Genomic DNA, 68,051 nt, shown 5'->3' with positions numbered 1-68,051 from the left:
CAATGACAGCAGCAATAGCAAAGTCCACATACTGGACTTGGTCCCCTGAGCCAGGTGGCGTCCTGACCCTACCTTGTTCCTCAGTTCCCCCAAGGACCCGCAATCACCAATCGGAGCTAGACTGGTAAGGGGCCTGGTCGGTCTTGTCCACTGCCCTGTCCCCAGTGCCCAGGACACTGGCTGGTAGGGATGCTCAAATAACGTTTATTGAACAGTGACCCCCAAGGCCTTTCCACTTGCTATTCCTTCTGCCTGGAGGATGCTCTTTCTCATCTAACTGTAGGGCTCATCCCCACCTTAGGTCACCTGCCCAGAAAGGGTGTTCCCAACCACTGTCCCTGTAAATAGCATCCCAGTGCCCCTGGTACTCTCTGTCCCCTCATCTTGTCGATTTCTCTACACAGTGTTTATCTTGCCCTACTTGAAATTCTATTTTGCAGGATGTCTGCTTGTTTACTGACCATTCCCTGCTGAGAATGGAGGCTCCTGCTGTGCTCTCATAGGAAGTGCTCAAGTAAAACTTCTGGAAGCAATGTACTGACACTGCTTGTCAATTGCATTGACACCCAGCCTCTCCCCGCTTGCTCTGGCTGTCTTTGTGCCCCCGGCACACCAAGCTCACGCCCACCTCAGAGACTTGGCACACACGCACAGGTGCCCCCACACATGCACACATGCGGCCCATGGGTGTACATCTCACGCACCAGTGCGGGGACTGCCATCCACCCCATAGGCCCTCCAAGCCCCCCAGCCAGCCTGCCTGGGCAGACCCCTACTCACTGGAGGGGCTCCAGTCTTCTCAGATTATCCCACAACAGTTCTGGCCACTGGACCGGTGGGACTTCTGGGGGTCTTATGGTCAGTGCCCCAGCCCACACCTCGGGGCTGGCCCTGCCCATGCGTGAATTAAGCGGTCACTTGACTCCCTAAGGCAGGGCTTCCACAAAGGAGCCTTGTTTGGGTCCCTTTCCATAATCCGCACATTAGCCGGATCCCGTACGGCCTGGCCGGGGCCCCCTTAATTCCTGCCAGGGCTGGGGGCTGGGCACTGAGACAAAGGCTACAATTTGGGGCAGCTCCCCTCTACCATGGGCCCAATCCTGCCATTTTCTCCAGGCCCTTAAATACAGAGATCAAAGGATCTCTTCTGACCACTGAGGTCTTGCAGGGAGAGCTGTGGGGAGACTGGGGCCGCAGCCCTGGTCTTCGCCTCCTGTGCCAGGAAGCTACACAGAGAGAGGAAGCCAAGGGCCAGGCCCTATGGGGCATTGGTAGCACGAGGGCAGTGGGAAGAACACTGGGAGTCCTGGCTTCTAATCTTGGCTCTGTCACCTGTGTGCGGTGACCCTAGTGGGCCTCTGCTCCTTCCTAGGCCTCAGCGTCCCTTTTGGTATTGCTTTACACCTCATCACCTTTCTAAGAGTGAAGGCGGTCCGCCTATGCTGGTGAGGAGCTCTGATTGGCTGATGATGACATCATAAGTGAGTCAGGCTGTGATTGGCTGGCAGAATCCAGTGAGTAGGTTGGTTCACTGCTATGGAAGAAGGGGGTGGGGTGCGGGGGCAGGAGGCTGCGGTGTGGGGGCTGGGCCTGGTGCGGGATGACACAGCAACCCGGGTCTTGATGCTGCTGGCGTGTAGCCAGCCCATGCACAATGGTAGTATGTACCCAGGTCCCCAAGGGCAGCCGGGATCCAAATATTTTAATACGTCAGTCTACACACGAGGGCCTCCTAAGCCACTGGAAGCGATGGGTGTCTAGGACGGGCTCCTCTTGGGGAAGTTCGAAGCCGCAGTGTCTGTTGGTCTTCAGTGAGTGGCCATGAGAATGGTCTGGAATATATATGAAACCTGCAGCTTGGGATCTTTCTCCAGAGTCTGATTCTGCCACCCGGGGGGAGGGTGGGGGAGGGATGCTGCATGTCTAATGAGCAGGGCGGGCATTGGGATGCCAGTGGTCTTCAGATCCGACATTCTGAAGCCCTGGTTTACAATATGACCTCGAGCCTTAAAATAAATCCCTTCCTCCTCCTCCCTCCTCTCTGCAACTCCTCCTCCCTTCCTCTCTCTTTCTTCCTCTCCCTGGCATACTCCGAAGTGTTAACAATGCTGAGATTGCAGGTGACTATTTTTTTTTAAAGATTTTTCACCTATTTATTTGACAGAGAGAGAGAGAGAGCACAAGAAGGTGGAGCAGCAGGCTGAGGGAGAGGGAGAAGCAAGCCGCCAGCTGAGCAGGGAACCCAATGAGGGGCTCCATCGCAGGACCCTGGGATCATGACCCGAGTCAAAGGCAGACTCCTGACCAGCTGAGCCACTCAGGCAGCCCTGCAGGTGACTTTTGTGCACTCCACTTCTGCCATTATAATTCACTGCCTGGGGGAAAAGATTATTTCACAACAACCTTGACTACTTTTCTAATCACAGCTAAAATAATGCCATCCCAGTTATGAGGGAATCTTTTCAGAGATCAGCAACAGCCTTTTAGGAGTGTTTGCTACACCCTTGCTGCCTGTGCTGTGGGAAACATCTTTCCCATCGCTTGTCCTTACCTTGAGCCTCAGTCTCCTCATCCAGAGAATGGGACAATAACAAGTACCTCAGTAATGAGGATGGTGGGTAACAATATAGTCAACTTTCCATACCAGTGGTTCTCATGCCTGGCTGTCTGCCCCTGGCTCCTCTGCCCCACTCCTCCAGATTCCGTTGGGCTAGCCGGTCCCAGAAGTAGATGTTTTCTCAAATTCCCCAGGGAAAGGACAGCCAGCGTGGGTGGATTATCACTGTTGTGAGGGATAATTCCCAACCTTGTATTCCCTTGCCCGCCCCCACCGAATCATAGCAGCACTCAAGAGAGAGATTCCCACTTAGCAGGTGATCAATATGCTTTTAATTAAAAATGAAACATGTGCCTGGCACCACGCCTGGCACGGGAATGCTGACTCCATGTTAGTTGAAGGAATAGATGAGACGCCCCTTTTGCGCGATCAGGTTCCTGCCTCCCCGATGATGACCACTGGAGGGCGCCCTTGACTAGCCGGCTCTGGACCTGGAAGTCCTGTTAGCTGGTCCGAATCTGTAGGACCCCGGAGCAGACACTGGATGACTCCATCTCCTTGACCCTGACCAGCAGCTGTAGAACCATGAGAGGGAGTTGGAAGACACAGTGGCAACTGAAGTCCTCCCTCTCTTTCCTGAACTGCATGTTTCTTGTCAATATCCCAAAAGTCCCACCAGGACCAGCTGATGGTGCTGTACCAGCCCCCTTCCCCTCCCAGATGCCCCAGGGCACCCCATAAGCAGCTGTTCCTGGCCGCACCCAAGTGCTAAGACTGGTAGACCCCAGGTATAAGCCAGGGTCTCTTCCTCTTGGTCCCGGACATGCACATGTCCCCAGCCAGCCAGGTGCGTCTCAGGCACACAGAAGGGCCGCAGCAGGCACTGACTGACCCGAGCCATGCATGGACAAAGAGCCCCAGGATTGATCCCTGCAAGGATGGGGTCCAACCCTCCAACCCAGTCAGGGTCACCCTCTTCTGCTTTCTGTTCCACGAAGCAGTCATCCAATAAACTATTTCTGATACCAGAACTAAGCCTAATCTGATTCCTATGTTCAAAAATTCCTAGTCAAATAAAAATGAAGGAAACAAACAACTTTAACACAAAATGGTAAGTGTGTGTCAAGGCCACAGAACTCAGAGAAACATTTATAGAGGAGGGAGCATTTGAGCTGGGTCTTGAGGCATGGGTAGGAGTTTGCCTGTGCTGAGAAGGATGGAAGGGTGTTACTTAGAAGGGAAAGCCCACGCAAAGTCACAGAGGCATTCCTGAGGGTCAGTTGAGTAGGGTTTTCTCATCTATATTTCACAGAGGAGGACGCTGAAGCTCAAGGCCTCTCTTGTCCAAGGTCACAGAGCTCTAAAAGGCCAGGCTGGGACTAAAATCTGGGTCTTCTCATTTTAATTCCTGTGACTTTTCCACAACTCACACTATCACCTCTCCGGTGGAGGTCAGTTTCTGGGGGCTGGAGGCTTACCAGTCAGGGCAGTGGTTTCTGTTGGGGTTAAAGGGAGGTCCAAGGAATAGGGGGTGCACAGAAGACACATTGCTCTTGAGGCCACCAGTGGAGAGCCTTCTCTAGAGACAGGGAAAACAGAGCCGGGAAGACGGTGGAGGTTCCAGGGACAGAATGCTATGGCCTTCTCATCTGGGATCACCATGGAAACAGGAGCATCACAGAGGGTGCTACTGTGCCGTTCCAGGCCCTGCCTCAGCTGGGCAGAAAGAAGAGGAGCCAGCTTGGCTGGGGAAGGTGGGCAGGGAGCCCTCTGGTGGAACAACGAGCCCTGGATGTTGTCTCCAGGCTCTGTGTAGGGTACCTGCCAGCCTACAGCCCCCTCTTGGGCCAATCACAGAAAGAACAGGGCAGAAGCCAAGAGAGAAAAGGCAGGGGCTTGGCATATCTGGTCAAGGGAGGGGACACTGCCAGCCTGGGACCTGGAAGCCACACAGAAAACAGCACCTCTCCACTGGGGCCAGCGGCCCTGATCCCTAAAAGGCTGGATAGACTCAACATCCCAAGAGATGAACGCATAAGCTTTGGCTCCTGCAGAAAGACAACAGGGACTAGGAGGGGCTGGGACACACCAGGTCCAGCTTCACCACGCCCAGTCCTGCCGCTGACAATGGAATAGCATGGACTAAGCCAGAGCCAGCCCAACCAGAGACAGTAGGCAAGAAGATTCACCATAGCCTTGGGGAGGACACTGGCATCTCCGAGCTGCCCTGTCCCCATGGACTCTGCCCTCCCGAGCCCAGCCAGGTGAGGCGCAGACCCCGTCCACAAGCCCCCTACCCCACCAGCTCAGAACTGGGGCTAACGGGCAGGGGGAGTTGCTGATCACAGGCCAGGCTTCTCCTGGAGAATTGCACTGGGTTTAAGAAGGCCTAAGTGCTGACGTACCTTCACTACAAGTTAGAAGCCTAGGGCTTCCTAATCTGTGGAATGGGTAGGTTAACAGCCTGACACACTGTGATAGACGATCCAGATGGTTGTTCTCCCCGATACTTATCTTGCAGACAAAGATATCAGGGCCTAGAGAAAGAAACGGACTTAACCTCAAGTCACAAAGAATTAAGAGCCAGAGGTGGAAGGTGTAAGTAGGTCCCCTGTCTCGGTCAGAGCATGTGAGTCTTCACTATTCCAGAATGTTCCTGCTGTTCAACTCCACAAGCACGTGCAGATGTCAGCTGTGCTTAGCACCATGGGAGGGAAAAATAAGGAACAATGGTTTCCCCAATATCCTGAGCATTTACTGGGTGCCAAGCAGGGCTCTGAGCACTTTCTCGATAGGATTTCATCTCATCATCAGAAATGGGGAATAGGGGGGCACCTGGGTGGTTCAGTGGGTTAAAGCCTCTGCCTTTGGCTCAGGTCATGATCCCAGCATCCTGGGATCGAGGCCCGAATCCGGCTCTCTGCTCAGTAGGGAGCCTGCTTCCTCCTCTCTCTCTCTCTCTCTGCCTGCCTCTCTGCCTACTTGTGATCTCTGTCAAATAAATGAATAAAACCTTCAAAAAAGAAAAGAAAAAAAAAAGAACTGGGGAATATGAAGGGTTAGCTACCTGTGACAAGTAGGTGTCCGGGCCCGGAAAGAAGCTAAGTAAACTCACCCAAGCCTCCACTCAAATCTAAATCTGCCTGGTGTAAATTCCTTGCAGTCGAGACTTTGCACACTGGCCCCTGGCCCTTAGTTCCTGACCATGGATTGGTCGGCTGGGAAGGCTGCCCGGCAGCCATGTCCTGGAGGGGATTTTTCTGCTCAGTGGGTGAGAGTCACCTTCCCCAGGAGGTGGCCAGGTCAGCGACACAGACTCAAGGGCAGTGGGGGAAGCCAGCTGAGGAGTAGGCTGTGTTGGTGACTCTCCTTTAGGTCCACAGGACCACCAAGCCAGCTGCCCTGAGTTGCCTTGAACCCCTTGGGCACAGGTTGCCGGAACAACCACAGTTCCAACTCTTCCCCACCCCAGGCTGGGGTTTCAGAGTTAGCAAACAGAAATAGAGGGCAGCTTTAAAAAAAAGGGGGGGTGCCTGGGGGGTTCAGTTGGTTAAAAGACTGCCTTCGGCTCAGGTCATGATCCCGGACTCCGGGGATCGAGTCCCGCATCGGGCTCCCAGCTCCACCGGGAGTCTGCTTCTCCCTCTCTCTCGCTCTCTCTCTCAAATAAATAAAATCTTAAAAAAAAAAAAATAGTGGGCAGTTAGGGGAATCTGAATTTCAGATAATAAATACTTATTCTAGGGTGAGTCTGTCCTACACTACATAGGTCCCCGGAGGGGGGCAAGGAGAAGCACATGTCTTCTGTGTCGACCCCACAGATTTGGCGAACTCCATCTGTCCACCGCCCTGGGCTGCTAGCTTTCAGAGTTCCTTGGCTGCTCCAAGGGAGATCTGGGGAGGCCTGTAGGCAATGCAGCCTCTCGGGTCCCACCCGGTATCACTCAATTAGGATCGGCGCTTGCACAAGCCCCCGGGGAGATCTGTGTGCAGGCGGAGCTTTGAGAGGCTGGCTTCACACGGTGACAAGAGAGATTTCAGTGCATTGTAGATAGGTGGGGAAATATAGAGCCTTGAAAAAATAGCATCACCGGAGGTTATCATTTTGATGTATTTCCTTCCTGTTTTTTATTTTAAATATTGAGGCAAAATTCACATACCGTAAATTTTAACCATTTTGAGTGTACAACTCAGTGACTTTTACTTCATTCAACTATCATCACTCATTCCAGAACTTTCTTGTCTCCCGAGTGGAAACTCAGTACCCACCATGCAGTCGCTCCCTGTTCAACGCTGTCTCCCAGCCCTGGTCATCGTCAGTCTGTTCTTCTATCCCTATGGATCTGCCTTCTCTTGACATTTCTTATAAATGGAATCGTATGATACTGGTCCTTTTATGTCTGGCTGCTTTCACTTGGCATAATCTTGTTTTCAAGGGTCATCCACGTCGTAGCAAGGTGATAGTGTTGCTTTCCTTTCTGGGTTGAATGATATTCTATTGTATGGATAGGCCACGGTTTGTTTATTCATTCCTCCGTTGATGGACATCTGGATTGTTCCCATTTTTAAAAAATCTACTATGTACATATATGGGCAAGGTTATCTTTAAACGGGTCTTCGGTTCTTTCAGGTATATACCTAGCAGTGGAGTTCCTGGGTCATAGGGTCATTCTGTGGTTAACTTTTCGGGGACCTACCTAACTGTTTTCCACAGGGGCTGTACAATTTATACTCCCACCAACACTGCATGAGGGATTTGCTCCTCCACTTCCTCTCCAATGCTTGCTATACCCCCCATCCTGCAAAAAACCATCCTAGTTGTGTGTGGTGGTATCCCATGGTGGTTTTGATTTACATTTCCTCAAAGACAAATGATGTTGAACCTGTCATATGCCTGTTGGTTATTTGCATGTCTTCATTGGAGCAATGTCTATCCCAGTCTTTTGCCCATGATCCTTTGCCCATATATTCTTTTTCTTGAGTTATAAGAGTTCTTTATATATTCTGGACCCTAGATGTATTAGAAAGATAGGACTTAAAAATATTTTTTCTCAATCTTTGAGTCCTCTTTTCACCTTGAGAATGTCCTTGATGCACAAAAGTTTTTTTTTTTCATTTTGATGAAGTTCAGTTTATTTTTTTCTTTAGTTGTTTGTTCTTTGATGTCCTATCTAAGAAATCATTACCAAATCCAAGGTCATAAAGATTTACTGTTAAGTATTCTATAGTTTTATAGCTCCAGGTCTTACAGGTAGATCTTTGACCTATTTTGAATTAATTTTTGTATTTGGTGTGAGGTATAGGTCCAACTTCGTTCTTTTGCATGAAGATACCTAGTTTTCCAAGCACTATTACTTGAAAAGATGATTCTTTCCCCATTGAATGGTCTTGGCGCTATTGTTGAAAATCAATTGACAATAGATGTATGGGGTTTATTTCTGGACTTTAAATTTTAGTCCATTAATCTTTATGTCTATCCTTATGCCAGTACCACAGTTTGGATTGTGTAGCTTTTTCCAAGTTTTGAAATCAGAAAATGTTCTCCAATTTTGCTCTTCCCTTTCAAGATTGTTTTGGTTATGTATGCTCCATTACAATTCCATATGAATTTGAGGATCAGCTTGCTCCTTTCTGCAGACAAGGCAGTGGGAATTTTGATGGAGATTGCATTGACTCTGTAGATCACTTCGCTTTCTTTACAGTCCATGAACATAGGATGTCTTTTCATTTACTTCGGTCTGTTTAAATTGCTTTCAACAATGTTTTGTAGTTTTCAGTGTACAAGTCTTATACATACTGCTCATGCTTGCGATCTCTCTCTCTCTCTCTCTCTCTCTCTGTTAAATAAATAAATAAATAAATAAAATCTTAAAAAAAAGGTGACAAGACTAGACATTCTTATATTGTTTCTGATCTTAGGAGGAAAGCTTTCAGTATTTTGCCATTGACTATGATATCAACAGTGGATTTTCTTTTTCTTTTTTTGAAGATTTTATTTATTTTTCTTTGAAAGAGAGTGAGAGAGCATGAGCAGGGAGGGGGCAGAAGGAGAGAGGGAAGCAGGTTCCCCACTGAGCAGGGGCCCAACATGAGGCTTGATCTCAGGACTCTGGGATCATGGCAGATGCTTAATCAACTGAGCCACCAGGTGCCCCAACTGTGGACTTTCACAGATCTCCTTTATCAAGCTAAGGAATCTTTAGTCATGCAAGGGTGTTAGGTGGGTTTTTTTTTTTTTTTAAGATTTTCTTTATATGACACAGAGAGAGAGATATCACAAGCAGGCAGAGAGGCAGGCAGAAGTGGAGGGGGAAGCAGGCTCCTTGCTGAGCAGAGAGCCCAATGTGGGGCTCGATCCCAGGACCCTGAGATCATGACCTGAGCTGAAGGCAGAAGCTTAACCCACTGAGCCACCCAAGCACCCCAGGGTGTTAGGTGGGTTTTTTCCCCAACTTTTTTTATTAGGATAAAATATACATAACATAAAGTTGACCATTTTGACCATTTCTGAGTAAGTTCAGTGGTATGAAATGTATTCATGATGTACAACTATCACCACCTTCTATCCCCATAACACTTTCATCTTGTAAAGTTGACTCTAATCTTTATTAATTTCCTTCCTTCTCACTTTCAGTTTAATTTGTTCTTCTTTTTCTAAGTTCTGTATGTTGAAGTTTAGGGCTGGTCTTGAATGACAGTATGAGGTTGGAGACTGTAACTATCTTGCTACCAAAAGGGAGCACCAGTCCAAGAATACAGTCAAACCAGGAAGAGAACAAGAGAAACACTGGATCTTGAGGAGAGTGCTCAAGCCCCTGAAATAATCCATGTCTACAGCAAGTCCTGCTTCTGGGCATTCAGTTACATGAGTCAGTACATTTTCTTTGGGCCCATTAAAAAAAAATTGGAAGTTCAATTATTGATTTGAAATCCTTTTTCTACTTAATACAGGTGTTTACAGCTATAAATTTCCTTCTGTTAATTGCTTTTACTGCATTCTGTAAGTTTTGGTATGCTGAATTTCTATTTTCATTCATCTCAGCTAATTTTTTTAAGATTATTTTTAAAGATTTTATTTATCACAAGTAGGCAGAGAGGCAGGCAGAGAGAGAAGGAAGAAGGCTCCCCACCAAGCAGAGAGCCTGATGCGGGGCTGGATCCCAAGACCCTGGGATCATGACCTGAGCCAAAGGCAGAGGCTTAACCCACTGAGCCACCCAGGTGCCCCAAGATATATATATTTTTTTATTTGACAGAGAGAGAGACAGTGAGAGCAGGAACACAAGGAGGGGGAGTGGAAGAGGGAGAAGCTGGCTTACCCCCAAGCAGGGAGCCCAAAGTGGGACTCGATCCCAGAACCCTGGGATCATGACCCAGCCAAAGGCAGACGCTTAATGACTCAGCCAGCCAGGCGTCCCAACTCACCTAATTTCCCTTGTGAATTCTTTTTAATCCACTGGGCACGTAAAAATCTGATGTTCAGTTTTCACATATATGCAGAATTTTCAGTTTTCCATCTTTTATTAATTTCTAGTTTCATGTCATTGTGGTCTGAGAAAAGACCTCATATGCATTCAGTATTTTTAAATGTATTGGGTGGGACTGGTTTTGCGGTATAAACATGGTCTATTCTGAGGAATATTCCATGCTCCCTTGAGAAGAATGCATATTGTGTTGCTGGGTGGAGTTAGGGCTAGTTGGTTTATAGTGTCCTTCAGTGCTTCTATGTCTTTGTTTATCTTTTGTGCAGTAATTATCTCCGTTACTGAAAGTGAAGGATTAAAGTCCTTATTATTGGGGCACCTGGGTGGCTCAGTGGGTTGAGCCTCTGCCTTCAGCTCAGGTCATGATCTCAGGGTCCTGGGATTGAGCCCACATTGGGCTCTCTGCTCAGCGGGAAGCCTGCTTCTCCCTCTCTCTCTGCTTGCCTCTCTGTCTACTTGTGATCTCAATCTCTGTAAAATAAATAAATAAAATCTTTTTTTAAAAAAGGTCCTTATTATTGTTGAACTGTTTATTTCTCCCTTCAGTATATGTTTACTATTGTTATAGCTGACAAATTGAGCCTTTTATCATTATATAATGTCTCACTTTTTTTTAAAATGATTTTTTGCCTTAAAGTCTATTTTTTAAATATTAGTATGGCCACTTGATCTCTTTTTTATGTTGATTTTTGGCATGGATTATCTTTTTCATCCTTTCACTGTTAAACTATTAAACTATTATGCTATTTGAGTTTTTGAGCCAAAGAAAGACTCATGTAGACAGCATTGAAATCCTTCTTAATTGACTCATGTAGACAGCATTGGAATCCTTCTAATGCATTAGGCATCCTTCTTAATCCATTCTATCAATCTCTGTCGTTTATTTTTTTTTAAGATTTTATTTATTTATTTATTTGAGAGAGAGATCACAAGTAGGCAGAGAGGCAGGTGCAGAGAGGTGGAAGCAGGCTCCCTGCTGAGCAGAGAGCCCGATGCAGTACTCCATCCCAGGACTCTGGGATCATGACCTGAGCCAAAGGCAGAGGCTTTAACCCACTGAGCCACCCAGGCACCCCCAATCTCTGTCTTTAAATTAGAGAATTTAACCTATTTATATTTAATTGCAATTACTAATAAGATCTTACTTCTGCCACGTTATTTGTTTGCTATATGTCTTGTATCTTTTGTTGTTGTTGTTTCTCAGTTCTTCCTTCTTTTGTGTTAGGTGTTTTCTAACGTGCCATTTTGATTCCCTTCTTATTTCTATTACTGTATATATTTCATTTTTCTTATTTGTTGTCCTGGGGATTACAATTAGCATCTTAATTTATAACAACCTAGTTCAAATTAATATCCATTTAGTTTCAGTAGTATACAAAAACTCTGCTCTTCTATAGCTCCATTCCCTGCCCTTTATGTTTTTAGCTCATAGATTACATCTTTATACATTAGGTTTCCATTAGGTTTCCAACAGTACAGATTTATAATTATTGTAGTTGTCCTTTAAATCATGTAAGAAAAAAAAGAATTATGTTCTAAAAATACATCATTACTGACTTTTAAATTAACCTATATCCACGTTATCAGTGTTGATTTCTTCATGTGGATTTGATTTACTCTCTAATGTCCTTTCATATCAGCCTGATGCCCTCTCTTTAACATTTCCTCTAAGGAAGGTCTCCTAGTGACAAACTTTCTCAGTTTTTGCTAATCTAAAGATGTCTTGATTTCTCCTTAATTCCTGAAGAATAATTTTGCCAGATATACAGCTCCTGGTTGCCTTTTTTTTTTTTTTAATCTTTCTGAACTTCCATTGTATCATCCCACTGCCTTCTGATCCCCAAGGTTTCTGATGAGAAATCAGCTGTTAATCTTATTGAGGTTCTCTTGTACGTGATTAGTCACTTTTCTCTTCCTGCTTTAAGGATTCTTTTTGTTTTTGGCCTACTGCAGTTTGATCATGTTTGATATGGATCTCTCTGATTTTTCCTTACCTGCTTCCTGGATGTGTAGATTAGTCTTGCATCAAATTTAGAAGTTTTCAGCCATTATATTCAACTATTCTTTCTTATTTATCTCCCACCTCTCCTGCTGGGACTTCTACTATACATGTTAGTATTCATGATGGTGTCTTATAAATCCCTTAGGTTCTGTTTATTTTCCTTTATCCTTTTTTTCTTTCTGCTCCATAGACTGGGTAATCTCCATAGACTTATCTTCAGGTGTGCTGATTCTTTCTGTCTCCTCAAACCTGCTGTTGAACTCCTCTAGTGGATTTTTCATTTCATTAAATTCTCTTCAAATCCAGAATTTCTGTTTCTGTGTTATAGCTTCTGCCTCCTAATTGATAGCTTCTGTCTAGTGAGACATGATTATCATGTTTTCCTCTAGTATTTTGTGCATGGTTTCCTTTTGGTCTTTGAGTATATTTTAAATTGTGGATTTAAAGTCTTGTCTACTATATCCAATATCTGTGCTTCCTCAAAGACAGTTTTTTCCCCATGTATAGGCCATGTTCCCTTTGTATGCATCATAATTTTTTTCTTTTCTTTTTTTTTTAAGATTTTATTTATTTATTTGACAGATAGAGATCACAAGCAGGCAGAGAGGCAGGCAGAAAGAGAGAGGGGAAAACAGTCTCCCTGCTGAGCAAAGAGCCCGATATACGGCTTGATCCTGGGACCCTGGCATCATGACCCAAGCCAAAGGCAGAGATTTAACCCAGTGAGCCACCCAGTGCCCAATAATGTTTTGTTCTAAACTGGACATTTTGGATATTATAACAACTCTGGAAATAGTATTTTCGACCACGTTTTGACTTGTTGCTGTGTGTAGTAGAAATCGTTTGTCAGTTTAGTGACTTTTCTGGAACTAATTTTATAGTCTATCTTTTTGTAGTCTATGGTCACTCAAGTCTCTGTTTCATTTGCTTGGTGGTCAGCTAGTCATTTGACAGAGATTTCATTAAATGCTTAAAACAACAACAACAAAAACCTCCCATTCTTTGCAGATGAGCTCTGTATGTGTGTTGGGAAATTCCTTAAACACTCAGTCATGTAATTGACAACTCTGCTTTAGCTCTCATTTCCTGCTCCCACAGAGCCTGGTGATTAGTAGAGGTAAGATCTTAGCGCCTTCTCAGATCTTTTCTGAGCATGTATCCAGCTCTGGGCATGCATGTGGACCTCTATTCCAGGAATATGTGGGAACTTTTCAAAGTCCTTGTTTTCTAAACTGTTTCATTTCCCAGCTTTTCTTCCTAAGCTTTGTTTGTTGTTTTCTCCAAATGTGATCCCTTGTCCTAGATGGCAGCAGCTAATATAATTGCTTTTATGTGTTTTCAACAAATGTCCCCTAGGTAGCCACCTCATCCTTGGGAGGGTTCTGAATTAGGCAAAATAAAGGCTAGCCCATTGAGCCAGACATTCAGAGAGCCACCAGACAGGTCAAAACAAACAACCACAATGCTTTCAGTAGCAGATGTGTTCTGCTTCCTCCGGTGCTAGGAACTTATACTAAGAACATTGTCTTTAAGGCGGCCACAGAGCTGGACAGTGGGGAATGGCCAAGATAAGGGAGATTATCATGAAGTTTTATTACTGAGATTCAGTGGTTTATTTCTTGATTAAGTGTTCACCTGGTTGATGTAAACTTTGAGTTGTTTCCAGAGTTCTGATATAACTGATTCTGACAGTTTTGCCAGTTTACAAGCTGCTTTTGGGATGAGATAGACTCTTGGAGTTCCCTACTCCATTTTCATCTCCAGTTCTTTTTTTTTTTTTTTTTGGCATAGAATTTTTAATGTAAAAATTATTATTTGATACTTAAATTTTTTATTAAAAATTTTTTTAAAGGAGGCTCCACACCCAGCATGGAGCCCAGTGTGGGGCTTGAACGCACAACTCTGAGATCAACCTGAGCTGAGATCAAGAGTTAGATGCTTAATCGACTGAGCCACCCAGGCTCCCCCACAATGATTTGATATTAAAAAATTTATACACTTTTTCTTATTTGATGTTATACCATAAAATGTTCTATTTACTGGTGTTATTCTTCTTATAAATATCCATTTTGGTTGTTCATTCAACAAATATTTATTACCTGGTGGTCACTCTTCCACAGACTGAGTATACAATAATGAGTGAAACAAGGTCCTATCCTCATGGAGATTATATTGGAGTGGGGAGAGAAATAAGGAACATATAAATATTCATTCATTGTCACTGCTGTTTAATGTCCCATCATAAGGACATCACTATGATAGGATGAAAAATGGCCCCCCAAAGATATCAGATCCTAATCATGGAAACCTGTAGATGTTACAGTTATGTGACAATAGGTTGCATGCAGCTGTAATTAAGTTAAGGATCTTGAGATGTGTCGATATTATCCTGGATTATCAGGGTGGGCCCCAGGTTCAATCACATGCCTCCATATAAGAGAGAAGAGGAAGGAGATTTGATATGGACAGAAGAGAAAAAGGCAACCTGACAATGGAAGCAGAAATTGGAGAGGAGCTAAGGAATGCTAGGAGCCGCCCAAAGCTGGAAGAAGCAAGGAATAGAGTCTCCCCTAGAGCCTCCGGGAGAACATGGACCTGTGAACATCTTTCTTTTTTTCTTTTTTTAAGATTTTATTTATTTATTTGAGAGAGAGAGCACAAGCTGCAGGGAGGGGCAGAAGGAGAGGGAGAAACAGGGTCCCTGCTGAGCAGGGAACCTGACAACATGGGGCTTGATCCCAGTACCCCTAAGATCATGACGTGAGCCAAAGGCAGATGCTAACTGACTGAGCCACCCAGGTGCCCCAGACCTCCCCACATCTTGATTTGGGCACAATGGTAGCAATTTTGGACTTTCAGCATCGAGAATGGCATGAAATAAGTTGCTGTTGCTTAAAACCATCTAGATTATGGTAATTCGTTACAGTTACCATAGCAAACTAACACAAATTTTGGAACCAAGAGTGGTGTACAGCTGTAACAAACACCTAAAAATGTGGAATTGGGTAGATGCTGGAAGAATTTTGAGCAGCACAATAGAAGCACTTGTATGTGATGAACTTGAATTTTAGCTGAGGTCATTTCCTAGCAAAATGTTAAAGATGTGCCCTGGTTTCTTCTTCTTCTTTTTTTTTTTTTTAAGATTTTATTTATTTATTTGACAGACAGATCACAAGCAGGCAGAGAGGTAGGCAGAGAGAAAGGGGGAAGCAGGCTCCCCGCTGAGCAGAGAGCCTGATGCGGGGCTTGATCCCAGGACCCTGGAATCATGACCTTAGCCAAAGGCAGAGGTTTTAACCCACTGAGCCATCCAGGCGCCCCGCCCTGGTTACTTCTTGCTGATTATTGTAAAATGGGAGAGGAAAAAGATATACCAGGGAAAGAACTGTTACACCAAAGGGAACGAACACATGATAACGGGGGAAATTTGCAGCCTATCCAGATTGTGAAATATACTAAAATTAGGCGATTTACTGTTAGAAAAATGTGTTCTGGAGAGAAGGCCATGGGTGTGGTTGAATAGCCTTTTGCTAGTGTTGAGAATATTAGGTGTGTGACTCATGAACCCACTCAACCATCTCAGCAGAAACCAGCAAGAGATACAATTATCCAGGAAAGATCTGTGGAGGACGCTGTGAATCTCTGTGTCATACACAGGAGACCCACAAGACTTTCCAGAGTGATATATACCGGCAGAAGCACTGCCATCTTGAATAGAAAGAGACAGAGACAGAATGGAATGAAGGAAGGTTGTTGGACCCCAACCATCCAAGAGGCAGGATATAGGCTTATAAAATGACTCAACATCAACCACGTGCATACTGTTAAGAAAAAGGAAGCATAACAAAAGGGAATAGCCTTAGGCCAGAGGGCAGAGCCTTGGACCTGGAAGTCAAAATCACAGATGTGGAGGCTGAAACCGTGGGTGACAGAGGATTAGCCCCAGACCTTGAAAAGCAGAGGACTCTGTCCTGCCAGATTTTGAAATTACTTGGGACCCATGACAGCTTTCTCTCTTCCATTTTCTCCCTTTTGGAGTGGGAATGTCTATAAATGTTACACTATTCCTATCCCTCCACTGTATTTGGGGAACAGATAACTTGTTAGCTTCATATTTCCAGAGACAGAGTAGAATTTTTCCCCAAGAATGGATCATATCCTGAGTCTTACCAAGCCTGGTTTAGATGATGAGATTTGGAGTTTTGAGCTGATTATATTAAATGAGATTTTTGGGCTTGAGTTCATATTACAATGGGTTAAGACTTTTGGAGATGTTGAGATGGGATGAATGTATTTTGTGTGTGTAACAGACTGATGGCAGATGGTAGAAAGGTGGAAAAAAAAATACCCTTTCTCCCCACACCAAAATATCAAATTCTGATCCCTGATCTTATACAAACCCTATAAATCTTGCCTTATATAAAAACAGGGTATTTGCAAATGTGATTAAGTTAAGCATCTTGACATGTGATCATCCTGGATTTTCAGGGTGGGCTGTAAATGCAGTCACAAGTGTTCTTATAAGAGGGAGCTAGAGGAGAAGGCAATGTGAACATAATGGAGAAGTGGTATGGCTACAAGCCAAGGGATACCAGCTACCACCAGACACCAGAAGACGCAAGGAACAAACTCTCCCCTAGCACATGGACCAAGCGACATCTTCATTTAGGTCCTCATTTTGGACTTCCGGCCTCCAGAATGATGGGAAAATAAATTTCTGTTGTTTTAAGCCTCCTAGTTTATGATAATTTGACACCGGCTCCATAGGAAACTAATACAATAACACGATGCATTTATCCAGTCCCTGCTCATTAGACATCTGGCTATTATGAAAAATCTTGTACATGTTTCCTGTTGCAAAAGTGCTAGACTTGCTCTAGCACAGAGACCTGGGAGTGCCATTGGCTTGGTCATAGCATATGCAAATGTTTGTTTCTACAAGGTAATGCCAAATTGTTTGCCAAACTATTTACCAATTTACACTTCTGCCACCACTATTGTTCCTGTGGGTACACTTTCTGTTCGTCACTTGGTATTATCAGATTTCTTAACTTTTGCCAATCCTGGCAAATGTAAGATGGAATCTCATTGTGACTTTGTTTGAATTTCCTGATAACCAGTGTGATAAGTTTGAGCATCTTTTCCAACTCTTATTGGTCATTTGTAATGTTTATTCCATGAAATGCATGTTCATGTCTTTTGCCCATTTTTCTAAGTATTTTACATATTTGTATTGACGTATAGGAGTCCCTTTTATGTTCTAGATCCTAAAACTTTGTTGGTTATGACTCATCTTTTGACTTGGTTTTATGGTGTCAGCTGATGAGAAGTCCTTAATTGGAATGTAGTTGGATTCATCCTTTCTCTTATGGTTAGCACTTTTTGTGTCTTTTTTCTTTAATCCTTCCTTTCATGGGGCATCTGGCTGGCTCAGTCAGTAGAACATGTGACTCTTGATCTCTGGGTTGTGGGTTTGAGCCCCACATTGGGTGTACGGGTTACTTAAAAATCCTTTCTTTCGGGGCGCTTGGGTGGCTCAGCTGGTTAGTCAACTGCCTTCAGCTCAGGTCATGATCCCGGAGTCCCGGGATCAAGTCCCGGGATCGAGTCCCACATTGGGGGTCCCAGCTCCATGGGGAGTCTGCTTCTCCCTCTGACCTCCTCCCCTCTCATACTCTCCCTCACTCTCTCTCTCTCAAATAAATAAAATCTTTTTTAAAAATCCTTCCTTTCTCTGAAGTAAAAAAGGTATTCTACCATTTCTTCTAAGACTTTTGCCTTCCATATTTAAATTGTTAATCTATCTGGGATTAATTTTTCTGCATAGGTTTGAGATAGGATTCCAATTATTTTATCCACATAGGTTTGATCACTTGTTCCTACACAATATATTAATTGGTCCCTTCCTTTCTCCACTGATCAGCAAGACTCTATCTGAACATCAGAGCAACAGATATGTGTGGGTCTTTTCCTGATTTCTCTATTTGATTTCATTGGTCTATATATGCTCATTCTTTAGCTAACATCAGGCTGTTTGTATTACTAGAGTTTTGTAAGTCCTGATAGCTAGGGAGTAAGCAACTGTCTCATTCTTCCTCTTCAGAGGAAATCTGTATGTCATAGTTAAGAAAATCCCTGTTAGAATTTTGATTGCAACTGCATTGAATCCATAGATCAAATGGGAGAAAATGGACATTTTTGAGAAAGATTTAGTCTTATCATTTATATCATTTTGGTATTTTTATTATTAAAATAATTTTGTTTATATAATCATTCATACTATAATGATTATGATTTTTAGATTTGTATCCAAAATAAAAACTTTATAATAAATCTTATATATATTTTGTTGGACTTATTACAGATGCTTGTCATTATTGCTATAATAAATAATGTATTTTTCAAACACATTATTCTATTTAAATACATAAATTTTATTTTGCTAATTTTTACCAGTGTTCAGAACTGCAAATAATTTTTATATTGATATTATAGCCAACCTTCTTTCCAAGCCTTCTTATTATAATAACTTATCTATAGAATCCTTTGGATTTGAGGGATGCCTGGGTGGCTCAGTCAGTTAAGCCACTGCCTTCGGCTTGGGTCATGATCCCGGGGTCCTGGGATCGAGTCCTGTGTCAGGCTCCTTGCTCGGCAGGGTGCCGGCTTCTTGGTCTGCCTCTGCCTGCCACTCTGCCTGCTTGTGCTCATGCTCTCTCTCTCTCTGATAAATAAATAAATTAAATATTTTTTAAAAAAAAGAGTCCTTTGGATTTGAAATGTAGATCATCATCTGTGAAAAATGACAGTTCTTGCTTTTCTTTTCCAATCTTTGTCTTAAATTTCTTTTTTTTTTTTTAAGATTTTATTTGAGAGAGAGAGAGGAAGAGGGAGAGGGAGAAGCAGAATCCCCACTGAGCAGAGAGCCCAATGTGGGGCTCAATCCCAGGATCCCGGGATCATAACCTGAGCTGAAGGTCATGATACTTAACCAACTGAGCAACGCAGGGGCCCCTATATCTTAAATTTCTTTTTCTAGTCTTACTGCCCTGGCTACAATCACCAATACAATATAGAAGCAATAAAAGCAGCCATGCCTTTCTCATTCCTGATTTTTAAATAATGTTTCTAGCATTTCGCCATTAAGAATGACATTTACTGGGGTGCTAGGTCGCTCAGTGGGTTAAAGCCTCTGCTTTCTGCTCAGGTCATGATCCCAGGGTCCTGGAATCGAGCTGTATATTGGGCTCTTTGCTCAGCAGGGAGCCTGCTTCTCTTCCTCTCTCTGCCTGCTTCTCTGCCTACTTGTGATCTCTGTCTGTCAAATAAATAAATAAAATCTTTAACAGAAAAAAAGAATGACATTTGCTGCACGGTGTTGGTGGATACTCTTTATCAGTTTAATGAAATTCCCTTTCATTCTCAGATTCCTAAGTATTTTTCAAAATAAATTATGTCTTGTCCACAAATACCTTCTTAGAACCTGGCACAGGTGCTCATTACATGTTGCTTGAATAAGTGAATGAGGGAAGGAACAAACATGATTATTGGGCTCCTGGTTTGTGTTGTTTTGTTTTGTTTTGTTTTGTTTTGGTCCATGTTGATTTTTGTGAATTCTTTCTATATAAAAGATGTCAACACTTTGCCATTTGCTGGGAACATCTTCCCTAGGCTATTTGCCTTTTAATTTTGGTTATTTTTTGGTGGAAGGAAGAAGATGGAGAAGTTTTAAATTTAGTGTAAACAGATCTATTGATTTTTTTTCTTTTGAGTTCTCTTCAAATGCATCTAAGTTTAGAAAGCCCTTTACCTCTCTGGATATTTGATAAGTGCTCATTTCTATTTTCTATGCACACTGCTGTTGGTTTCATCTTCCCACAGCAGAGTTCTGATCACGTCACTCTCCTGCTCAAAAATGTTTAACTATCTCCTTGGAGCCTTCAGAATAAAGTCCAAACTCTTGAACTTGGCCTCTAATGCTCTTCATGATTCATCCCAAGCCTGCCTGTCTAGTCTTTTCTCTAGGGTCCCCCCGAATCAGCTTTATGCTCCCGCCAAAGTGAAAAGTTTGCTTCTCTCTGTGTGCCCTGCTCTGTCCCACCTCCAAGGCTTTGGTCCTGGTGTCCCTTGGCATAAAATGCCCATCCTCCATTCTATCTCACTTTACCCTTTGAGAGGGTGAATGGTGAAGGGATAATAACATGAGCTTTCAGAGTCAGACAGTGTGGATTAAAATCCTAATTCCTTCACTTGTTCCCTGTTGCCAAAGCCTTTCACCTTTTCCTAGTCTCCATTCTTTCATCATCAAAATGGGAACAGAGGGGCACCTGGGTGGCTCAGTGGGTTAAGCCTCTGCCTTCGGCTCAGGTCATGATCCCAGGGTCCTGTGATCGAGCCCCACATTGGGCTCTCTGCTCATCGGGGAGCCTGCTTCCCCCTCTCTCTCTCTGCCTGCCTCTCCGCCTACTTGTGCTCTCTGTCTGTCAAATAAATAAATAAAAAATCTTAAAAAAAAAATGGGAACAGAAAGCAATGAAGGGACCACATTGGGTGGTTTGAGGGTGAATTAAATCAACCAAATGTAAAAATCCTAGCACAGGGGCACCTGGCTGGCTCAGTGAGAGGAGAATGTGACTCTTGGTTTGTGAGTTTGAGCCCCATGATGGGTGTAGAGATTACTAAAAAAATAAATAAATTAAAATTTAAAAAAGATCCTGTCATGGTCCCTGTCTCACCCTGCCATTTTGGAAGGGAGTCACCACCAGCTGTGCGGGGCGGGGGGGGGGGGGGGGGGGGGGGGGAAGACACCCACTCCCCCTCTAGTCATATCTGCCTCTGAAGGTTTGGCTGGTTCTCAAATTCCCTTAGGTTTCTGCACTTTCCTCCTCAGGAGCTGGGAGTGGTCAAACAGGTTCCACCTCAAGGAATCCAGGCCCCCAGGCACCTTGATGGGACTCCTACACGATCTGGGCTCAAAGGAATCCCCTCCCTCCTTTCTTCACAAGTGAGCTCCAATGGTTTTATTGCTGGGAAATAGTTAAGTCTCCAAAGGCGTCCACTGGAACCTTCCACTCCCTGCCTTCAGCACCCACAATATGGTGGTGAGTCAAGTAGAGCAAAGACAATCCTCTCAATTTTAAGGTGGGTAAACTGAGGCTCAAAGTATCTTCTATATAGTTGGGTCTAGAACACGTGTGTCTTCTCAGCCTTATGCAAGGGGCTCTGGGATGCCTGAGCAGCTGTGTTGGGGAATCTGGGCAAGCTCTGGCCCCAGAGTCAGAGAGAAATGGTGCCCAAAGCCTGGTGACTGGGGCCTCCACCCCGTCCACAAGTGGGTTAGTGCTCCCAGAGGCTGGCAGCAAGTTTAGCATCCGTGCCTTCTCTTTGTGAAGCTGGAGTACCCCACTTAGGTAGATTATTTTGTCTATGTCCTCTGAGGAAGACCAAGGGTCTTGGCTCATTGGCTGGTGTATGTGTGTCTGGGGCTGGGGGTGAGGGGGAAGGAGCCTGAATAATGAGAAGAACGAGCTTAGGATCTGGAGCCCTGGGTTCTAGCCCAGCACGTTCTAGCATTCTACCCCCCAGCACGCTGTGTCACCTGGGGTGATCTCCTACTCCCTCTGGACCCCAACTGTTCTATCTGTAAAATGGAGATGGTAGTGAACGGATCGATTTCTGTTGTGGAATCTTAGCTAGCAATCTTAATGTTCTCGGAGTGCTGTCCTGGGCCCTGCCCCTCCCGGAGCCCAGACTGTCTCCAGGGCCTGACTTCACCAGGTTGGCCCCACCAAGTCTCTGACACCATCTGGCTGTTTCCATCCGCTGTCCTGTCCTCCCTGGGGCCGGAGACTGATTCCAGCTCCCCACTACCTTGGGGCTGGGCAACTGGTGGTCTTGCTCAGGCCTGGGCAGAGAGTTGTGGGGGGTGGGGGTGGGGTGGGGTGGAATGGGGAAGTGGGCTCCAGACTCATACTTGACCTCCTGAGTCTCTTGCCCTCTCCCTGGAGCCAGCATCCTTGCCCCGCCCCTCTTGAAATCCGAGCTCCGGGATCCAGGGAGGACTGTAGCTGCAAAACATTCCATCCCGTTGTCCAAACACTCTGCACAGCTGGCGGAGGGAGGGGCAGCCAGAGCCCAGCTCTCGGGGAGCCCTTGCGCTGTTGTTTTCATGGGAATGGGGGAATGGTGGAGTCCTCCCAAGGAGGGCCAGCCCTGGATCCCTAAGAGGTTCATGGGCCTGAGGACTACGGCCCACTCCTGGGCTCGCCCCAGGCCTCCCTTCCGGTGCCTGCCCCTGATGGGAAAGATCCAGGTCTGCCTGGCCAGGTGCTGCCAGTGGCCTTGTGAGCATCCTCGTGATGGACTTGGGCCCAGCGCTCTGGCGGCGGGGGAGGGGCTGCGGGAATGCTGCTGAGACAGCAAGCCGGGGAAGTGACTTGGGGAACCGCTGTTACAGGCTACAGGCGAGCAGTCCCAGGCTGGGCTGCCTCTTGGCTCTGACTCACTGCGTGACCCCAGACTGAGCCTCCAAGGCTTAGTTTCTTCATTTGCAGCAGGAGGGACTTGGGCCTCTTCTGGCTCCGATTTTTCTAAGTCACAGCCAAGGACAAGGCCCTTATAAGCTCCCCGTGAAGTCCTAGCTCTGCCTAAATGTCCAGAAAGAAGCAGTTTTTTTCTATGCCCTCCCCAGAGCAATTCTGAGTTCATTTCCTCCCTTAGGGGACAGGCTGGTGCCTGGCAGCAGGGGGCGGAGGGGTTGGGGAGTTGGCGGGGGAGGACTGGCTCTCATACACTCTGTCATCAGCCCCGCTGAGGTCCTTCCCCTCCTGCCATGTCAGGGTGATGGGGAGACCCTCCCCCCTTTTCATACTTCCTGCTTTCCATTAATTGTTTCCAGGTGGGCCCAGAGGTTGCCCCGCAGAGGAAGGTAGGGGCAAGGGAGAATTTAGCAGGGTATCAGTGAGGAGCAAAAACAGGAAGGGGGTGGGAGCAGGCCATGGAAAATTCACTGCCAGGAAGGGCCAGGACAGCATCTGGTTTGCATTAGGCTGAGAGCTTCGGAGCCCAAAGCCTGAGTGGGAGATATTGTTATCCGCGGGGCAGAGCTGGTGGGGTGTGACTTCAAGTCAGGAACCGGCAGCTTCTCCCCCACGGGAAGTCAGAGGCGGACAGGAAAGAAGAGGGAAGCCGAGGGAGAAAGGCAGAGGACACTCTCATTTTGAGGGTGGCGCACCCTTCACCAATGTCACCTGCTGTGACGTTCCCAACTTCACTAGGACAACTGTTCCCATTTTGCAGATGAGGGAACTGAGTCCCAGAGAGGCGAAGTGACTTGCCTAAGGTCACACAACCAGGGAACAGCAGAACTAGGATTAGATTTCAAGCCAAATGAGACGGGGTGGAATCTTCAAACCATCTTGGTGGGCTGAGGCTAACCATGGCCCAGACAAGGGGGTACTGAGGATTTGGGAGTGCGTGCGGGCCAGCCTCTGCCCACACAGTCACTCGGTTATTGTGGGGGTGTCCCACAGTTCTACTCGTCATGACACAAGGTGGTCACATGCCTGAGGGCTTCACCCTCAGGAAAGAAATCTATAGGGGAAGGTTTCCTGGTGGAGGGGTTATAAGCAAAGGAGAAATTTATCAGCAGGGGGTAGGATGTGCTGCAGAGGGCATTGTGGGAGGAAAGGGGTGGTATCCGGCATGTCTGGGCAGTAGCAGCTGGCCTGGGGGGGGGGGCCTTAGAGGGTGAGATTCCATATTACGGTCAGGGCAACTGAGGCACAGAGAGACTAACGTGCCCAAAGCCTCATTCCATTCAGTCTGGAATGGGGCTGTAGCCAGCTTGTCTGACATCGGGCCTTTGTGCTTAACTGCTACACCGAATTGTGTCTTTTTGTTAGTGGTTACAAGTTTTAAGGGGACATTGAGGCCAAGCTTGGGATGGGGAGGCGGCAGGTGGGGGGCCTTGCCCAAAGCCACACAACCAGTTGGTGACAGAGCCTGGGCTGGATGGGGCTTTCCACCTTGCTGACCTGGGCTGGGAGGGGACAGGCAGCTCCTCCTTTGGGCCTAATGGAAGCTGGGGCCTTGGGCATGCAGAGGAAATCTCCCATGACCCTTCAGCGAGTCTTACCTTTCCCCGGCTTGGAGCCCAGGAAGGAGGGCCCCTGGTGTCTTCTGCTGCCCGCTGAGCCACAGGAGTTAATAATTACGGGGTTTCAGGAGATAGAGGCCTGCTGGGAGGAGCCTTTCTCCCAGGCCACTGCTCCTCAGAGATAGCAAAGGTTAGCATGAGGCTCAGCCTGGGGCGGGGCTGGGGGGTGGACGGGGAGAAGGCTCTTGCCACCACCTTCCTGGCAGTCTCCAGAGGGACCCTCAAGCTGGCCCTGGCATGGATGACTCCAAGGAGCACACCAGGTGTCCTGCCCGAGGAACATGCCCCGTGTTCCTGGCACTGAGCTCGGGGGCTGTCCGCTACGCCCCATCAGTTCTGGGCCCTGCACTTGACGGGAACTTGGGAGAGGAGAACTGGGACACAGACAGGTGAGCCAGTGACCTCGGTCATGGTCAGGGAGGGGAGGGGGGGATAGCTTGCCATTTTGTAGGGGCCCTGGGGGAGGAAGGAGGAAGAACCCAGGCTCCTGACAGGGGACTGGCATGGAACTCAGAGGAATTTCATGAGCCTCCTACAAGGTCAGCGCCACGGGGTGACTCTGATTGTCTATCTTGGTGGTTGGACAGACACAGAGTCTGAGGCTCAGAGAGGGCAAGGCAAACATCCTGGGTCACATGGTGAGCGGAGGAGAGAGTGAAGTCAGAATTGGGGCCTGGGTCATCCGGGTTTGCAATTTCCTGTTCCTCATCTGCTTCCAGCCAAGACTCTGTGGTCTGGGCTGCCAGGTGGGCACGGGGATGGTGTGGAGAGGGGTGAAGGGCATTCGTTTGAGTCCCTCCTCACCTGCTGGCCAGGCCCCAGCAGGCTCCTCTTTTTGCCTGACTGCACACAGCTGCAGTTTCTAGTGAGTTCTCTAGTTTCCGGGCTGTCTTTTCAGAAAACTGGTGTAAGAGGTCACAGTCCCACCACCCCTGGCTGTGTGACATCAAGTAGGTTCCTGAACTTCTCTGAGACCAATCCTTTCAGCTGGGGAGCAGAGCGTACTGGGCTGTGGAAGGAGCTAGTGAGGCCTGGCTGTCGAAGGTCATCAGATGTATTGATGATGTATTTTTAGGTAGTAATTTGGGTATCAGTGCTCCCAGAATGGTAACCCCACATTTATCCTTGGAGGCCTCGCTTAAGTCGACTGGCCCTCCCCTGTCCTGCTAAGGACTCTTCCTCTGGGGCCTTAGCCTGGGCTGATACCACCTTTGTGCCTTATCTCCCACCAGTCTGGGTTACCATGACTTGGACCAGTCTTATCTCCTACCCAGGCTTGTGAAGTCTTGGAGGGTAAGGGCCCTGTCCTGAGCTCCTTTTGTGTCTTCTCCCACTACTCCTAAATAATGAACAGAGCAAGGACCAAGAAGAAAGCAGTTGCTTGAGGCTTATTTGGTGTAGGACTCAAGTCAACAAACATGGTGGGGACATCTGCATTGGGCCAGACCTTGGACTAGACTGGGGCAGGCAGAGAAACACTGCACGGAGAAGGAGATGGTTTCTGCCCTTGGGAAACCACAGTCTTAGAAACAGTTGCCCTGCAGAGTGAAGGGCACTGGAGGACTGGGCAGAATGATTCTGGTAAGTCAGAAGGGACGTCACAGCGGGCTGCCTAGGTTGTTCACTGCACAACATGCCAGTCAAGGGAGTGAGCGAGCAGGCATGAAATCCAGCCTGTTCTCCACTCACCAAGTTCCATACCTTGCATGGGCTGAGCCCCTCTAGGAAGGCAGTGCCATTTTTTATTTGTGACAAAGACACTGTGCACTTAGTAGAGTGTACTCTGAGTACTGGCCCTAGAAGTGGAGGTCCTTGTGAGTATGTCTCCCATCCTGCTGTCTCTCTACCATATTGGTCCCCTGGGATGACAGAGCATGTGTCTGTGCAGTTTGGATCCCCAGCCCTTATATGATCCATGGTTTGTGCTCAGATGGGATGGAAGGATGAATGGATAGATGAATGGAAGAAATGTGTGTCCCCAGTGAAGACCTGACAAATTAAGCCTGGAGTCCCAGCTCTGTGGGTCTGGAAGAGTAGTATCCTGAGTTCTGGTACCATCTGGAAGGGAACCACCTCCTTCCTCTCGGCCTCTTAGGCCTCTCTAGAGACAGAGGGTGGGAGCCCCCATCCTTGGCAAGAGAGAAGAGCTATCCTGTCACTGGATCCGGCTGCAGGCTGAAGTCGAGGCCAGCAGTCAGGGCTGAGGAACAGTGACAAAGGAGCGGAGGGATGGAGGGACAGGAAGACCAGTGGTCTGGGATTAGGTTTTACAGAGGACCTAAATCCCGACAGGTGTGCTGGTCGGGGTGCATCCCTCTACCCCCCCACCGCCAGTAGTTGCTGGGCCAAGGCAGGGAAGGGATGCGCAGGGAGTGTTCCCAACAAGAGGGGAAGGCCCTTTGCCAGGTGGGACTGGGCTGCGAGGGGGGGGGGGGGGGGGGGGGGGGACCCGGAACAAGGGGGGGGGGCCCTTTGGGGGGGGGGGGGGGGGGGGGGGGGGGGGGGGGGGGCTGGGGTTGAAGACTCGGACCAAAGGTGGGTCTTCCTTTGGGATGAGCGCTCAAGAGTAAACCCAAGAAAACTTGTTTTGGGGTCTGGCCCCTTTCCCACCCTCCAGGAACCCGCACAGAGCCCGGGGATTCCAGGGCAGGGGGGTGCGGGCCAGCGGCCGGCTGTGGGCGCCGGGGCTGTCGGCGGGCTCCGAGCGCTCGGCCGCCAAGGTTCCTGAGCAGTCGTGGCCGAGGGCTCGGGAGGCGCCGCGCCGGGGCGCCAGGGGACCAGAGAGGAGTCAGCAGCAGGGCGCGCGGGCCGCGGGCTCCTCCCCCGCTCCCGCCGCCGCACCGTCCCGGGGCGGAGGGGCGGGGCCGGGCACGTGTCCTCGGGCCACCCCCTCGGCCACGTGACCCGCCGGGAAGGGAGGGGGCCGGGGCGGGCTGGGGCCGGTGGGGGCTGCGGGCGGGCCTGACAGGCGGCGGGCGGGGACGCGGCGCGGGGCGGCGCAGGGAGCTCGCGGCGGCGCCGGGATGTGGAGCGGGTAGGTCCGCGCGCGGTCCCCTCACCGCGGCGGCCTCCGGGGCTGGGGGGTGGTGGGTGTCCCCGCCGCGTGTGCACCCGGCCGGCGGCGGAGGGGCGCCCTGCAGCACCGGGACGCGCGAGCTAACTCGCTGCGGAGGTGGAAGGACGCCCCGCGGGGAGGGGTCGGGGGTGCTCTCTTGGGTGCGGAGTGTGAAGGGTGGGCGGGGGACCTTCCCGGCGTGCGGGCGCCAACTCCTGGCTCATCTGGAGCGCGAGTGAGAAGGGGGCGGGCGGAGTGGGGGTGGCTTGCAAGCCGGAGTAAGTGTGGGGTACGCACCTGGAGGAGTACCCCCCCGCAGCCCCAGCCTGGATGAACCCTTGGAAAGCAGTGCAGTTGGAAAAGGGGGCTGGGTCTCTGCCAAGGTCGCTGGTTAGTTGATGAACCTCCATCTGGGGCTTGTGGATCAGCCGGCTCAGAGGTGTGCGGTAGGACCTCCCTGCAGTCTGAAGGAGGGCAGCACCGCCCCAGGTCCTGGTTTAGTGGCCTCAGTCCCTATTACCGATTATTGGCTCTCAGGGGTGATCCCCGTTCCTTGGCCAACGTGGTGTGGGTCCCCTGCCCTGTTCGTGCAGGAAGGCTGTGGTCTTCTCAGGGACTTGGGCAAACACTTCCTCTTCCCCATGGCCTGGAAAGGCCAGGTCCTGGAAGAGCTGTGGCCAGAGTGGGGTGGGTTGTGTTCCTGTAAAGAACTGGGCCAGCGGGGGGGTGGAGGGAGTCCCAGGACGGGGCTCTTTCCCAGCCAGAGGTGGAGAGTGAGGGCAGGCCTGCTGGAGGGAGGAGGTGGTGCCGGCTGGCTGGAGAGGTTCCTGATGCGGCTGGATCCTCTTGACTCCAAGACCCCTAGCAAAGCTTGGGCTGAGATGCTAGCGAGTAGTGGGGCTTTGTCCCCAGCAGGGGGTGCTGAGAGAAAGGGCTCCAGGTAGGGGTGAGGTGTGGAGAGGCATGCCACTTAAAGGGTGAAAGGTGAAGCAGAGCGTGTTCTTTGAAAAAGTCGTCCCCCACCCCTGAAGAAGACAGTTCAGGGAGAAAGTGGTTGTGTGGGACCTGATGGGGTTAACACAGTCTTGCGTGGGGTTAACTGTGTAACGGGCAGCCCAGTCTGGAAGAAGCTTGTGACCCCGTGTGTTGGCGGTCACCCAGCTGAAATAGTCACTGAGTTGCTGTGTGATCTTGAGAGTATGTCCTCACTTCTCTGGGTCTCTGGGTGAAATGAGTAGGTTGGGGTGGGAGGGGTTGGGGGCTGATCCATGCCCTGAGTGCCCTTCCCCAGAGGCATCCAGGTTGGGGCCAAACAAACAGGGCTGGGAGCCCAGTAGGTCCTCTTTAAGAACAGGGTAAAAAAGACTCAGGATCCTGGAGAAGACCCCCCTCCCCCCACCCCAGTCCAGCCTCCCGGCCATATTCCCAAGAGCCTTCTGGATGAACTAGGCTGCCAAGTTGACCCCCACATGATCCTCAGTATGACTCATTTCTTTTCATTTCTTTCTTTTTTTTTTTTTAGGATTTTATTTTTTTATTTGAGAGAAAGAGAGAGCTAGCATAAACAGCGGGGAGGGGCAGAGGGAGAGAGAGAGAAGCAGAACTTCCTGCTGGGCAGAGAGCTGGATGCGAGGATCCCATGATGATCCCAGGGGACCCTGGGACCATGACCTGAGCCAACGGCAGACACTTAACCGACTAACCTACCCAGGTGCCCCTATAACTCACTTCCTGTATGTACATTTAGATCCCTAGGCCCTAACCTAACCCCAGGGACTAGCCAGATATAGAGCACCTAGTAGGCGCTTTATGGAACGCATGAGGGGCAGGAGGAGGAGCTGGACACCGGGGAGCGAGAGGCCGACTTTTGGGGTTACCTTGAGCACTGCATTTTTGTGGATCTCCCCCAGTCGGATACTAGAGGCAGGGATTGAAGGATCAGAGGCCAAGCTGCCAACATCCACCGGGCGCCTCAAATCCTAGGAGCTCACCCAGACTCCAGCAGGAGCCAGAAGGGACCCTGCTCGGGGTCCTACTTGTCCATGTAAGTCTAACTGAGCTGCTTAGGCTTCTGGCCCCCAGGGACTCAGTCTGGGTAGGTGCATATTTGGTCTTTCCTTCTAGAGTATGAGGAGTCTGGGATCAGGGGTCAGTGGCCCTGGCTAAGCTGTCAGTGTCTCTGGGGCTTCCTTCCTCACCTTCCTTCCTTATCTGTAGGTGAGGGATGGTTGCCGCTAATGGTTAGGCCCTGGTGCCGGTTCACCCCACCTTGGCCGTGGACCCAAGGCTGCTCCCCTGGGGTGGGTGGCAGTGGCAGGAGCTCAGCTGGGCCCTCTTCCTTGGGACTTCTTACGCAGGAGCCCTGAATGCTGAACTCAGAGACAGTTCCCCCCAAATTGGGATGCTCCCCTCCCCATCGCCCAGAGCTTCTCATGTCCATAGTCTTGGATGCCAGGCCTGCTCTGAGAGGGGGTGAGGGCCACTTCTTGGGTCTCTGCAGCTAACACAGTGCTAGGTACTTGGGACTTGGTCAGCAAAAGCCAGAAATTGAGTTCTGGGCTAGTTTTCTCCCCTGGTCTCCATTTCCCTCTCTGATAGAGGGGGCTAATCATTACTTATCTCTAGAGAGAGCCAGGCTGGATGGACTGCTCAGGAATGAAATGAGATTCCCCTACCCTCCCAGGGATGGAGGACTGCATCTTTGGAATGAGCGGGATGCTGGGGCTGCAGACGGTCTGCGTGATCTTGAGCAGATCACTTAACTGCTCTGAGTTCTGAGGGACTGGGATTTTCAAGCTCCTGCCTGTCGGGCCTAAGTCACAGGGGTTCATAGGCTCAGACTTCATCTGGAGTATGGAAGGAAGGTGGGCCTCCTGCCTGGGAAACATTTGCGCACTTCTCCTAGCATTTGTGCACCTCTCTTCCTGGAAGCCCTCCTTGATCTAACTATCTATCCTACCCTAACTATCTATCAGACCCTCATGAGAATCCTGCTTGTCCTAGACTCTCCCCACTCTGCCCCAGATTTGTGCCCAACAGGGTGGTGGTCGGCAGGGGGCTCAGGGACGGTGCGGCTCAAATCTGTGTGGTCATGCAGATTGGGTGGGTCAGGGCTGATGGGGTGCCTAGCACATGAGAGATGCTTGCTCTGTATGTGCTGGATTTTCGAGAGGTCAGGCCCTTCTAGGACTGATCACGTGGCTGTGAGGCAGGTGCTGTACGTGCAGAGTGAGCTCCTACGCTCCCAGGCCTGGTGCTGGCTCTCCGTGGAGACCCAGGGCTGGGCTGGGCTGGGCTGGGGCTCCCACAAGTAGCGGCTTGCTCAGCCCTGTCCACCTGATTCAGGTGTTCTAGCCTTCCTGCCTTCCATCCTGCAGCCAGGTCCCCCTTGCTGGAGTGGTCCAGATTTACCTGCTGCCACTGCACCGCCCCAACCCCAGGGTCCTACTCTGCTCGCTAACCTCATGTTCTGTTCCCATGTGTGACATATAGGACACCGTTGTCCCATTCTAGAACTCTCCTTCCCATCCCTGGGGTGGCTGCTCCTCGGCCCTCCAGCTGGCTCTGTGGTCCTAGGCTCCTCTGTTACTCCTCCCCCAGTGCTTCCTCAGACTGCAGCTGCTCCCTCCTCAGCCACCTAGAGACCTGTATAGGACATGCCACTTCCCAGACGCTTTAGCTACCCCCTCTCCCTTCCCCGACAGACCCCCTCCCAGTTCCCTGTTCCCTTGGCAGGCACCATTTCATTATGTTAGTTAATTACTGTAGTTTTGTTGCTTTCCCCCCCCCCATCACCCTCTCCAGCCCCCAGTTCCTGCCATGATTCCCCCGATTCCCCCGTCAGTCTTTTGTGTGTCTGTCGCCTCCGCACATCCCTCCCGAGCCCAGGACCTGCCTGGCTTATGCAACAGCCTTGGATGGAACCCCCACCATCCCCCCCACCCCCCCCTCAGGCACTGGCTCAAACTTCCTCAAACCCCATCTGCGTCTTGCCTCACTTCTCCAAAACCACCATTCATCCCTTTCCTCCCGTCTGGATTTCTCCCGGTGACAGGTCACATGATGCAGTAGTGCCGGGACTCTGGGTTCTGTTCCCACCCTGCCTCCTCTTTGCTGCGTGTTCCGGTCAGGTCACCATCCCTCTCTGAACACCAGGCGCCTCATTGTCTGGACCTGCTCGGGGGAGCATATCCCTGCAGCGACACTGTGAGGGTTCAGAGGTGAAGTCGTAGCCCCTCTCTGTCCTCTTCGACTGGCTGGGCTTGCAGCCTGGCTTGCAGGAGCCGATGCGTGAAACCTTTGCTGGGACTCCTTGGGGCCCCTGGACAGGAGGAGTCCCTTGGCTGTCAGCCTCAGGGCTTACCGGAATGCCTGTGCGTGCAGGACCGTAAGTCTGAACGGGGCTCCTGTGCCGTGGCACTGCCCCATAGACCCGATCAGTGACAGCCACCCTGTTGGCCCCGGGCAGAGGGTGAGTGCTCCCAGTGTGCCCTCCCAGCCTCTCCCCACTCCACCCCATTTCAGAGCTTCCCTAACTAGTTCCTTCTGTCTTCTCTAATGAACCCATCATGCCCATTAACACAGGGATCTTTAGTTCAAAGAGGTGACCTGGGTGCCGGCCACCAGACCAGTGGAGAGAGATTGAAGGGCAGAGAGACTCATGGCAGGTGGGTGGGCTGGAGATGGAAAGAGTATGCCGGATCCTCGTCAGGCCCTTCTGGCCCAGTGGGGATTACTGGGACCATTGGATCCAGGGGTCCTCATTCTCAGCTTGCCTTTTTTTTGTGGATGGGGACAAAAGCCCTGCTGGCCCTTCTAGGGCAGGACTGGGGGGTGAGCATTGTGGTTGCTGCTCCCCGCCCCCCATGTGTGTTTCCTGGGGAAGTGACCCAGTGGGGCCTTTCCTGTCTAAACTGTCATGGGCTCTAGACAGCAGAGCCTGCTTCAGGATGGGGGATGTTGGGTGCTCCCACTTTCCTCTGACCTTGACTCTTACTGTCTCCTGCCTCTAATCTCTTCCCAGTGGCCGTGGGTCCTGTAACGGGCCCTCCCTGGAGCATATGCTGGACTCTGGACTCTGTTTCTGCAGGGAATGGGGGCTGAAAAGGCTCGGGCTGAGGGCCGTGGACCTGGACTGAGGGGGGGGGAGGGGGTGCGGGGCAGAAGAACTGAAGTAGTAGCCCATGCTCATCCAAGGAGGGAGTTCCCCAGCCCCGCGGGCATTCACATCGAGGTTTTCCAGCCCCTGATCTGGGATGCTGAGTATGTGAAAATAGAGGGTTCTGGCTTGGGCTGGACCTACGGGGCCGGGGGTCCCTCCTTTCTCTGAAATTTCTGAGTTGCCTCACAGCTCTGAAGCGTGAGGGGAGGGCCTACAGATTCAAGCTTCCCTCCCAGTACAGGGAGACCCCATCTTTCCTGAACCTCTGGCCCAGGCGTTGGGCAGTTGGTAATGTCCGTGCAGTCCTTTCTTCCCACGCTTTGCTGCCATCAGGATTTTCAAGTTGGGATTTTACACTGGGGAGGGGATGTGGGGAGGCCATCATTTCCTCTGGCTGCAAAATTGGGCTCATCCTTCCCAGCAGTGGGCTGAAGTGAGAGCCTGTTGGGAAAATGATGGAGGACCGTCTGGCCGTAACCCCAGCCATGACCTTGGGACCAACAGGAGAGTTAGTGACCACTCTGGTGGTCTTCATGGGAGGGGCTGGAGGTCTTTTTCTCCTCAGCGGGGGCGCGGGTGATGTCTGGGGTGGTCCTTATAGAGGAAAAGACACCAGGGCTGGGTGTCTAAAACCTGGGATCCTGCCCTATGTCCCGTGCCATCCCTGCTGGTCGCCCCCCTCCTTGGCCCACAGTTCTTGTTCGTCTTGTTGAAGCAGGCAGTCCCTGAGTTGGGGTCTGCTGCCCCTGGCTAGCCCAAGTGACGAGGGCCATCCTCTCTCACCCGAGGAAATGGCCCTGGGCCCCAGGCCTCCAGATTCTCAGCCAGAAGACCTCCCTGGGCCTATGGTTTGGGCTGCAGGACCCAGAGCCTGGGCAGGCACAGCAGTGTGGCTGTAGACGGCCCCGTCTTTCCTGGGTGCTGGATCCCGTGACTTCTTCACCTGGTTCTTAGTCCACCTCCTCCAGGCTTTTACTCCCGTCCCACAGGTGGTTTCAGAGAATTGCAGTGACATTCCCAGGGTCTGGTGTGGACCCCAGCTCAGAGCCTGGTGTGGACCCTGGCCCGGCCCGACCCTGGCCCGGCCCGACTCTGGCCTCTGCTCTCAGCCTCAGCTACCCCCAGCCCCGGCCTGCCCTCCTGGGGGGCAGTTTCTGGGCTGGAGCAGAATCTGAGAAGTCAGTCGGGCCAGAATTGGGTCAGATTTCCCTGCTGCCGCCAAGGAGGAGTCTCCAGACCCTGCCTGAGCCTCGCAGCCCTGGGTCCTGAAGCAGATGCCCTGACTGTGCCCTCACACCACCCCCTACTGGCCAGGGAGGCACTTTGGGCCTGGACTGTAGAAGTCCCTGCTGTCTGGCCAGCAGCGCCTCTGAGCAGCCCTGTGAGCCTGGGCCGGTTCTGCTCTTCTCTGAGACCCCATCCCTTGTCTGTAGGACGGGGACTGTCCCATGAATGCTGCTGAGAGCTATAAATGAGAAGACAGGCACATAGTAGCCCAGGGGGCTTCTGGCCCAGGGTGAGGCCCCCAGGTGCAGACCCCAGCCCAGGGCTGCCATACCACTGCCACAGCCCCTGCTCACGCCTTGGGGACCCCTTGCCAAGAGGAGAGGACCACTCCCCCCACACACAAAGGTATTAGGAAGGATCCCTGTCCGGCATAGTCACTGTTGATGGAGTGATAGATGTGTTTTCCCACTTTATCTGTCAGAGCCCCGGGTCCCTGCCAGGCAGGACCCAGCCAAGCAACCATGAGGCCACACACTGTGCCGGTCCCAAAGCAGAAGGCAGGCCGGGCTGGGCGCAGGCATGGGGCCACGTGAAAAAGGGTTGGGAATAGGCTCGTTGCTAGGGGTCCTCTGGGTCCCCAGCAACTTTGTGCTACCTGGAAGGAACCGGAGCTCAGGGGCTGCTTGGTGACTGTCTCAGAGTCCGGATGACAGGGAGGAGGGACCGATCCCCAGTCTTGCCTTTCACGCTTGTGCCTGAGTTAGCCTGAGTCCCATGACCCCTTGGCCCTGGCTTTCCTCCCTCCTGTGTGGGCCCCGGGAGCCCCCTCCCCTCCGCTTCCCCACCCCCTCATCACGGCCCCAAAGCTGCTGGCTCAGGGGCCCGCCAGCTTCTGCTGAGTGAGCGAGTCCGGAGGTGCTGTCTTGGCACAAACCGCTGCTGGGCCCCGAGCCCCCTCCCTTCCTGCCTCCCTCCCTCTGCAGGGTCTCTTGCAGGGTGGAGGGTGTGGATGGATGGGGGGGCACGGAGGCTGCTGGCCACAGCACTACCTCTAGGGTCTTTGACTTCAGGGAGAGAAGGGTCCTGAGGCCCAGAGACGGGTGTTTGCCTGAGGTCGTCACAGGGCAGAGCAGCGGAGAGCCGGGACTGACCCCCACAAGGCTCGGGGAGCAGGAAGACAGTCTGCCTTGCCTGGGCTGTGTGGCAGAATCTTCCTTCCTCAGCTCTGTGGGTCCTGGCTGGGTCCTTCCTCTCCTGCCCACCCCGAGTGGGATATAATTTGCATAAAATTTGCATTAACAGCAGCCAAGAAGGCTGTTCCCATTTAAGTGCCTCCCGTGTGCAGAGGGTTTTTTTCTTTAAATTTTATTTTTTATTAACATATAATGTATTATTAGCCCCAGGGGTACAGGTCTGTGAATCGTCAGGCTTACGCTTCACAGCACTCACCGTAGCACATACCCTCCCAGTGTCCACAACCCCATCACCCGTGTGCAGAGGTTTTTGTTTTAAGATTTTATTTATTTATTTGAGAAAGAGTCCCCTGCTAAGAGCACAAGTGAGGGGAGGGGCCAAAGGAGAGGGAGAAGCAAGTCACCCACTGAGCAGGGAGCTAGACTGGGGGCTGGATCCCTAGACCCCGGGATAAGGGTCTGAGCCCACGGCAGATGGTTATGACTGAGCCACCCAGGTGCCCCCTGTGTGCTAAGGTTTTATGCACATCAGATCCACTGGGTGACCCCAGAGGTAGGGCCCAAAGGACTGTCCCCACTTTGTAGAAATGGAGACTCAGATTCTCAGCACTGACGCATTTACAGTCTCCTGCTGGACAAACCCGAACTGAGCGCCTACTGTATACCAGGCCCAGCCCTAGGCTCTAGGCCTGAGAGGGTGGTTGTCAGTGAGGAGGGCGCCCTGACCTGGCCCCCAGGAGACCCCGCGTTTGGTCCCTCTGTCTGTGGGACAGCCCGGTGACAGCCTCATGGGTAGTGTACATGTTTTATAGATGGGCCCAGACCAAGCCCCGAGTGGCAGGCATGTGGCTCAGGGTCGGTCCCTCGGCTCAGTTCTGGGTCTCAGGACCCCCACCTTGGACTTGCTGTTTGCCCCGCAGCCAGCCCCACCCAGACGAGGGCCACCCGCCGCCCCTCGAAGCTGTCCCAGTCCCCTGGAAGAGCGTGGGCCCCTGCAGAAGCCACAGGGAGTCCCCAGGAGGCCTGGCGGAGAGCCCTGGAGGGGAGGAGGCCCAAGGTGAGGAGGGCCCCGCGGCCGCCCAGCTGGACGTGTTGCGCCTGCGAAGCTCTTCCATGGAGATCCGGGAGAAGGGCTCCGAGTTCCTGAAGGATGAGCTGCACAAAGCCCAGAAGGTGGGGCTCCGAGGGTGGCGGGGACAAGGGGCCCTCCTGGAGGGGGCCGTGGGCTCTCCCTGAGCACCCGCACGGAGGCCGTGCCGAGCATGAGGGCAGCACAGAGGAGAAACCAGTTCTGGTGACTTCTGAAGGATTTCCAGCCGTTGGACTGCTCTGATGGCCCGTTCTGAGCTCTCAGAGAGGCCGACGGTTGGGGTTTCGACATCACGCTGCAGCCAAGTGGGAAATGCATCCTAAGCTGTAGAGTGACAGGAAGGGAGGCTGGGGCTCCGAGGCCCGCGGAAGAGGACCCTGGCAGTGGAGCCCGATTGGGGGGCCTGGGTCCCCTCCCACCCCGCATGTCAGGCCGACAGCCGCCCTCCCTGGACCCCGCAGGAGCTGAAGCTGAAGGACGAGGAGTGCGAGCGGCTGTCCAAGGTGCGGGAGCAGCTGGAAGGGGAGCTGGAGGAGCTGACGGCCAGCCTGTTCGAGGTACTGCGGCCGGCCTGCCGGGGGCCGGGTGGGGAACGGGTCCGCCGGCCGCACGCTGGCCCCTCACCGCTCACGCACAGCCTGCCTTCTTCCCAGGAAGCCCATAAGATGGTGCGGGAAGCCAATATGAAGCAGGCGGCGTCAGAAAAGCAGCTGAAGGAGGCGCGGGGCAAGGTGAGGCCCGGCCAGCTCCCAGACAGGTGCATCTCACAGACCCCTGGCATATGGCGAGCTTCAGTTTCCCCATCTGTAAGATGGGTGTCTCAGTCCCCACCTCAAAGGCTGTTCCAGGGGTAATGGGGCAGGGGGCTTAGGTCCTAGTCACCACTGGGACAGGCCGTCCTGAGCCGGGGTGGCCGGCGGCTGGCAGCAGCGGTGACATTAGCCCTGGACTGGGCTTGACGGCCACCTCTTCCTGGCCAGATCGACATGCTACAGGCGGAGGTGACCGCCTTGAAGACGCTGGTCCTCACGTCCACACCAGCCTCCCCCAACCGCGAGCTCCACCCGCAGCTGCTCAGCCCCAGCAAGGCCGGACCCCGCAAGGGCCACTTACGTCATAAGAGCACCAGCAACACCCTCTGCCCTGCTGTGTGCCCCGCAGCTGGACACACTCTCATCCCGGACAAGGAGGGCAAAGAGGTGAGGGGTCACAGGCGGCCAGCAGACACAGGCGACAGGCGGTGTCCGGCATCAGCACGCCATGGGGGCCCATAGGGAGACCTGACGCCTTGCAGTGTGACCTGGAGCCTGTCCTGCCATCTCTGGGCCTCGGTGTCCTCTGTCTGGGAGGGCTGGGCAGCCTTTTTGTGATACAAGGTTTGGCCCTCAGGCTCTGGGTGCAGTGCGGGTACCCCTCACATCTCCCATGAGGGCCTGCTAGCCCGTCCACACCCCACCAAGCTGTAGGTGGTATTCTGGGCACCTGAGGCTGGCCTGGGGCCTGAGGGCCTTGCCTGGGCTGGGGGAAGATGGGGGAGTTCTTCGGGAAGACACCTTCCCTGGACCTAGGGAGGCCACTGCTGGGCCTCTGGGGACAGGCTGCTCGGGCCCTACATGTCCGCAGCCCTGAGGTCCAGTTTGTGACATCCCTTGACTCGAGGGTCCTCAGCACCTTCTGGCGAGGGTACCTAGACAGGCAGAGCCTTTGAGAGCTGTCCCTGCACCCCCCCCAGCCTCAGCTGGGGTCTTTGGTCCAGGCTGGGCAGTGGTGTCCTTGGCCATGGGTTCCTGGACACATGAAGGCCCCTGCCAGAGCCTCACCTTCCTCACATAAGTAGGGCCTCCTGGGGCCATGGGAACTGACAAGCCCAGGTGTCAGGAGCTCAGCTCCGGGCCGCACCCAGCATGCCTTACAAGGGCCACGTGGGACTCGGGGTCCTGTGGTCTCTGACACCAAGGCATCCCCCAGCTCCATCCTGCCCCGTCTCTGGGGTTTCCAGGGAGGGGATGCCAAGCAGGCCTTGCCCCCACTTCCGAGTTCTCAGCTTCTGACCGTAACACTAACATCTCCTTCCTCCCGTCTGTCTCTGTGCACCTGTCTGTCTGTCTGCCCCGCCCCTCCCAGCCCGGGCTGCCCCCACTCCTCTCCCTGCTCCTCTGCGTGGTCCCCAGCAAAGCTGTTCACCTCACCTACGAGCCGGCCTGGCAGCTCCTGCCTGGGGAGCCGCCTGCGGCCCCCACCTCCACTACCTCTCTCTCCTTTTCCCGACAGGTAATGGCTGGGGAGAGGGGCCGCCCCTCTGCCGCTACCACGCCCGGCCTCACTCACACCGCATGCGCCCAGGGTGACCAGTCCGTCGTCTCCACCCCCTCCCCCGCAGTTGGTGGCCCCATGTGTGTTCTCTCTGTGTGCATGTGTCTGTGTGCGGGGGGGACCTGCGGGGCCCATCTTCAGCTTTTCCTCCTCCAGGAGGCAGAGGGTCTTCGGGACGAGGCCCTGGACCCAAGTCTGTGACCCTGTAGAACCAGGAAGCTAAAAGCACACCTAGCTATGGAAGTTTGGGTTCTGAGCCCCTGGGGGCAAAGGGAAGGAGGCACTTCATCCTTAGAGCTCTGCTGCCCTGCTTGGGCCCCTGGGGACAGACCCACTGGCAGGCCTGCCCTTCAACCTTCCTGGTCCCCACCTCCTTCAGCTCCACCTGTCCCTGCCACGGGGGGGGGGGGGGCCCTCCAGCACCTTGACTGGCCCCCTCTGGCTCACCCTCCCCCACAGGTGGACACCACCCTGTTTGCAGAGTTCCAGGCCTGGCGGGAGTCACCCACCCTGGACAAGACCTGCCCCTTCCTCGAAAGGGTGTACCGGGAGGACGTGGGCCCCTGTCTGGACTTCACCATGCAGGAGGTGCGGTGGGGCGGAGGGCGGCCGGCCCCGGGGCCCAGCCCTGCAGCCCGAGGCCAGCCGCTCATGGCCTGGCCTGCCGCCCTGCTTTGTCGCAGCTCTCGGCGCTGGTCCGGGCCGCCGTGGAGGACAACACGCTCACCATTGAGCCCGTGGCTGTGCAGACACCGCCCACGGTGAAGGTGGCCACGGTTGAGTGTGGCAGCACCAAGTAAGCTTAGCGCCCTTCACCCTCTGCTGCCTGCTTGAGAAGGCCACGCCTAGCCTCGTGCTTTGCCCGGGGGTAACCAGGGACTGAGCCTCAGCCTGTCTCCAGGGGTCCTGGGGTGGGACCCAGGGCGGGAGTGTGGCGCTCAGGCCCGGCTGGGGAGGAGCGCAGAGGCACGCTGGCTGACCTCAGGCAGGGCAAGGAGGCAAGGTTGGCACAAATTCCTGCCTCTAGTCATAGATTCCCGTCCCCTACCTCCAGGCCCTCCCGGGAGTCTCCCTCTTCCTGGCTGGCCTGCCAGGCATCCCTCTCCCACCCCTACCCTCTCTCCCACAGTGGGTTCTGGGCCCCAACTGCCATGTAAATGATGTCAGCTCTTCACTCTCCTTGTGCTGATAAATAACCAGGCTGCCCTTGGCTTCTCGTCCTTCCTGCGGCTCAGCTGCCATCGAGCAGGGCTCGCAGCAGAACCAGATAGCCAGGGTAGAGCAGGGGGCAGAGGCGGGGAGCCCTTGACTTCAGCAGCCCAGGGTTCGACCTGCCAAGGAAGCCCCACAGGGTGAGCCTTGTCACACAGGGGTACCTTTAAGCCAGGTTTTGAAGGACGAACAGCCGTTTGCCAAGTAGGGAAGGGCCCTTCAGGCAGAGGGAATAAAGGAGCGAAGATACGAGAAGCCAGGGTGTTAATGGAAACATCACGGGGTTTCTGAGCAGAGTGATGGGGTGGGGAGGGAGATAGGGCTGAGACTGCAAAGTGTTCGAGGTCAGAGTGTAAAGGGTCTTGGATGAAGTTTGGGCTTTGACTCACTAGGCCAACATTTCATAGTCATCAATAGATGTTTCCTAAAAAGAGGGCTGCCAGGTCCAATCAGAGTCACAGTAAACATGGAGGCAACAAAGGCACTGATAAGTCCCGCAGCCCAGGTGCCTACTTGACCTTCCTCTGCTCCAGAGTCTCCATAATGGTTTCCTGGGCAGTAGGAAAGGAGTGGGGAAAGATGATGGGCTAGATGTGGGCTTTGGAGGAGACCCTGGCTGTAAGGTGGAGAAGGGGAGAGGGGAGGCAAGGGGCTGGTTGAAGGAGCTGAGGGGATTCAAGCCAAAAGCCCTGCTGGCACGACCTAGCCCGAGGACCTGGTGACCAAGTGGAGGAGACAGTGGACTCCTGTTTAGTTGGGGAGGATGGGACTGAGTCTGAGGGCCCCAGTAAAGTAGGGGGTGTTTTGAGGGGCTTTAGTGAGTGGAGCTTTGGTATACCTTACATGAAGTGCACTGAGCTCTCCTGCCCCCTAGGGGCAAGGTGAGGGGTTCAGGGGTGAGATCCAACATAGGTCAAAGATCTCTCCCAGGGACTTCTGAGGCTGCTGCCTCCTTCCCTGGCTCCTGGGAAAGCTGGGGTTCAGGGAGAGGATGCCAGGCCCTACCCACAGGTCCGTTTGCCTCTCCCTTTCTTGGTGCATCCTTCTGCCTGCCATCCTCCCTGCGTGAGCTGGGTGGGCGAGCCCCCACCAGCCACCACAGCCCCCTCTGCTTTCCCCTAGTACCTGTGCCCTGAGTGGTCTGGCTCGTGCCTGTCGCCACCGAATCCGGCTTGGGGACTCTGAGAGCCACTACTACATCTCGCCATCCTCCCGGGCCAGGGTGAGTCATCCAGTGGGAGGGTCTTGGGCTTCCTAGGGGCACCCTGGGCTGGGACTCAGGGCCCCAGGCCTAGGAGCCCAACCTTGATCTGCAGAACAGGGCACAGACTCAGAGAGGTGCAGAGACTGACTAAGGCCACACAGCCAAGACTGGTGAATTAGTTTGTCTTTACTACAGAACCAATTACCATAAACTTAGTGGCTTAAAATCACCTCCTTTTATTATTATGGTCTCCCTGGGGCAAGAGTCAGCACAGCTTAGCTGGGTGTCCAGCTCAGGGGCTGCAGTCAAGGAATAGGCTAGCGGCCTCCTTTCTGGAAATAGTGGTCCTCTTCTGAGGTCCCATGGCTGTTGGCAGGACCCAGTCCCTCAGGCTGGGGGCAGGGAGGACTGAGGTGCCTCTTTGCTTGCCGAAACCTAATCATGGGAGTGACATTAGGATTCAGGTTTAAATTCCAGGCTCCTACCTCCCAGCTCAGGCTCTGGCCCCAGACTTTTGAGAAGGTGCTGAGGTCTCTCTGTTACTCGAGCCTGCCCATAGTGGAGGGTGCCATGAGGCCTCCGGGAATCCCAGCTCCCATCCTCACCTGCCAAGTGGCCCAGCCTGGGTCAGGGGACCTCACCAAGCTGGGGGATAAAGGAGAGAACCATCTCTTGTCCTTGACCTATTAGAGGCTGTTCAAAGGGATCGAAGGGGGCAGATGGCCCCGTTGCTGGGCAGCTTGTCTGGGCCCAACGAACTTCCACAGGGTGCCCAGTGTGTCATCTGAGTGCATCCCACAGCAGCAAGCTGAGGTCCGTTTGCTGAGGGGAGTCTGTGCCGTAGAAAGGAGGGGCATGACCTGGACCTGGGGCATCCCCATTCTGAGCCCGGTCCGCCTTCCCTGCAGCCTCCGCCCTGCATCTCTGTGCCCAGAGCCCTTTCCAGTGGCCTTTTTTTGGATCCCCACCAGGACTCCATAGAAGGAGCCTCTCCAGCCATTCTGTGCCTGGCAAAACCATATCCATAGATGTAAAAACTAAAAAAGCACTATAGAACTTTGTTTCTTCCAGGCCTGTGTGTCTCTGCCTTGGGCAGAATTGGGATGGGAGATGAAACAGTGTGAAATCTTAGGAAGGAGTCCCCACCTCAGAGAGACCAAGGCATATGGCATCCATAGGGAAAAGAGGTTTCCATCCCCGAAGCATAGCCCTGGGGAGAGAACCCCACTGCTCCCGGCCCCTCCTTGCTCACCAGCCTGCGGTGGGGGCCCACTGGCTGCTGGGAAACTCCGTGGCCGGGCACACAGGCCTCTCCAGTACCAGTCTCTGCCCCACCTCCTCATAGCCCCTCCTGAGCCACATGGGCTAGGTCCCCTGACTGGGGCGCCCCTCTCTCACGCTGGCCTGGGCCACCAAGCTTCTCCACATGCTTTGTCCTCCTGGCAAGGATTTCTGTGTGTTTGAGGGTCCCCTCCCTGTAACTCTGGACCCCCCGGGCCCCCACACACTTGGCGTCCCTCCCCTGGAACCGTGGGCATTGAGTAGGTACAGTTTTGGCCACAGCTGCTGGCCACCTTCTGTCCTGTCTCCAGTTGGGTTACCTAAAAGCTGAGCCTGAGATGAGGATTTTACACCATTCTTAGGAGGAGTGAGGGAAGTAGAATGCGGGGATGAGGAAGTGGAAGAGGGCATAGCCTCGGCTGGAGTCTGGCTGCAGCCTGATCCTTGGGACCTCTGCAGCCCAGGGGGAGTTCTGCCCGGAGGCAAGGGAGCTGGCCTTTTTTACACCAGTCATTGCCTGTGGTTTGCCAGGTTAGGGGGTACAGAGGGGCACCCATGAGCTCTTAGTGGCCGACACTCTCAGCCGTGGGGAGAAGGGTGCCAGCAGCACCCTTTCTTGCAGTAGGAGAGTCTTTGTGGAAGGGCCCTCATCTGAGCCAACTTAGGGTCTGCGGTGCCTAGTACAGGGTGTGGCATGGAGCAGGCCTCAGGCCAGGTGAGGGGCTTCAGGCCTGGGGATGCAGGGCAGCCCCGTGAGCAGCTTCTGATCCCCCTGCCTATCCTGGCATTACCAGGACCACCAGGCCAAGGCCTCACGGCCAGGTCCTTGAGCCCCTGGGGCAGGCAGGTCCCTCAGGATGAGCGTGAATTCTACCACAGGCCTCCTGGTTTCACCTTCCAGTTCAGCCACTTACTGTCTTCGTGGCCTCTATAATTGTGGTCCAGTAGCTTTGTTCTTAGTCTCTCTGTTTTCCCCGTGTGTAAAATGGGGACGATAAGCATGTCTGCCTCACGGGATGCTTGTGCTAGGTGAAATGTTAGTTGCTGCTTGTTTTTTTTTTTTTTTTAATTGGGAGGAGTACTAATACCGCTGTTTGTAATTAAATTTTATTTATGTATTTTTTAAAAGACTTGATTGACTTACTTGAAAGAGGGAGAGAGAGAAAGAGTACAGGAGCGGGGGGAGGGGCAGACGGAAGGGAAGAAGCAGACTCTCCCGCTGAGCAGGGAGCCCGATTCGGGGCTCGATCCTGGGACCCCAAGGCTATGAGTGAGCTGAAGGCAGACACTTAACCAACCGAGCCACCCAGGCACCCGAGTAGTAAAATTTTAGAGCCCAGCCCTGTTCAGCTCAGAGAGCATTATCTGGCTCTGATGGGATGTGGGGTTTCCCGCTCTGGTCTCTGGTCTGCCCTGGCTTTGGGGGGGGGACCCCTTTTGTGAAGGCTGGCGGGTCACAGCCTCCCTGCTTCTGCCCCCAGATCACCGCGGTGTGCAACTTCTTCACTTATATCCGCTATATCCAGCAAGGCCTGGTGCGGCAGGAAGGTGAGCGCCCCCTGGTGGCCGGCGGTGCTGGCCCATGGGAGGGAGCGGGCGGGCCTGCAGCGGTGTTGGGGGTGGACCTAGGTGCTTTGTGGCCCAGACAGAGGACAGAGGGGAGGACTCTGCCAGCCTCTGCCAGGTCCCGCTGCCTTCTCCCACCCAGAAACTTCTCCCAGGCCCCGGGGCTCGAGGGGACTGCTCCCTGTTACCGGCCTGGCATTGGAAGCCCTCCACGATGGGGTGGGTGTCCCTTGTAGATCTCCTCCTCCCCACTGGGGGTACACCTCATAGTCATTTGACACCAGCTGCTGTGTCCCACTTCACCCTTGCCCGCCCGGCAGGTCCTCCATCCACCTGTTGTCCCCTCTGCCCCTGTTCTGCAAGGCCTAGCATCCTGCTTCTCCACCAGACTTGCCCATTTGGAGTCTGAGCCTCTCTTCCCCAGCTCAGGTGTCAAGGCCTTGGAGGGGACCTCGGACTGACCCCTGGCTCTGCTGATCACTCAGGGTCTCCGAGCCCCTAGGGAGACAGGGTTGGGAAGCGTATGGAGCCCAGCAAATGCATGGCGGTGTGTTTGTGCACGTTGGTGTCGGGCCATGGCCATGGCCCCCAGCGTGGCGGGGTAGGGTGTGTTCAGCACTCAAGTGCGCAAGGCTTCCGTGTGGAGCCTTAGAGAGGTCAGGGCACCACTGAGGTCATCTCTGCTGGGGGACTGGGGAGCCCTGGGTGCCTGCCAGCTGCCCTGCCCAAAGCCAGGGGAGAGGGGCCAGGCCATCTGCTCGAGGGGACCCTGTCCCTGAGCTGTCCATCTTCTTTCCACCTGCAGCCGAGCCGATGTTTTGGGAGATCATGAGGCTGCGGAAGGAGATGTCGCTGGCCAAGCTCGGCTTCTTCCCCCAGGAGGCCTAGGGCATGGTCCGGGGCCTAGAGGGGGGCTCTGAGCAGCAGCCGACACCTGCCTGGGAAGACAGGGTGCTGGAGCCGGCCCTGAGCCAGAAGCTGAACCAGACGGACGAATGGCCAGGCCGTGGACGCCTTGCTGAGCTAGTCCCAGACCTTCATCCCGGGACAGACAGGAGCTCGTGAGCGGACCCTTGTCTTCACAGACACCAGGAGACTTTCAAGAAAGCACCAAAGACCAAGGAGCTTGGACCTATACTTGGGCTCAGCCCTTGGGCGGAGGCGTCTGGGGCAGGTCTGGGAGCTGCTGCTTGCAGGTGCCTTGTTGCTGCCACGTCCTCAGAACGGGGCCTGACACCCACCTGGGCGGCCTGACCTCCAGGGTATTCCTGCCCACCCCCCCCCCCCCACCACCCTGCAACCCGCCTCTGGTCCCAATCCCTGGGCCACCAGCACCCCCTGGTGGCCACCCCTCACCTATTCCCGGGCATCCTCCCTGGACTGGCCCCAGAGGGCCCTCTGCCTCCAGCATCTGTGGGGGTGGTGGGGCCCCAAGGGGCTGTCAGGGACTTGCACACCAACCTGTATCTGCTTGAGAACTGTCCCCAAACTGTTCTTAAGATGGATCAGGGTCCCTCCTCCTTGCACTTGACCTCCCCCCCCTCATCTGAGCCCCCTGCTCCAGGAGGCCCTGCCCCCACCACCACTGGAAGCATTAGGATACTTTTCTCCCAAAGTAAAACACAGACAGAGCCTCAGGATACCCGTTTCTGTGTTCGGCCGTGGGTGGCCATCTAGATGACGGGGGCCGCGGCCACCAAGCCCTGCACACAGGACCAGGGTAGGGTGGGCAGGACCCAGGCCCCCTTCCTCACCCTTCAAAGCCCACTGGGGACCGGGATCCAACCTGGACACATCCCTCACCACAGCTGATTTCCTCCTTTGAATGGAATGTAACACGATCTCTATTTAATAAAGGAAGGCTTTGTTGGTCGAGGCTGGGCAGCCACGCGCCTTCACTCCTGCGCCCTGGGGTTCGGGCCAAGGCTTGGGCAGCTGAAGGAATGAAACCAAATCCTTCCCCAGCCAGCCCTCGTGCTTGGGATTAGGCCCAAATCCTGCAGGGATTGCTGTGGGGAGCACCCCTCGAGGCCTCTCTGGCGGTCCTCGGGGATGTGGGTTAGCAGGGCCGAGCCTGGCTTCCTCTCCCCTGCGGAGGGGCCCACTGAGGGGGGAGCAGCGGTGCTGAGCCTGCCTCTCACACTGTCTTGGGGGCACCTTGGGCAGATCCCCTTCTGGTCTCCCTGTGTCCGTCTAACGGGAGGTTGGATTTCAGAGTCAAAACCAGGAGGCCGCCTGGCGAGTGCTGGACAGTGGCAGGATTTGTTGGCGATGTCTGCCAGCGGCACGGGCAGGGACAGATGTGGTGGCTCTGGCCTTCCCAGGCCTGCTTACCGACAGATTCTTAGTAAGGGCCAGGAGTCCCGTGGTGGACCTGGGGTGGTATCTTGTGATGCCAGATCCCTTCCCCACCTGTAGGGCTGTGGGTCAAAGCCCATAGGGGTCTCGGGAAGGAGGGGAGCATAGCAACTTCTGAGTCAATGTGTCCTGGGGCTGGTAAGGGGGTCCCTACTGGCCTGAGGCCTCAGGCTGACTGTGGACCCGCCAGGCCTCTGTCAAGGCCACCCAACCCTATCCTCTCTCCAGCCAGAGGCCTTTTTGCTCTTGGTCTAGTGCCTCACAGATTTCTCCCTCTCTTCCCTCACTGCCTCTCCTCCCCCTCCCCCTCCCATCCTTGACTTAAATTCCCTCCCTCTCCCGCCTCTCAGATACCCACGGGTCAGGTCTCTGACGGACGTCCACCCTCATCCCCTGGGTGCTGTGTGGAGCACAGAAATCAGTGAGGGGGGTCAGGGGAGGACATGTGTAGCCACGTTACACAGGGTTACCCCAACATCCTCTCCTACATACCTGCCTCTTTCTGCCCTTCCCTTTGTCAGTCCTGGGTCAGCTGGGGGAGAAAGAGCATGAAGGCCTGGGCCTCGAAGCTTCCCTGCCTCTGGATGAGCCACCTCCAGGGCTGAGGAGACAGCAGGCCATGTTTCAGGAGCCAGGACAGAGCGTCCCACAGCCCAGACTTGTTCGTGCTGCCCCCGGGAAAGGATTGCTTGTCAGGCCTGTGGGGCTATGGTGGGCACACAACAGTGGAGATACTCTGGTGAGGTGTTTGTCAGGGACCCAGGGACACACGATCTGGCTTCAGGACCTCCTAAAGGTGGCTGATATCTGAGCACCGCCATTGGCCCCAGGGCCTTTAAACAAGCCATGCCCTTGAAGCGAACCAATGCACTTAAACCTCAGAGCCATTCTGTTTCCCCATTGTGCAGCTCTATGCCCCGAGGCACTGAGAGGTCACATGGGCTAGGATGGGAATGCAGGATCCCAGCTCCAGAGCTGGCATCTAGGACCCCTTCTACTGAACACCGGCCTTGGGCCTGACATGGAATTAGGCCCTTCCCTGTTTTTCAGAGATGTAGAAACCGAGTGTCAGGCGGAGGCCGAGCTGGATTTTCCTTACGTCTGTTGCCCACATTTTTACCCACTTACATCTGCCCTCACCGCCATTCTTCAGGCTTCTGGGGGTAACAGGCTGGGGGGGCTCTCTGGAGGGAGGGGCTCAGGGCTTTGGCTCTTGGAGTTGGGAGAGCAGGGTTAACTGACATCAGCAAGACAGGGGTTGGTCCTCTTAAGTGAATTTTCTAGATGACTAAGTGCTGCGGGCATATGTGGTCACCTCTTAAAGGCTGGCAACAACCACGGCCATGAGTCCAAGCCCTCAAGGGGGCTTTCCACTGTGCCCTGCCATGTCGTGTTTTCCCATCTGCAAAGTGCATTCTGATGGGATGTTGCTGGGACTGGGTACCTGGGCAACAGCTAGGCTCCTGTCGGGGCCTCAGTTTGCCCCTCTGTGAGTTGGGAAGATTAGACCACATGCCCTTTGCAGCCCCTCCCCCATCCCTTTTCCATTTATCTTATTGGGGTAAAAAGCACAATTTAGCCTCTGAACTTCCTGCCATGGTCTGTATGAGCCACGCTTTCTTTACCCACCCATCCCCTGCTGGACACGCGTGCTGCTTCCACCTGTGGCCTAGTGTGGACAATGCCACGACGGACACGGGAGTGCGGTGATTTCTTCGAGGCCCTGCTCTCAATCCCTTCGGATATTCACTGAGAGGTGGGTTTGCCGGGTGACAGGCCACCATTCTGTCTTCAGTTGTCTGAGGAAAACTCCAGACCGTCTTCCGTGGAGGGTGTGCCATCTTACGGTCTTGCCAGCAGCACACTCTGGTTCCGGTTTCACCACATCCTCGCCCACACGTGTCACATGGGTGTTTCTGGATCACTGCCATCCTAATGGCCGTGGGGTGATTGCTCACCGTGGTTTCGAGGTGCATTTTTCCAATGCCTAATGCCCTCGAGCATCCTTTCATTTGCTTCTTGGCCACTTCCAAGCAGCTGCCTTGTACCAAGGGGCACTTCAGGGAGCCCCGCCATGCGCCGCAGTGATGCCTCTGGGGAGAGACTGTCGTGGCTGGTCAGGCCACTGCTCTTCTGTCATTCTGTGGCCCTGGGCCCCCTCACACGGTGAAGAGCTGTGTCCAGGGCCTAATAACCAAGCCCATCGTGTGGTGAGCTTTAACTCAAAGCCAAGTCATAAAACTCGCAGAACCCAGGCCTGGGCTTTAGGGCTGCTCTTTCTGGTAGGCCCAGAAACTTCCCCTCAACCTTCCCCAAACTGGGCTATTTCTTGCTGCACCTCTGCCTCTTGCCCAAGCCTTGCTGGCCTGCACAAGCATCACTCGGCTCCACGACCTTGGCTAGTGGTTCCGCGGGGGGTGGAGACTTGAGTGGGTCCCACGAGAGGCCTGCGTGTCAGCTCACAGTCCCGGGAGAAGCTCTGGGCCAGGGGCCAGATGTGGATTGGAGGGGCTCAACCCCAAGCAGGCACCCTCCCCGCAAAATGCTCCAGCTGCCCAGACCACCCTCTCCTGCCTTTTGGTTAGCTCTTCCCTCCCCCTGCCTAAGGCTGAAGCCTGGCGGGGACCCAATGGCAGCTCAGGAATGTCAAGTGGAGCCTCTCCCTTTCCAAGTGGTCCCAGTGCCCTGACAGGGAGGGGGCGGGGAGGGGGATAATAGAGTCTCAGGTTCTCCCCGGGCCCCTGATTTTAGGAGAGTTGCAAGGTCCACTGGGTTGAAGCCTGGAGGGGTAAAGCCACCTATGGAAGGCCCCGAGGCCTGCAGAGAAATCTTGTGAGCAGCTGTTGGTTTCACTCCAGGAAAGAGACACACAGTTCAGGCCTTACAGGAACATAACAACAGCCGGCAGGAGAACTCAGCCATCGCTCTCTCCTTGCCAGGGTTGAGTGCCTGGAGGCATGGCTCTGTGGCCCCAAGCCCTATCCTTGCTTTACCTCCTGGGGGGCCCTGTGCAGGCCTTCATCAGCTGGGGCAGGTGGAGGTTCCGACCCACTCCACTCCCCCAGCTGCTTTGCATGTGGTTGAGAACCAGGTCGGGACCCAGGAAGGTGGCAGGGGTGAGCATCTGAACACTGAGGGCTACTGAAGCTGGGGTGGAGGCCACGCCCATTGTGCAGGGGCTGGAGATTGGGGCAGGAGTTTCAGTTCCGGTAAGAGCCTACCCTCTCTACCTTTGTGCTCACCTGTGGACATGGTGGCAGCTGGGGTATCTGCAGTCACCGCCCACCTCAGCCACCAGCCACACACACCTGTACTGCTCCCCTCCAACATGCTCAGGGAGGGGGTTCAAGGGCACCTCAGTGATCAGGCAGCCCAGGGCCATGGTGACAGCAAGGCCTTACCGGTTGTCCTGGCAACCGAATAGAAGTCTCTTGGTACCAAGGAGAATCCAGAGGCCACTTCAACCTTTCTTGGCACCCCAGCCCTCCTGCCCCACAAACACTGGCTTTAATGATTTCCTACAAATTGTTAAACCAAGATAAAAGGTTAGCACATCAGAGAAACATACTTAGTGTTCTCCAAGTGCATTCCCAGAACCAGCCCAGCGGCAATCTCCCCTGCAAACCTGTTCAAAGCACAGTTCTCCGCCCCCAAACCAGCCCAGCTGAATACCACCCTGGGGGTGAGGGCAGCGCTCCTGACTCAACAGGCTGCCCAGCCGTGCTGTTGGGCTCACCTGCAGCCCCGCAGCAGAACCTTGGCCTGACTGCACTCCACATCATTTGTGAGCGCTACGCTTCTAGGAACAGGTGTCTTTATCTCAAAAACACACAAAAAGTAGTTTGGGGAGCACCTTATACTCTCAGAAGGACTTGAATTTATTTAGGTAAAAGTGGGGGAGGGTGCTGTACCAGGCAAGCCACCCACCCGGGCAGCCAGAGGACGACAGCTGCCCGCTACGGATCCCAGTGCCCCTGCTCCCCTTCCACATCCCCACCCTGCAGCCCCAGCCGCAGAAAGACCACGGCCCCCGCAGAAGGCCCCGCGCTGGGCGGGTTGGCGCGGCCGGTCGCTCAGCCCCGATGGCGGCCTCGCTGCGCAGAGCTGGGGGGCCGATCGTTTGAAAGCTGTTTACAGTCACCCTGAGGCGACGTTCCCACCTCCGAGCGCTCGGGACTGAACGTTCCAGGACGCGTGGCTGGAAGCCCCATGTGCGCAGACTGTGGCTCCAAGCCCCGCCGGCGCAGACCTGGGCCCCGAGGGCACGGCCGCACAGGTCAAGGATGTATAAAGTCCCCGTCCCTCTCCGGTGCACCCCGCCCCGCCCGCCGGGAGCCGGGAGCCCGTCGCGGACGGCGCCCCCGGGCAGCGCCGGGCGTGGTGGCCAAGGCCCCCGCGGCCGGGGTGGGCCCGCCTGGACACCGCCCTCGCCGGCCCGGAGCGCGGCGCAGCCAATGGAGGCCGAGGCGCCGCGCGGGGATTGGAGCGGGCTCGGGGCGGGCCGGCGGGGCCGGGCGAGGGGAGGAGGCGAGGCGGGCGCCGTCAGCGCGGTTATAAGGGAGGGAAAAGTTCCCTGCGCCGGGAGCCGGGCAGGCGCACGCTAGTACGGCGGCCGCAGCGGCAGGGCGGGGCCGCGGAGGAGCCGGTGGCGGCGGAGGACGCCCCCGGGGCCGCGACGCGCTCCCCTCGGGGTCTCTGGCAGACGTCGCCAAGGTACCGGGGGCCCGAGGGTATTCGCACGCAGCCATGGGCGGCGTCGGGGAGCCCGGCGAGGGGCCCGCGCCTCCGGGGGCGCCGCTGCCCACCTTCCGCTGGGAGCAGATCCGCCAGCACAACCTGCCGGGCGACAAGTGGCTGGTCATCGAGCGTCGCGTCTACGACATCAGCCGCTGGGCACAGCGGCACCCCGGGGGCAGCCGCCTCATTGGCCACCACGGTGCTGAGGACGCCACGGTAAGGAAGCCCACCGCTGGCCGGGTGGAGCCTGCCGCTCGCTGGGGCCTGGTCGTGGGCACTGGGACCCTCTCCACTTGGCGGGGTCTGGCATCCTTTCTGCTCTTCGCTGACCTTTGATCTCCCGTTCTGGGACCCAGAATTGGGATGGATAAGCCAGGGCCCGATGTGGAGTAAGGAGGCTACGTCCCCGCATGGAGGACCTGCACACCGGGCCATGGAACAGGGCTGGGCTGGGTGCAGCGGGTTTGTGCAGGAGTGAGGGGCTCTCAGAGGTGGGTGTGTCGTGGCCAAGGAGCCCTCCCTGGGCCCTGAGCTTCTCCTCTTGGGTCTGGGTCCCCCAGGCCAGGTTCCTTTTGCTGAGTACCAGGTGTAGGGTGGGGTCCCCCCCCCCCCCCGGGACTGCAAGGATGTGCCATCAGAGGCTGGGGGCTGGGCAGCAAAGCCTGGGCAGGGCCCAGAGGTCTGTGGCTTTCCTGAGAGCCGCTGTAAACTGCTCTGAGGGGCAGTGACTCACCTCTCCTGGGCTGGCAGCTGCACGTGGGAGAACTTTGCCAGCCAGGCTGGGTGGACCTCCTCGGGAAGCACGGTCATCCCAGGAATAGGCTGGTCCTGGGGGACCCTGACTTCCCCTTCCCAGCCCATGTCTAGACATGTCTTGCCAAGGAGGGATGTGGCCCGGTCCACTCGGACTTCCTGGCCAGAGTCCAGTGGTAGAACAGCCTGTTGTGGGGAGCCCTCTTTCTCACCAGCCCCTTCCTGGAGTCCAGCAGGCCCCATCCCGAGACGAGGAGTCGAGGCCATGATGCTCTGCCTTGACCGTCTAAAATTCTAGGCTGGCCACTCAGGGTACCAGGAATCTTCCAGATATCAGGAGATGAATCCCTAACTGGCAGAACTCTTAAGCGGCAGAAGAAACTGTTCTGTCCCAGGAGGTCAGTGTCCCTGTTTACCAGGGCTGCTGGTTTGGACAATCCCCGTGGCCTCTGTAGGGGAGAAGGTCTCTCTTCCCTACGTCCACCCCAAGAACCTGAGGGTTTAGAGTCAGAAGCCTTCTGGAAGTTGAGAACCTGACAGAAAGCCTTGTCCATGGGCCAGGTGGTGGCCATGGCATTGAAGGTGACTGGGGGGTGACAAGTGCGTGACCACGCACGGGCCTATATGCGTGTGAGCACTGTACGTGTTTGTGTGCGTGGTCGTACGCGTGTGTGTTTCTGCCGGGGGAGGGGTTGGGACGAAGTGCCAGGGCGCTGGCCCCCCCTCAAGTCCACCCCAACCTTGGAGCTGAGGGTCTGGATGGAGGCAGCTGAGAGGAAGGGTGACACAGAGCATTTCTCAATTACTTGTTCCTGCTTGGTGCCCAGGCCGGTGCTGGGGGCCTCCCTCATGGGAACCCCATCAGACAGTTAGCGCTTGACCCCGAAACCTCCATCTGACAGTTTTCGCGTTGGTTTAATCACCAGTAAGTTCCGTTTCCCATTTCCAAAAAGCAGTCTCCCATCGGAGACTCAGATTGACCTTGAACCAGGTGTTACTCCTCTGAGTCTCAGTTTCTTCATCTGTAAAGTGGGGAGAGCTGGGCCAGCCAGTGAGCCAGCTGCGGGCAGGACTGTGCCTTCTCAACTTTGTGGCCCTAGGGCTGCCACGTAATCGCTCCTGGTCGGTATGTGTGGCCGGTAAATGCGAGCACGCCTTGCAGACCACGCAGGGCAAGGGACTAGCCGTGCATAGCCAACCCTGGGCCACTCGGACTTGTCTGGCTCTGTCCACGCCTGCGACAGGAAGGAGTGGCATTGAGGCCATCTTAGCTTTCTCAGGGCTCCAAACACCAGGCCGGAGTTGCCAGAAATAACCTGGGCTGTTCGGGCCAAAGAGGTTCTGAGGTGCCTGGCGGGGGGACCCCAACCTTGGTCTCTGCGGGGCCTATAGCACAGATAACAGATGTGAGCAGCCCAGTGCTGTGTGTGGTCAAGTCCAGGCCCTGGGCACCCCATTCCAGGCCCTGGAGCACAGGTAGGGGTGGGATAGCTGTCCTGCTAGGGCTGTGTTCCCCCGGCCACCTCTCAGTAGCCCCAGCCGCCCCATCAGCTGTTCTCATGTCCAGGCAGCAGAAGCCTTCCTGCCAGGAAATTCCCAGAGTTCCTGTGCCATGAAGTCAGCCTGTGGCCATCCTGGGATACAAAGCTGGGTACCCTGGGGAGAGTGATCTGGGCCCCGAGCCAGGTTTGCCTAAGAGTCAGAGGCAGCTTGAGACTAGTGGAGCCAGCCACGGAGGGGCAAGACCCGGCTGCTGCTGGTCAGAAGTATACCAGGGCTGGGCACTGAGTACCTACTGTGTGCTGGGCTCCAAGTTCAGCATCTGACTTATAGATACTCTTTTAACCCTCAGGATTCCCATGTGAGGCAGGTACTCTTAGTGATTTTTCCCACTTTACAGATGGGAAAACTGAGGTTCAAAAAAGGAAAGTGACTTGACATTCAGTGGCAGGGTCTGAGATGTGAATCCGTAGCCCATCCTCTTAACCACATGCTGCCCTGTGACTTAACTGGTTTTTTTCCATTCATTCATTCTTCACTTACTGACTCATTAAACCCACCCGCAGATCCTCAGTGAGCATATCGCAGCCACCAAACTGTGCTCCAACCTCTAAAAATACAGCCATGAACGAAACATCGCAAGGATAAAAAGTTCCTTGGCAGAGGGTCGAGCTAGAGCAGAGGTTCAGAGGTGGGAAGGTGCTCAAGGAAATCAGCAAGGAAGTCAGCGGGTCTGGAGTGGAGCAGAGGAGAGAGGGGCAGGCAGTGAGGTCCAGAGGTGGTGGGAGCTGGCTCCCACTGGGCGTCTGTGTCCCTGAAAGCAGAACTTTGCTGTATTCTAAGGGGATCTTGGAGGCCAGAGTGGGGAAGCCAGGGCAATCTGAGATACATTTAAAAGGGAGGGGAAGGCAGAGCCCTCCAGGAGAAGGGCAGCAGGCTAAGGGAAGAGATAGTGGGGACCTGCCTTCTCCCAGCTGAGGTCACTCAGAAGAGGTGGCCAGTCACCTGGGCTCAGAAGGGCAGGCGTGGCCAGGGCAGAAGGCAGGAGCTGCTGGGGTCCAGGAGCACCAGAGTGGGGTGGGTGGGTGGTATAGGAGTTAGCTTTAGGGGTGTTCGGACAACAACCCATCCAAGGCACGTATGCGTGTTGACCCATTTCACAGATGAGGAGACAGGCTGTCCCTGACGTGCAGGGACCTTTTTGCAACCCTCAAAGAGAAGGGCCTGGGTCCTTGGGCTTGGAGAGTGGGGCTTGTGTCTGGGTTGGAGCTGGGGGGAGGTGGGCAGAGGGGAGGCTCTGGGGGGTTGGTTTAGAGGGGGCTGGCCAGGAACGCAGAGGACCTGGCTCCAGAGCCCACACTGCTCCCACCCAGCACGCTGGCCGCCTGCGGGGACTCCGCATGAAGGGTGACCTCCCTGGGCACAGCTTTGGTCATTCTGCAGGGTCCCCACCCACTCAGACTCCTTCCCAGGGTAGTTGCAGTGCCTGGCTCCTGCCCTGGGGGCGTGCTGGGCAGGAACACAATGCCAACGGAGGGACGCTCGTGGCCCCACCCGCCTGGTGGCCCTCCGCGTTTGTTCCTAAGGGCACGCAAGCATCGTGCTTTCCCATGAAGCGGTTAGGGAGAGCCAGAGCTCCCGGAGGGAGCTGGGGGGCGGTGGCTGAGAAAGGACCACGTGTCAGAGGGCCTGGCCCCTTTGGGGCGCTGGGCACTTGTGAAGCCAAGGGTTCTGGACGGAGCCCTAACGTGGGTGCCGGCCAGTCACTGGGGGCACCAGGAGTGGCTCTCTGGGAGGGTTGGTCCTTGTGCCAGGCTGGCCTGCACGGGTGGGGGTTGCATGGGCCAAGTTCAGAGCTGTGTGCCCTGGTACAGGGACCCTGGTACTACTTCCCCACTGGCCCTGATGAGGCAGGTGGGGGGGCATGGGAAGGAGCACGCAGCCTGGGCATGAGGGCCTCCTTTATGTTCCCACCAGGGAGAGGAGGGATGGAAGGATTCCTGGGGTATCCCGTCAGGCTTACCCCCCTACCCACCATTGTCACAATTCAACAGAGGCTTAAGGAGGCTGCATGGTCAGACTCAGACCCCCAGCAGACTCAGACCCCCAGCAGCCCTGCTCCATTCCTTCCTGATCTGGAACGTTCCCAACCCTTTGGGGAGTGACCAGAAATGCTTGCCTATCCCCACTATGTGTCCATGTTCTCCAGCTTCAGGCTGGCCGGGATTTGAATGTTGGGGTGCACACCACTCCCCTGCCTCACTCCCACAGGCCCGCCCTTGGAGGCCACTAAATCCCAGTGGGCTCAGGAGAAGGGCACATCGGGCCAGTGGGGGGCTCGGCCGGAGCTGGATGCCAGGCCCTTCTCAGTGCACTTCTGCCTGCCCAGATCCGTCCTCCCGGCAACCCCATGAGATGGGCACTGGTGGTTTCTGCTGTACTGTTGAGGAAATACAAAATGGGGGAGGGGGCATGTTTGTGGCTTCACAGCTTAGCTCATTATGGCTGGTCCCCAGCAGCCTGGCACGGAACCCCCCTACTCCCGCCTGTTGGCCAACTGCTACCAGGGGCTCACGAGGAGCTGTGGGGACAGGGCAGGAGCTCGGAGAGCATGGATATCACAGATCTACTTGGGCTGGAATCCCCAGTGGGCCATGATAGACTCTGGCCTGGGCGGGGGTCCCTACCACTCCAAGCCTCTGTTCCAGTAAAATGGTTCTTATCCCTGCCTTGTGGACTCTTGTCCACTTACTCACACCTGCTATCCAGCGCCTGCTCTGCCAGTGGGGGGAGGATCCTAGGATGTTTCCCCAGGGCACAGGGGTGGAGGAGGGTGGGGCCCCCCACAGTGCCCTGAAACTCAGGCAATACAGCCCAAGAAGCGCCAGGAGCTCCCTCCTGTGCCCCACAGTCCAGCCTCCAAGCAGCCAGGTCCTTGGCTCTGTGGGATGGTGGCCAGCTTCATGGTGAGAGCCACTCTCCACCTCACTGCCCCGCCCAGGAGACCCCTGCCTCCCCCCAACCCCCACCCAGGAGTGGCCACCCTGGGGCTACTGTTGAGTGGCCCCAAGCACAGTTTTGCATTCTGATCCAATCAGAATCCAGTCTCCATCAGATGGAGCTGTGTGACCTTTGTAAGTGGCTTGACCTCTCTGAGTCTTCTGCCCAGCCCCTGGGTCCTTAAGCAGTGGCCCAGAGAGGGTCTGCTCACATGGCCCCCCACATGTGTTCCAGCAAAAGCTGTCTGCTGGTGCATCAGGCTTTGGCCCAAGGCCAGCGACCCACCTTGTTGGGACTGAGCACAAGAACAGCTCGGGGCACCTGGGCGGCTCAGCTGTTGGGTGTCCGACTCTTGGTTTCAGCTCAGGCTGTGATCTGATATTTGTGGGATCGAGCCCTGCATCGCGCTCCACACTGTGTGGCATCGGCTTCAGATTCTTTCTCCTCACCCCATCTCAAATAAATAAATAAAATCTTAGAAAAAAAAAAAAAAAAGGACAGGCTCAGTGGTGCCCACCTGCTTCCCACGGACCGGGCCACCACCCTGCCCATTCTGTCCCCTGTCAGCTGGACCCTTGTCTGTGGGCTGTGGGATTTTCTCACCGGCTCTTCAGGGCCTAACCAGCCCCTGTCATGCCAGGGAATAGATCAGGCTGGAAGTCCCTCTGGTGGCCCTTGCCCCCAGCGCATCCCCAAGCCTGGCCTGGGTGAATCGGGACCCAGGGACGGCGTCAGGAGGGAGCTCCTATGGCTCCTCAGGAGGTCTAGGGGGTCTGGTGGGCACCAGGGTGACCCCAGAACACAGGATGGGGGAGAAGAAGGGGCTGGAAGAGGAGTGAAGAAATTCTGGGGCCACAGCCATGTGCAGCCGGGGGAGTTTCAGAGGAAGCAAGAGGGACTCAGAGTCCGTGCTCATCAGCCTAGGAAAGGAAGGGAATTACACCACCTGCTGCAACAGGGAAGAAGCTGGAGGACCTAATGCTGAGTGACAGGTCAGCCACAAGAGGACAGATAAATATGTTTGAGCCCTCTTATCAGAGGTCCCTGGAGTAGTGGAATTCTTAGGCCGCAGAGTGGTGGCTGCTGGGGTCTGGGGGGCGGGGGGAGTGCGCGTCTCATGGGGGCGGAGATGAGAAGGTGGTGGAAGTGGACGCTGGCGATGGTGGCTCAGCCGGGTGAGTGCGCCTCATGCCACTGAAACACACACTTAAAAAGGGTTGAAAGAGTAAATTAAGAAAACAAGTTAATGCTCTGAGTCCAGAGCCTGAAAGGCGCTGGAGTCTTGCCCTCTTTTGCCTGGTCCCCGCAGGAGGGTGGGCTTGCTCAAGGTCACAGTGAGTGGGGTCAGCTGAGCCCCAGAGCTGTCTACTCCCCCCAGCTCCCCAGGAGGCCCTGGGGCCAGGCAGCTTCCTGTGGGGCCAGTCTCCCCTCTACCTCCTCCCTCCGAAGTCAAGATCATCCCGGAGAGCGGGGAGGTCTACACTATACAGCTCTCTCCCTGTTTAGGAGCTCAGGGAAGGGCCCCAAGTCATATTCCCCAGGACCTAGGTTATTCTAGAAGCTGGACCCTCCTGGGCCCCACCCCCATCCCCCAGAGGTCTCTAGGTTGCCCCGGGGCCAGCAAGCAAGCTTTCGACAGGAAAAGGGACCCTGGGGTGGATCCCGCAGGTGTGGCTTCTAAGTGGAGGCTGGAGGGGCCTGAAGTGTTTCCTCCCTGCAGGACCTCGCGGGATATCCAGTAGCAAGTAGAGGGGCCCAGCCTTCCGTTTGAACGTCCCCCAGAAGCTGGAAGGCTTGTAAGCAAGAGAACAATGGGAGGCCCCGTTCTCAGCCTTCTTCAGAGCTGTTTCCTTTGGCAGCCAGCAGGCCCCTGTCCCAGGCCCCGCGGGGACAGCCCCTCACCCCCATCCCTGCTTGTTCTTGCCGGTAAGGGCAAGCAGGTGGCGAGGGCTAGTTCCTTCAGAGATAGCCTCTGCGAGTTCAAGGGTGAAAATCTAGTGAAGAGCTGGGAACAAGGACAAGCCCGTTGCACCAGGACTCGATCGGCAAGACTAAGGGAGCCCAGTTGTACAGTCTGGTTTGCTCACGTTTCAGAGGCCCCTGGGCCAGCTTCCCCACTGGTCCCAGTCCCTAGCGCTTTGTTGTTCTGGCCTCTGACCCTTGTTGTATTGCGCCCTGCCCCATCCCCATCCCCAGCGGTTTCAGGGAGCCATGGGAATATGTGATATTTATTTAATTTGCTTTAAAAAAATGATATTTTTCCTTCTGCTTTTAAAATCAAATGAGCTTAACCATTTGAGTCTCTTCCTTGCAAACCTAAGAACTCAGTCTGTGTGGCCCTTGCCTGATTTTTGGTGAGCCCCGTGCCACTGCCCCCCGTGCTGGGGAAAGCAGCTGCAGCCTGGCTTCCAGCAGGACACCCAGGTTCTGGGGAGGATTCAGCCAGGCCAGTGGGCAAGGCTGACCCATTTGGCCCTGTTTATGTGACCGCCAGCTGCCTCTCCATCCGCGCAGAGCCCTGCCTTTCCATCCCAGGTCCTCCCACCCTATGCCGCCTCTGGGGGCCGCTGCAGCGGGCTGGCTGTCCCCCTGACTGTTGGCTCTCCTTCAGGATGCCTTCCGCGCCTTCCACCAGGACCTCAATTTTGTGCGCAAGTTCCTGCAGCCCCTGTTGATTGGAGAGCTGGCCCCAGAGGAGCCCAGCCAGGATGGACCCCAGGACGTGAGCGGGGCCCTGGTGGAGGCCAAGACACCAACAGGGGGCTAAGGGGGTGGGGGCATCGCCAGTAGCAGCTCCGTCCACATTCCTCCCAGGGGCCCCGGGGGGCCAAGGCTGGGTTGGCCATCCCTTCCTGGGCAGGTAGCTGGAGGTGGAGGTGGAGGGACGCCTGTAAGAGCCCGGGGTTGTGGGGCTGGCTGGGCTGCAGCATCTGCTGTGTTTCCTGCTCTGGGCCCAGTATCCCCATCTACACTGAGGGTTTGGACGCACTGGGCTTTAAGGGTCTTCCCTGCTCTGGCTTTCTCTGCTTCTCATGTGCCCCACACCTTTTGTGGGGCCAGCCTTTGCCACCAGCTGCCTCCCCAGCTCAGACCCCGGGCTGGTGCTATCTCCCCTCTGTCCCTTAGGCTGCACCCCATGGGCCTGGCCCCGGGACTGGCTGTGGCATGGGTCGCGGTGGGGGGACTCCCAGAGATCACTGGGGCCTCGCTTCTGTAGCCCACCAGCCCTCCCACCGTGGCAGGCACAGCTGGTGGAGGACTTCCGCGCCCTACGCCAGGCGGCCGAGGACATGGAGCTGTTTGAGGCCAAGCCCGCCTTCTTCGCTCTCCTGCTGGGCCACATCCTGGCCATGGAGGTGCTCGCTTGGCTTGTCGTCTACCTCTTCGGCCCGGGCTGGGTGCCCAGCACCCTTGCCGCCCTTGTCCTGGCCACCTCCCAGGTGACTCCAGCACTGTCTTGCCGCCGCCCAAGCTATCTAGTAGATATGGGGCCTGGCACACGAGGGCACTCTGGATGTATTTGCTGAGTGAATACATGAATGAATAAGCCGCAGAGTCCCCAAGAGGCATGTATCTCTAGGTCAAGCTGCGTGTTAAACGAGCTCGGTGAGAGACTTCCAAGTCCCCAGGCCTCCTGACACTCAGCTGTCCTCATCTGTCAAAAAGAGGAAGATGGCCCACAGGGTCTTAAAATGCAGCAGTAACTGTGGGGGTGCCCCGGGAGCTGGGAGGGAACCCTGGGGTGTCCGATCCTGGGTCACTGGCTCCTGACCCCGCCTCGGTCCCCAGGCTCAGTGCTGGTGTCTGCAGCATGACCTGGGCCATACCTCGGTCTTCAGGAAGTCCCAGTGGAACCACGTGGCCCAGCAGTTTGTGATGGGGCAGCTGAAGGTGAGGGTGGGAGCAGGCGGTGGGGAGCCAGGGGCAGAGCTGGGGGTGTCTCCCCTGGTCTGCCCGAGTGTGCAGGCGGAGGGTGGTGCGCCCGGCCTCGCCCCGGCCCTGAGCGCTCCCCTGATCCCCTACAGGGCTTCTCAGCCCACTGGTGGAACTTTCGTCACTTCCAGCACCACGCCAAGCCCAACATCTTCCACAAAGACCCAGATGTGACCGTGGCGCCTGTCTTCCTCCTGGGGGAGTCGTCCGTTGAGGTGCGTGGGGAGAATATGGACTCACCCTGCTGGCCCTGCAGCTTGGTGGTGGTGGGTGGGGGCGGAGGGACTGTGGCCACTGAGTCCCTCGTTGTGGCCCAGGCCTGGCCCCTGACCAAGCCCCCCCCCCAAATCCAGGCTGAGCCACTGCTCAAGGGGCCCCCCTTCTCCACTTGCCAGGCTGCCAGGGATGGGGGGATGGGCCCAATGGCTGGAACCTAGGGCTGCCTTGGCCCCAGCCAGCCCCCAGCCTGTGCTGTCTCCGCAGTACGGCAAGAAGAAGCGCCGGTACCTGCCCTACCATCGCCAGCACCTGTACTTCTTCCTGAGTGAGTGGCTGTGCATTGGCCCTGAGATGGGGGCACAGCAGGGCCGGACCTGCCGACCCTCTCGACAGCTTCCGCCGCCTCCCAGGGCAGGGGCCCACTTATTAAAGCCACCCTCCTACGGCCCCTGCTGGCCTCTCCTGCCCCAGTCCTCCCTCTCCCTTCAACAACCCCATCCCCTCAATCACCCCCCCACACACCACCTGCAGCCAGGGCAGACTCTCCCCTCGCCAGCAGCAGCCTCAGCCTGGGTGATCAGAGTTCCTTCCTGCACTCGCAGCACAGGGCTCCGGAGCCCTAGAGCACGGGGCAGTCGGTGGGGAGGCCCGCTTGAGGCTGGGAACCTGGCCCTGACCTGCAGAAGACTCGTGGGTGACATGGGGTTGGGTACCCACCTGGAGGGGACTGGCACCCGGTAGCATAGGCGTTCCCGGGGTAACAGCACCTCGCTCCCCCACTCCCTCGGCCTCTCCTGCTTGGCAGCCCAGCCCTGTTCCTCTTGACCCCCCTGTTCCCCCTTGCAGTCGGCCCACCGCTGCTCACCCTGGTGAACTTCGAGGTGGAAAATCTGGCCTACATGCTGGTGTGCATGCAGTGGACGGTGAGCGGGGGCGGTGGGGGGGGCAGAGGGGGCTCGGCGCGGGTCTCCCAGGGAAGCTGGCGGTGGTGGCAGGAGGCGGGGCACGAGGTGTGCACATGCAAGTGTGCACAGGACGTGCTGGGGTCTGTCCGGGTCAGGGTGCCCTACCTGGAAGCGGGGACCCCCTGGGCCAACTCTGCCAGGTCTGTGTCTCCCAGGGAGGAGTCCCCCCATGACACCTTCTCCTCCAGAGTTAGCCCCCACAAGGCTGGCAGGGCCAGGACCCTGGCCCTCTACCTTTTTGGGAAAACCTTGCTGAGGCACAGCCAGCAGTAGGGGTGGGTGACCCCAGCTCCCACTCCCGGCTGCCTCAGGGCCTCTGTGCTCCTCTCCCCTCTTCTGCAGGACTTGCTGTGGGCCGCCAGCTTCTACTCCCGCTTCTTCCTGTGCTACGCCCCCTTCTATGGCCTCCCTGGGGCCCTGCTCCTCTTCGTTGCTGTCAGGTATGGCCAGACTTGGAAGGGCCAGGAGTTGGAGAGGCCACATGCAGGCGGCAGGGGACGCTGGCCACAGCCCTCCGCGCTCAGAGCCTCCACATCCCCATCTGCAGTATGGGGACAGTGGGGCTGCCTGCCTGGGGTGGCTGAGGAGCATGATTGGCGGGGTCCCAGGGGCGGCGGGTCTGGGGCAGTGGCCCGGCTTATAAGCGGCCCCATGGACGGCCATCCTTGTGAGCTGGGCTGCTCCGGGCTCCGCCGAGCCATGGCCCCTGCTTCGCTCAACTTCCTCAGACACTGGTGGGGGGAGGGGTTACAGCAGTCCCGGGGCACAGATGAGGATGCTGAGGCCTAGGCCTGATCTAAGCGGTGAGCTAGACATGGGCAGTGCCTGAGCCTCCCCTCTCAGGGTCCTGGAGAGCCACTGGTTCGTGTGGATCACGCAGATGAACCACATCCCCAAGGAGATTGGCCACGAGAAGCACCGGGACTGGGCCAGCTCTCAGGTGGGCTGCAGAGGTGTGACCTGGCCGGGGCCCCCCCCAGCCCCTGGTGGGGCTCCCAGGGCAGGGCCCTGTACCCACCTCTCACTTGTGCCCCACCTGTTTCTGGCAGCTGGCGGCTACCTGCAACGTGGAGCCCTCGCTCTTCATTGACTGGTTCAGCGGCCACCTCAACTTCCAGATCGAGCACCAGTGAGTGGGGCCCTGGAGGCCCCACGGGGGTGGGAGTGAGTCCTGAGCCCGGGGGGCTGGCCAGGGGCCCCTGTGTCCAGTCTTTCCCTGGGGAGACCAAGACATAAGCCCTGGACTCCCTAGGGGCCTGGGAGGGGATGGGTGGGGTAGGGGGCTCCCTCTGGCACCCCCCACTTGAGGTGCCAACCCATGCTCTCCCCACCAGCCTCTTCCCCACTATGCCGAGGCACAACTACCGCAGGGTGGCCCCGCTGGTCAAGGCACTGTGTGCCAAGCACGGCCTCAACTACGAGGTGAAGCCCTTCCTGACCGCCCTGGTGGACATCATTGGGTAAGGGCCCCCCATGCACGGCAGCTCCCCTGGGGCGCCTTCCTGGACACCTGGCTCTCAGAGCCCACACGGGTCCCTCTTCAAGAGCTGTCACTCGAGGCTTTTCCAATCAGCCTCTCTGTCCTCAGCCTGTGCCCTCCCTCCCTTCCCGGGGCTCTCTCACACCGCCGGGTGTAGGGGGCACCTGTCGTGGGCCCAGGCCCTGTCCTGCATCCCTGTCTCTGAGCAGAACAGGCCGAGATTCCCAGCCTTCCTGGAGCTGATGTCCTAGTAGGGGACACAGGAAGCAGTTAAAATAAGTAAAGTACAGAGGATGTGGGAAGAGAAGATATGCTTTGGCAAAACAAAACCATAAAACCTAAGAATGGGGATGGGTGAGGGGACGGGAGTGCCAGGTAGGACTTGCGGGTTTCTGATAGGGTGACAGGGAGGGTGGTATTGAGAAGCGGCCATGTGAGCAGGGACGGGGAGGAGGGGGGAGGGCTAGGGCTGGCCATGGGGACAAGTGTGACGGGGGAGACTATCTAGGGCAAGGGAACAGCCGTGCCAAGGCCGTGAGGCAAGAGTGTGCCGAAGTGAGTGGAGGAGGGACACACAGGACTGGGGTTCTGGAGAGATGCCCTGACCGGGGCTCGATTTGAAGCAGAAAGAAGCAGAGCAGAGGTTCCTGTAGCTGTCCAGGAAAGGGATGGGGTAGTTGGCCCCGCAGGTCGCCTTGGCCGTGGGGAACCATCGTCAGATTCCGCAGCCAGAGCTCTGCCACCTCTGTGCTCCGCCACACGCTGTTCCCCGGACTCCTCCGAAGCCCGTGCTTCCATACTGGGGTTGGACCTCCTGCGGCTTCTCCTGCACGACACTTCCCGGCCCCCGGCTCTGAGCGCCTGCCCTGGGCTCAGAGTTTCCCTGCGAATTGTTGCTGCTTCTGGCTGCTCTGTCTGGGGGGCTCTGGGTGGGGAGGGCGGGCGGCAGGCTCCTTGCCTTACAAATGGGTCCCAGAATCGCAGGGCCCAGCAGAAGGTGACAAAAGAGAGAGTGGGGGGAACGAGGGATGGGCCCGTGCTGACTGCGGTCTGGACTTGGCCTTGGTGCCCCATCTGCTCCCAGGCAACGTCTAGATTCTACTCCAGTGAATGAGAGTGGAGCTTCCTCTCCCGGTTACCTGGCTGCCCCACCCCCACCCCAGCGGCCTGTCCCAGAGGAATGGGGACAAGTCCATTCACTCACCCTCACTGTCCTGGGGGCTGGGGGTAGTATCTTGTAGTCAACAGCACCCCCATCTCTGTCTCCTAGGTCACTGAAGAAGTCTGGCGACATCTGGCTGGAAGCCTACCTCCACCAGTGAGGGCAGCACCCCGGGCCCCGGCTGCCACCAAGCTGGCCCAGGCAGGCTTGACACGTCTGGCCCCCTCCCCACCTAGCCTAGCGGGCCCTGCCCACCCTTCTGGATCTGCTGTCCTCACCTCAGCCCCCTCACCTGTGTGCTTGGCAGCCCTAAGGCAGGCCGTGGCTCTTGGCCAAACAGGACCAGGGCTATGGGGATGGTACATAAAGCCACACAGCATGGCATGTTTTCCTAGAGCAAAAAGTTAGGGAAAACTGTTATTTTTATATAAAAACAAACCCAGATACATGATGGAGTATTGACTCTATAAGGCTCTTGGGGCTGGAGTTTGCCCCAGACTTCCTAAGAGGCGTCGGGCGCTTGGGCCATCGGGGTGCTGGGAGATGGCAATCTGGGGGTGCCGGTGAATGGTGGCTTTCAGAGGTCCCCTCTGCCAGGGGTTGGGGAGCTGGCAGCTGCCCCAGGCTCAGCTCTCTCTGTGGGCCTGGGCCCTCCCTTCCTGTTCTTTGCCCACTCACCAGCAACCTCCGGCAGTCACGTTGGGCTCCCCTCACTGGACTCCTCTGCACAGTGGGTCTGCACAGTGGGACCGGGGCCTGTCCAGCAGACCAGGGCTCAGGGTGGAAGGCCATGTCCAAGGCGCTCCCTGAGCACAGGAAGGGGGAGCCAGCATGGCCCAGACGTGCACTGGCCTCCTCCTGCAGCCTCCTTGTTTTTTTTTTTATTTTATTTTATTTATTTATTTGACAGAGATCACAAGTAGGCAGAGAGGCAGGCAGAGAGAGAGGAAGGGAAGCAGGCTCCCCGCTGAGCAGAGAGCCCGATGCGGGGCTCGATCCCAGGACACTGGGATCATGACCCGAGCCGAAGGCAGAGGCCCCAACCCACTGAGCCACCCAGGCGCCCCCCGCAGCCTCCTTGTTGAAGGGTCTCCTAGGACCACCCACTGGTCCCACACTTGGCATCCGGCTTGTGGGATGCAGCCTGACTGCACTCAGGGGCCCCCAAGGGGGAACACAGGCTTTCTCGCACGCCTGCTTGGGACCAGGTGCCTGCTTGGCATCAGCAGTTTAAAGAAAATGAAATGCGAAGCTAGGATTTCTCTGAGGGCCTTTCTGGAGGGGGAGCTGGAGTCCCTTGACCCCACCCCCATCTGCTGCAGGATCGCCCCTCCATTTGTCAGAGCTGCCATTGTCCTGGGCTGGGTTCTCTTCAGGTCAAGGGGCACACGTCCTGGAGGTCTTATCCAGTCCTTTCCCAGGGACACCTGCCCACCCCACCATGCGACTCCTGCCCCCACTTCTCTGGTCAGGAAAACCCTGGTGGGGTGGAAGGATCCTGCCTTTGCTGGGAGTCATGGCTATATGACTTTGCGGGAAGTTATTCAACATCTCTGAGTGCTAGTATGACCTAGGGTGATGGAAGGTGAAAGGGGATGCTGTGTGGAAAGTTCTTTGCATAGGGCTTGGCAACAGGGTTCAGAAATTTAAAAAAAATGCACGCGTACAGTCCAGCACCCCGGGGCCCCACCTGCTCTCACCTGGGATAAGCCGGCGGCTGTCTCTGACCCAGTTTGTTTCTTGAGAGGTACTTCCTGCCTTGAAAGCAAACTCTGTATGTCTAGAGCAGACCTCACATTCAGGGTCCCTGCCGGGCTGTTCCCTCTGCTGGGACCCCCTTTCTGTGGCCACCTATGGAAACGCTGCTGACTCCGGGTGCCATGTGAGCCCTGGGTTGGCATTCCTTCCACCTCCTAAGCAGCCAGGGCGGTTCCTGCAGTTGCCCTGATTGCTCATGCACTTAGGGGACAGTCAACACCCCGTACTTGGGGACAGCACCTCCCTGCCTTAGGGAATGCTGAGCCTGGGACGCCACCTAGGGGTGTCCGGAGTACCTGCACCGTTGTGGGGCAGGCCCCGCTCCGCGCTGCCCCTAGTGGTGGCCTCGGGGAGCGCGCGCTCCCTCTCCAAATCAGGGGTGGCCTAGTGACTTGCTCAGAGGACGGTTGTGGAAGCCGCCTGGCCTCAAGTAGCCAACCGATCTGGATCTCCCCTTACTGCCTAAAATCCACTGGTGGGACGTCTTGGCCCTTGTCCCACTCTGTCCCGCATGCGCACAGGTCATCACCTCTGTCCCGCATGTGCGTAGGTCATCACCCCTCTCCTGAGCTGAGCTCCCCTTCTCCATCAGGAGTTCTCTTCCAGAGTCCCGAAACAAAAAAATCTGGGCAGTGTGGGCCAGCTTTATAAAAGGAGGGAAGGAAGGGCCTTGGGGTAGCCTCCAAGAAACCCGGGATCCCTTCCTGGTGGTCTTGAGCGCAGAGGAAAAGCAGAAAGGCTGCGGGCAGCCGGGACTTGCTGATTTGTTCCTTCCATCAACCAGCACGGACGGAGTCTCCCGTGGGCATCCCGAGCAGGTGGTGGGAAAGCAGATTCACAAGAGCCAGCCCTGCCTGTAATGTTGAGTGGCTGGTCTGGGTTATGAAGGAATTCTTACACACACACACACACACACACACACACACACACACACACTGCCCCGGCACGTCTGGGAGTGCCTGGCTGCCTCTTCCGCTTGGCCCTTTCCAAGCTCTTAGGACCTGTCCCTAATTCTCCTGGACACTTGATCTTGAACCGGGTGATTTGGCTTGGGCTAGTATGAAAAGAAACGTCAAATGCAGCAAAGAAAAACCTGGAGTTCTAGACCTGGGCCATGCCTTCCCCTCGGGCCTCAGTTTCTTCCTTAGAGGTTGTAGGCACTCCCTGGGACCCACAGCTTATCGTTTCCAGGCCAGGCATCAGACCAGGGTCTCTTCGAGAAGCTGCATCCCATCCAAAGGGGCACATCTCTCCAGGGACAGAGCAGCTGGGACAGCAAAGGAGTCCTGATTGGCGTAAGGCACTGTCTCCGGAGCAGTGGTTGGCGACTTCCAAGGGCAGCGGGAGTCCAGGGCTGCCAGCCACCTCCACCCTGCCCCTCACTAAAGGCCTCCTCGCTCCTCCCAAAGGACCAAGAGGGTTCCTGAGTGTCCGACCAGATGCCTCAGCAACTTGCCAGGTCCGCTGGGGGGCTCCAGGTCCACACACAGCCCAGGCCACTCTGTTAACCCTTCCTCCGGGCCCCAGGGCCCTGCACATGTTCGGGCCACCCACCATGCTGAGCGGACTCTCAGCTCCCCAAGGCCTCCCTCCGCCGTCTCAGCCCCTCTGGCCAGCTGCTGGGCCTCTTGGGAGTGGTCTGACATTTGACAGGATGGTGTCAGGGGACATCTTGTTCTGGGAAACAGCCCTTCCTTTGAGAGAGTGAAGGAGATGGGCTGGTGGAGTGTCGGGTGAGGAGCAGGGATCTGGCTGCCACCACCGCATGGCCTCCAGCCAGCCCTTTCCCTTCTGGTCCCAGCCTCCCCCGAGAATGGAAGCTTCGGGTCTTGTGATCACTCAGGACCTTACAAGTCAGGGACTCATGACTTTGGGGGGAGGTGCAGGGGTGGGGAAACCCATGATTCCGTGTTGGGCAAGATCCTCCATGGAGTATGTGGACAGAAGGGATTCAGCAGAGAGCAGGTACAGGTGTTCCCAGCTTCTTGCCACCGGCATAATAATATTTGAGCGCAAAGACGGCGTGGTGGGAAAAAGCCATAGCAAAGATCCCAGTGCCCCCTGACCTGAGCCCATATTTAGCTGGTGCCTTCAGAGCCACAGTGTCCACCTAGACCATCAGTCCTCCCTGCCACCCTCCCCATCCCTGGGAGCCTGTACTGTCCCATCCTGGGGGACAGGGTACCATGCCCAGCCCAGGCAGGAGGCAGAACACAGGCACAGGTAAGAAGGATGGAAGGTATGTACCTCATGGTCTCTCAGCCTCAAAGTCCTCTCTACTGGAAGGGCCAGGCCGAGGGCTCACAGGCGGGGAGAGGGACAGCCTCACTCTAGCCTGGTGCCTTTGGTGAATCAATGGCGGGACCCGCCCAGAGAGCCAGGCCAGAGGACTCACCCAAGGCCACTCAGTGGGTCTCTGTCTCCTGGCTCAGGGCTCTTTCTGCAACCCTGGATCCCACTGCCGAGTCCCTGGACCCACTGGGGAACTACCTCCACCCTACCCAGGACAGCTGGCTGTCCCTGTGCACAATACTGGGGTCACAGGGAAAACATGAAGGCCACAAGGGTCTACTCTGGGACCCTCTGCAGCCCCGCTGGGAGGAGAGGCAAGGCCGGGCGCTGGCTATGCTGAACCCTTCCCGGACACACCTAGCTTGACCTGCCGGCTGAGCCAACCCAGAGGC

At 55.3% G+C, this 68,051-nt stretch overlaps 3 protein-coding genes across 11 annotated transcripts in view; 2 read left to right on the top strand and 1 right to left on the bottom strand.

Moving 5' to 3' along the window:
• The window catches only part of BEST1 (bestrophin 1), a 10,395-nt gene extending 9,570 nt beyond the window's left edge, over positions 1–825 (bottom strand). Inside the window, exon 1 of the mRNA XM_032879216.1 lies at positions 781–825. The gene's annotated coding sequence lies outside the window, so the exon portion shown is untranslated. The remainder of the gene's footprint in view (positions 1–780) is intronic.
• A 20,208-nt stretch (positions 826–21,033) lies between these two features.
• RAB3IL1 (RAB3A interacting protein like 1) lies at positions 21,034–44,784 on the top strand. Of its 8 annotated transcripts, none has more exons than XM_032879215.1 (11): positions 21,096–21,184; positions 35,757–36,009; positions 36,388–36,483; positions 36,580–36,657; positions 36,907–37,125; positions 38,051–38,197; positions 38,699–38,827; positions 38,923–39,035; positions 40,574–40,673; positions 43,418–43,484; positions 44,308–44,784. In XM_032879215.1, the coding sequence occupies exons 2-11, from the start codon at positions 35,950–35,952 to the stop codon at positions 44,388–44,390; spliced, it is 1,092 nt and encodes a 363-aa protein (XP_032735106.1). In that variant the 5' UTR covers positions 21,096–21,184; positions 35,757–35,949; the 3' UTR covers positions 44,391–44,784. The 8 variants fall into 8 exon arrangements, with proteins under 8 accessions (XP_032735104.1, XP_032735106.1, XP_032735099.1 ...); XM_032879208.1 differs by lacking the exon at positions 21,096–21,184 and adding an exon at positions 24,351–24,589; XM_032879209.1 differs by lacking the exon at positions 21,096–21,184 and adding an exon at positions 27,183–27,234.
• A 5,649-nt stretch (positions 44,785–50,433) lies between these two features.
• FADS3 (fatty acid desaturase 3) lies at positions 50,434–64,057 on the top strand. Of its 2 annotated transcripts, XM_032879205.1 has the most exons (12): positions 50,434–50,813; positions 58,462–58,572; positions 59,093–59,290; positions 59,640–59,741; positions 59,876–59,998; positions 60,267–60,327; positions 60,849–60,925; positions 61,310–61,407; positions 61,811–61,907; positions 62,017–62,096; positions 62,302–62,427; positions 63,718–64,057. In XM_032879205.1, the coding sequence occupies exons 1-12, from the start codon at positions 50,607–50,609 to the stop codon at positions 63,767–63,769; spliced, it is 1,332 nt and encodes a 443-aa protein (XP_032735096.1). In that variant the 5' UTR covers positions 50,434–50,606; the 3' UTR covers positions 63,770–64,057. The 2 variants fall into 2 exon arrangements, with proteins under 2 accessions (XP_032735096.1, XP_032735097.1); XM_032879206.1 differs by lacking the exon at positions 59,093–59,290.
• The last annotated feature ends 3,994 nt before the right edge of the window (positions 64,058–68,051 follow it).

Source organism: Lontra canadensis, unplaced genomic scaffold, assembly GCF_010015895.1.
Source record: "Lontra canadensis isolate GAN:19392208 unplaced genomic scaffold, GSC_riverotter_1.0 scaffold66, whole genome shotgun sequence".
Taxonomy (NCBI): domain Eukaryota; kingdom Metazoa; phylum Chordata; class Mammalia; order Carnivora; family Mustelidae; genus Lontra; species Lontra canadensis.
The sequence above is the reverse complement of the archived record's forward strand: the minus strand, read 5'-3'. Positions and strand labels throughout refer to the sequence as shown.

What these genes read in the sequence shown, in the direction of transcription:
- RAB3IL1 (XM_032879208.1), top strand. Translation starts at nt 24,438, where the DNA reads ATGGATGACTCCAAGGAGCACACCAGGTGTCCTGCCCGAGGAACATGC. An exon ending in CTCTCTCCTTTTCCCGACAG is followed by an intron (nt 38,198 to 38,698) that starts GTAATGGCTGGG and finishes CCTCCCCCACAG; the next exon opens with GTGGACACCACCCTGTTTGC. An exon ending in GTTGAGTGTGGCAGCACCAA is followed by an intron (nt 39,036 to 40,573) that starts GTAAGCTTAGCG and finishes GCTTTCCCCTAG; the next exon opens with TACCTGTGCCCTGAGTGGTC.
- FADS3 (XM_032879205.1), top strand. Translation starts at nt 50,607, where the DNA reads ATGGGCGGCGTCGGGGAGCCCGGCGAGGGGCCCGCGCCTCCGGGGGCG. An exon ending in CTCCTCTTCGTTGCTGTCAG is followed by an intron (nt 61,408 to 61,810) that starts GTATGGCCAGAC and finishes CTCCCCTCTCAG; the next exon opens with GGTCCTGGAGAGCCACTGGT. An exon ending in GCCCTGGTGGACATCATTGG is followed by an intron (nt 62,428 to 63,717) that starts GTAAGGGCCCCC and finishes TCTGTCTCCTAG; the next exon opens with GTCACTGAAGAAGTCTGGCG.